Source organism: Gossypium arboreum, chromosome 12, assembly GCF_025698485.1.
Source record: "Gossypium arboreum isolate Shixiya-1 chromosome 12, ASM2569848v2, whole genome shotgun sequence".
Lineage (NCBI taxonomy): Eukaryota > Viridiplantae > Streptophyta > Magnoliopsida > Malvales > Malvaceae > Gossypium > Gossypium arboreum.
The window spans coordinates 3636629-3692632 of NC_069081.1; the positions used below are offsets into that span (position 1 = coordinate 3636629).

The window sequence follows — 56004 nt, forward strand, 5'->3', positions numbered from 1 at the left end:
AATATGATAACTGCCAATCATTTTGGTATACAAATTGGTTATCCTTGGCACATAATGTCATAGCTAGTCACATACCAACATTAACATCTAAATAAGTTAAGACACACTTACATATAATGAATAACATCACTTAATACTAGAGTAATCACATGCCACATATCAAGTTACAAGCATATACCATTCCATATTCAATACATTTTAAAGTTATCCCATTTCAATTAAAATACATATATCGCCCGGTGGAACTCTAGTAAAATGGACTCGGATACACGGGTGAACTAAGTTGGTCGTCCGAGTTGAACTTACATCAGATTACCCGTCCGGGTTAAACCTATATCATAAATTACCTAAGAATCCATGACAAGGTTGGATCTCACTATATTACCTGAGAATTTGCAACAAGGTTAGATCTCATTATAACCTGTAATAATATTCGATTAAGCGTACATATGATCCTATTTGCATGCCAATTGTATCCTAAGCTTTTACTAAGTTTGCATGGGCATCAATTACATATATTTTAGTATCATACCTATAATCATTATTTTCTTACACTTATACCCAGTTAGGGGTGAGCAAAATTCGATTCGACTCGAAAAATCGAAAAAAAACTCAAATTTCGAGTTAAACAAATCAAATTATTCGAGTCAACTCAAATTTTTTTTAAATTTCGAGTTCGAATCGAGTTGAGTTTTCGAATTCGAATAACTCGAATAATTCAAATAATTAGAATATCAAACTATAATATTTTACATTTTTACCCCAAACTCTTAAACCTTTTTACTTTTCTTTCAAAACTTTTACTCCTTCCTACTTCTCCCCTAAAACTTTTACTCCCCTCCCATCCTAACCCCTCTACCCAAAATCCATTTCCCACCAAAATTTTAGTCTCCATTTTACTTTTTCTCAAAATTTTACTCCCAAAAACCCTCAAAACTTTTTATTTTTCCCCAAAATTTTTACTCCTCCGATTCCTAAAACTTTTACTCTCTTCCCATCCCATCTCCCATCTACCCCAAACCCATCCCTCCCCCAAATTTTTTTTTAATATTTTCCTCCAAAATTTTACTCCTCATTTACTTTCCCTCAAACTTTTATTCCCAAACTTTTATTTTCCTCCTAAACTTTTACTTCTCACCCTTTACTCTCAAATAAGAAATCAAAATTATCTAAAAATATCACTAAAGATAAATAGTAATAATTTTATTTATCTATACTATTTATATTATTAAATTTCACATTTTATATTATTTATATTATTGAATTGTTTAGTCATATTGAATATTTATATTAAAATTGAATTATTAATTATGTCATAAAATATTCGTGCTAAAATTTTATATTGGTATCAATTTCACATTTTATATTTAAAATAACTTTTATTAAAAATTACATTTTTACATTAAATGTTTTTTTAAATTTCAAAATACATAGTGACAAGAATCTGAAGATAATTGAAACAACTAGGCAAGCAAAGAAGCTACCCGTATATAAAAGATTAATAAATAAATTTTGAGGTGATGAAAGTTAATAAAAAATTTGATTAAGGTGGACAAATTTTATTATGATAGGTGACAGTGATTACAATGACTCAAAATTATTTTTCAAAATTTAACTCGAACAAATATATTCGATTCGATTCGATTCGATTCGATTCGAATTCTATCTCATTTGACTCGATTTGAGTCAATTTCAAATCAAATTAGGATAATGAAATATGATTTGTCAACTCGATTAACTCGAAATTTTTTTATTTGATTCGATTCGAACGAATGCTCACCTCTATACCTAGTAGTTATTCACAAAGTTTCAATTCAATTCGTTCTAGCCATATTTGTCAAACTACTAGTATATCAATATATACTCAAACATACATATACATTTATATATCAAATTAAATGCAAGTATACATACCACACAAAATGAGTTAGTAAATCCATGTGAACTTACCTATTCAAAACACCAAAACAAGTGAATTCTTTAGGGACTAACCTGCAATTTTAGCTTTTCCCCTATTAGCTCCACTTTGATCCAAATATTGATCTAGCAATTATTTTATATAACCAATCAATACTAAACATTTTTATGTTATGTCATGATATACATGATCCTATATAAATATATTTTTCAATTCTCCTTATATTTTACATTTTATTCAATTTAGTCCCTAAACTCGAGATAAATATAATTTTCAATTCCTAGCTTCGGATTAAAATAAGATTTCATATATTTTCATTAGGGACCTTACATTTTTTATTTCTAACATAATTTCATGATAGGTTTTACATTTATTCAATTTGGTCCTTAATGAAACAAAGTTAACAAACAAGCTAGATTAACTTTACAATCTAGTCATTTTCACAATCTAAGCTTAAAATCTATCAATTTCAAGCCTAATTCATCAATTAGTCAACAATGGAAACTCCCTAAAATTTTAACAATTTATCAAATTAGTACTTGAGTTAGCTAAACCAAGCTCCCATGACCCCAGGTCTATAAAAATTACAAGGAAAAAGACTTAATTTCCCTTACCTATTAATGGTCGAAAGCTTCAAAAGCTTGAAAGGGTTTTTATTTTGCTGCAACAACGGTAGACGATTTAAGGATGAATAAAGATGGTGAATTTCCACTATCTTTATCTTTTTTACTTTAATTAACCTAAATTGATTAAATTAAACTTAATTAATCCTTTAATCACAATTAGTGAAAGATGTCATCATCATGCACTATATCCTATTGGAAAATGGTATATTTACCATTTTGAACCTTGGATTAATTGTTTTTTAAGCCCCCAAATCTTTGGTCAATTTAAATTCTATAACGATTAGAATTTTACAATTTAACCCCTAAACCTTAATTAACTAATAATAGGGTTTTAAAACAGCATTTTTCGGTATCACGGTTACACATTTCATCCTCTTGCATCCTTACATCTATGTGTATCACATAATTATATTTGTTAATATATTATCTATTGTCAATTTATTGGTTGTTAATTTTGCTATCATTATATAGATATTATCTTATATCTTATGTTGTATAGATTTCATATTCATGAATATTGCTGAACTTAGATATATATATTTTATATTTATTTAATCCAATTCCATAAAAAAAATAAGTTACGCAACTAAATATAAAGTTTGTGATCCATTAGATAAGTGACACAATAAGCATTGACTTTTGCGTAGTTTCCTGTTAACATATTTTACAATTTCTTCTTAACTATTCACACCCGTAGATGTTGACTTTAAGGTTCTACATTCTAGAAGTTAATTTCTTCTTTTAGCATTTAATTTTCAAATTTTCATCTTCAACTTAACATTAGCCAGTGTAAAGAGGTAAATCTAAATTGATCTTTAATTTTTTTTAAAGTTTAAATTAATAAAAGTAAAATTATATTTTAACTTTTAACATTATAAAATTTAATTTAATTTTTAAAATTATAAAAATATAGAACATAAATTTAAAATAAAATTATTTTGATTTCGCCTTTAATTTCATAATTTTGATTACGGCCGTTCAACTTAGCTATCATTGTCTGCAACGTGGTCAATGTAAATAATATTCAATGTTATCTTATTGACCTTTGCCGTCTTTTTTGACTCTATGAAGTCGAGAATGCAGTTAATAATAATTTCACCTGGACTTAGATTTGGTACGTAAGTACATTACATTACTTTCGAAATTGGAGTTTTTTTACGAGAACGAATCACATTATCATTTGTAAATTAAAAAAATATATAGTTTTGTACTTTTATATTTTATATAATTTTCTCTAATTTTAAAATGAGGACGTGATAAAAATTAAGAGTGTAACATCACCACAATTTAATATAAGTCAAATTCATGATTAAATTGAAAAAAAATTACCAAAATTTGAAATTATTGTGAACAAAAAAATTCAAATACTAAATTAGAGTTAATTTATCTTTTCAAAATTTCATTAACCTTTTGTGTTGGAAAAAATATGAACATCATATATATATATATATATAATAATATTAATTATATGCTATTATTTACTATTATAAAAGATTAGTCCAAAATTAAAAGTGAACTAATTTGATTAAGATTAGGTTAATATAAAATTATATATTAAAGTTATGGTTCTTAATTTTTTGATATTTCATCTTCAGAAAATATTTGCATGTTACCCTGATGATTTTTATTTAATGCCATGAGTGTATTATTTATATATATAAAAGTATTGTTTGTGTTATATCTTCTTTGTTATAAACGAAAGGAGAATGAGATTTAGTTTGGAAGTGCATTCATATGGTAACTGAATGCAGGTTGTTTTTTAAAAAAAAGTAAATTTTATATATTTTTAAACAAATTGTAAGCATGTAATTTTGAATATTCATACAACTTCGATTATTATTTGTTGGCTCTCTACATTTAATCTTCTTTTAGTTTTAATCGATAATAAGGAATTAAATGAAGTTGTTATTCTAGAATTTCAAAACCTAAGAATATGTGCATTCTTAATATCATGAAAGTTGATTTTCCTGTTATTCTTCATTCGACCATTAGAATCAATTTTTAATTTTGATAATATATTTTAATACCTTTTGAAATTTATGTTTGAATTTTAGGAAGAATATGTTTGGGTTTATGCTATAATGTTACACGATAATGGGCTTTGTATAAATCTTTTGAATTTTATGTTTGAATGATATATTAAATATTAAAATTAGTGCAGAGATTAATATTTTTGGTTTTCATTGAAGAATGAGACTGTCTTATTTTGAGTTATTTTAAAATTGTAGCATGATTAGAAATTTCAGTTTTTGATCTTTATCTATTATGGAAAACTTTAAAATATAATGGTATGTTTATATATTTTAAAATAACTTAATCGAAGTATTTGGGATCGTTTAATCCCAATTGATTGGCATACCAGCTTTTTTGTCAATAGTCTATAGGATTGGCTAGTTCTAAACTTGCAGAACCATCAGAAGCGGAGATTGAGAAATGTGGAGTGGCAAAGTTCTTTAAGGGTTACCGTGTGGTGACTTTGGAAGAATCACAATTCTTTCATATTTCAAAACGTTACTTGGAATGTGACTGAAATTATTAAGGTATCATATAGTTGGGCAAAGCGTGCAATACACTTCTCTAAATAGTAATGTTGTGACCATATCCCAAGGTTGAATTTATGGCCCCAATTAGGCGGTAATTGGGTTTGTTTAAATACGGATAGGTCTGTTTGGAATGAAGGTAGGCTTGCCGCAATAGGGGGAATAGTGAAAACTTGAGATGGAGAGTGGATTTTGGGATTCAACAGATATTTGGGGAATTGTTCTATTTTTTATGCTGAGATGTGGGGCATTTTGAATGGCTTGACTCTCTTAATAGACTCTAGTTATGATAGAGTTTTGATTTAAACTGATAATCTTGAGAGAATCCAAGTTATTTAGGAGAAGATAGCAAATGGATCTAATTCTGCTTTGGTTTGGAGAATTCATCACCTGTTGAGGCACTTTAATCACTATCATTTGGTCACATCTCTAAAAAATATAATTAGGATACAGATAGACTAGTTAAACTAGCTCAACATAGTACTTATTGTTTATGCTAATATGAGGATTCCACTGCTAGGGGGTAAGTTAATTTTTGTAACTTGATTAAGTTTTATTTCTTTTCACAAAAAAGAAAAAGAAAAAAAACTTAATCAAAGCAATAAGTCATCAAAGTGACCTCTATTGTGTAAATTATTTTGTTTTAAAATATAAAAGATTATTTTCACCAAAAAAAAATATAAAAAGTTATGTACATGTAACGTAAGTTATGTTAATATTGATGGGTTTAAAAGAATGTTAATATTTAATAAAATTACATGTACAACTATAGTAATAAACATGTAATGATTATTTGGTTTTACACGTGAGTAAGAAAAATTAATTGTTCGGCATGTTCCTATTGACTAACAAAATTTTTGTGTTAATGTAAACGAGATTCGTTAAATCTATTAATTAATTTTTGTGAGTAATATATGAAAATAATTAAACAGATATATCATTATAAATATAATAATATGTTTGACACATAAAATTTTAAAAAAATTTACAAAACTTAATGATTTAATAGTTATCATTTAATTAGGACTAAAATTTTAAATTCTAAAAATATAAGGACCGAAAATAACAAAATTAAAATACAATTACAAAATATAATAGCATGTTTTAACTTATTAATTTCCATACTCCCATCACTAACGACCAACCATACAACTTAAATGGCGTAAAACTGCCATCATTAGAGCCAATATTTAGTTCAGACCTAAAATACCCAAACGAAGATGTGGTAAGTTTGACTTGACACATCTCAGGGAGAAGGTGGACGAAAGTGATAAATCATCGATGCCGACGACGTGCGAAGAGGCAAGCCCTTTCTTGCCCCTATCAATAGAGTAAAATTGTTTGGTAGTTTTTCAAAAATTTTGAAATTAAAATTTAATACATTCACTTTTTGAGATAATAAAATTTTAATTCATTTTTATTAAAAATTCTTAAATAATATATTAATACAATAATAAATTTATATTTTAATCCTTAAAAATATATAATTTAATTTTACCTAAAATTTAAATTTTAGCTCTGTCGGTGATTAAAAAATCAATAAGCAAACAAATTGGTCAATTTATATTGACTTACAGCCAAAAACTGAATTTAACCCACAATAGAGATTTTTCCTTCAAAGTTTAATTTCCTCATGTTATATTTATTAATACAGTGCCAGTTAACACTTGAAGAATAAAAAATATGAAAATAATGGTAGCATAAATTACTAGTATGAGAAACTTCATTGCAAATATATATATATATATATATATATATATATATATATATACCACCAAAAACATGAAACGATGAAATAGTTTGAAATATATGTTTAATCTTTGAATATTTTAATAAGTAATCTTAATTTATTCAAAACTTGACAGCAATTATTAAAATATTAATTACAAAATTATGTAAAGTTATTTTAATTTTGCAGTATGATATAAATAGTAGTGAAACCAGGGGTTGGCGGAAAATTTCATTTACATCCTTTAAAATTTTAAAATTTTAAATTAGTAAAAGTAAAATTGTACTTTACCCTCCCTAAAAATGATAAAAACTTGATTTAAATTATTTAAAAATTATAAAAATAAAGGGTATTAAAATGATAAAATTATATTTTTACTATTATAAAAATTATAATTTAATTTCAACCCTAAAATAATTTTCTGGCTTTGCCTAATATAAGAAAATGTTAGATCTAAATTTATAAAGTCTGTCTATTGATAATAGCTAATAACTTGTTGACTATAATTGAACATGTGTTCTGTAAATTCTGGTTATCACCATAGTCCGAATTATGTATAAGCCTCGGAGATATTTGAGTCAAAACTGAAAGTATAAAGCCAAAGCTAACAAACGACGATTTCAAGCCAAATCGTTCACTAAAGTCTAGAGACTTTAGCATATATATATAAAGCAGTACTGTCTGTCTTCCCTGATATTGTCTTCATGGATCAATGGTTCCAACGGAAAAATGGCACTACCATAAACCTCATACGACCAACCTTGCAATGAAAACCGTTACGTTCACCGCAAGCAAAGTAATAGGGCCTCCATCGATTGAGCACAAAGTGGAAGCCGTCGCCGCCTCCTTGTGTGGGACTAGCAATCATCTTTGCTCTTCTTAAGTCACAAGTCAGGAAACTCCACAGATTTGGCAGCAAGTAAACGCTGTGTGGAAAAGTGTTGTTGCTTGGTGGATCATATTTGAACACTGGGCAGCCATCATGTTTACATTAAATATGGAACGTATGAGGGAAAAGAAAGGGAGAAAAGTCGCGTTTAATAATGACTCACCTAGTGTATCGTTGAAGTAGAAAGGACCATTTTGGAATGCCCATTCAGTGTAGTTGAAGCCGAAGTGCCAGTTTTCTGATCCGCCCACATTGATCTTGTTGGGGCCTTGTGTTTGATTAGGGGGATGGTAGGGTCCCCAGCCCCAGCCCCAGCCCCAGTCCCAGTTGGTGTGGTTATAACCAGAGCCCCAATCCTTGTTGGCAATGCTCATTCCCCATAGAGAAGCCACCATCATTATGACGAGTCTTGTGGAACCTGTAAAACCCATGTTTATAATCAAGTGATGAAATTAGGAGATAGTAAAAGTTGAATGATTCTGAGATTGAGAGGATGAGCGGCATTGGTTTATATAGAGGAAAGAGAGTTTTGAAAATGATGAAGAAAACCATAATTCCATGGTGCTAATTTGCCGAATTCAATTGACCCTTTATTCTACGTAGGCAGGAAATGGAAAATGTGATAGGGAAGGTGTTTCAAGGAACTCAAGTTTACCCCAAGTCGACTCCTATCCACTATGACGCTTGTTCCTCCTCTTTTCTTCTTTCCGACATTCCATTAATTCTTTGTTCAAAATCATTACATAATTACCTACCTATACTAAAATCTAACACAATTGTGCAAAATTTTCTTTCAAACCTTAAATTTTCACTTGGGTTGCACTACCCTCCGAACTCACTATCAATCAAAACCATTCAGATTTTTTTTTTTAAAAAAAAAATTAAGATATTATAATAATCCGACAGGCAGGATAGTGGGTTGGTGAAAGAAATGGTAAAACCTCTTTTGATTAACCGATATGAATGAATGAACACTGTTAGTTTGCATAAAATAGAATTGTGTTTTCTCTCCTCCACTACAAATTTGCAAATTGGCCTAAAATAGATTGCAAAAGTCAAAAGTAATATACGATCTTAGGCAGACACAACTACGCGCTCACTCACGTTTATGTGATGTATTAATGACGGTTTAACAGCAGATTATATGATTAATCTTGTGTCAGTGAAACAGAAATGTTTTGAGTTTGGCATATGATAAAATAGTGGTAACTTCATTTTGAGAGACAAGCAAAATCCCAAGACATCATTATTCAATGCATCGGATGGTTGCCACTGCATTCACCAAAGTGATGGGTTTTACAGCCATTTGATTGTGACAATCCATCAGTCACCAATCAGACTGGAGTTCATGCGTAGAAAGCTCAAGTACATTTCAAATTTCTTCTCCTTTTCTAACCATTAAACCCATATGGTTTGAAATTGAATACATTGTCCTCATACAATTGTCATCCTCCCCCTTGCTGCCCTTCTTTATTTAACGTCAGGTTACGTAATTAACCTCATAACTAACTTGTTATAATCATATCTAAAATTGTTAAATTAAACTTTAATTCTTAATGCGTTTTTTTGGTAATTATTCGATGTTAATGGTGATTTTTATATTACTAATCTTTTATTATGTTTTTATACTTAGGAGAATATTTGGGAGCAAAAAGGAGCGAAAAACAAAAAATCAGAGTAAGGTATAGGAGCCACATGAGCTAACCCATTCCACACGTCCGTGTGAGCCACATGGGCTATCACATAACCATGTGGCAGGTCATATCGATTTCGCGAATTGGCACCCTGGACTACGAGAAAACATGGCAAAAATAAGAAGATATAAGAGAACTGTCATAAAATACTCAAGAAAACAACTCGAAAAACACCATTAAAACTAATTCTGAAGTAGGTTTCTGTCAAGATTGAAAACTTTCTGTTGATTTCTTAGGAGATTATCATGAGTTTCTTTTTTTTCTTTCGGTTAGACTGTATCTTGAATGTTTTTATTTTCAAGCATGAACTAATTTTTTAAATACTTATAAGAGATTAACCCTATGGTGTACTCTATCGCTTGATTTTTATTTTATGCAATAAATATTTAGATCTTTTTCTCAATTATGTGTGTTTAATTCTTGGTTTGATATTTTTAGATTATTGATTCATGTTTAATATGCTTAAATCAGAGGAAGAATAGACACTGTTTAAGAGTAGATCTAGCATTATTGAGTGGAATTGTATGCAATTCTAGAAATAGGACGACATAAATCTACCGAATTAGAGTAAAATCTAATAAGGGAATTTATAGCTCGAGTTAATGCAATAAAAGGGTTTTAATTAGAAAGAAATTTCAATTAATCAACTTAGAGTTAGTTGCTCTTACTCTCAAAAGAGATATTAACATAATTTAGAGATTTCTAAGGATCAAAATACTAAGTAAAGAAATTGCTTAATTTAGATTAATAGTGAAATATGAAGTCTAAGTGAATTATTTCATGGGTATTGTTTTGCTTCTTGGTTGTTAATCATTTATTTTCTTATTTTGTCCCTTGTCGTGTTCATTAGTTAATTAATTTAGTTAATTTTAGTTTTAATCAATCACTCGAATTTATCGGTTAAATAATAGAAAAACGGTAATTGCTAGTACTTTGAGCCATCATAGGAACAATATTTTTGCTTACCGTATCTATACTATTAATTGATAGGTGTACTTGCTTTAGTCAAATTTTTAATTAGTTAATGACGCATCAAATAAATTACAAAAGAAATAGAAAAATTTATTTTATTATTATTAAAAGAAATTTTATTTATAGAGAAAACCAAGTACATATGATTAAGATTTAGATAGAAACCAAATACATAAGCGCAATGTAAAATATAAAGAAGAAAGCTTTGAATGTGTAAGGATCAAAGATGAAGATATTCCACAAACTGATATTCTTACAAATAAAGCGCCAGTTTTTGCAAGCACATACAATATTTTGTTCATAGCTCTAACAACATGGATCAGTGACCATTTTTTATCTTTCAAGCCGACTCCTAATGTCATTAATCTCTTATCTCAAATTTCTTGACATATTGTGAGGATTCATTACCCACCGTACAAAATTGATATTATTATATTCAACTAACATCACACCAAAGGTTTCCCACCTTCGGAGCTAGAAGACAAAGTTGATAGATGGCAAGAAAATGAGTTAAACTAAAAAGTAATAGAGTGTCAATTAAACCTATTTTACAAAACCTAACATGAAACCAAAAATAAAATACACAAAATAAGATTCTATCGAAAACTATTTATAATAAAAGAAGCATTATAAATCAAAACAATCTTGAATCATTAATAGGCTAATTTAAGTTATAAAAAAAGGTTTTAGGGTTATAAAGAAAAAAAGTTATAACTTACAATACCATGAATAAAAAATCACATATTGATAATGTCATAAATATCTCATAAAAATGTCACAAATAGATAGATTATTATTGTTTTTTTTTAATTATGAAGACTTTTGGCTTTCCGTCTTCCCCAATTTTTCTCCATCACATTATTTTTATTTGTTTTCCTATTACATTTTTAAAATAAATAAAGTCTTCATGAGATTACTAAAATGCAAAAATCTTAATGTGTCATCTTTATTCATATTAACTTAAATTTTTATATTTACTTAAATAGAATCAAAATAATTAAAAACAAATTTATAATTTGTAATATACTTATGCAACAACCCAAAAGTCATAGGGTTTGAATTAATAAAATTTGTTGTAGGCCAATTTTGGCCTGTTTACAATCAAAACCAAATGACCCATTTAAATTGTCCAGGTCCAAATACAAATACTCAAAACCCATTTACAACCCAAAACCCAAAATAACCTAAACACTTAAACCCAACACCAACCCAAAACAGTGAAGCCCGATAGGCCCAAAACTTTAAAAATTTTGGAAAGCCAGAAACCCTAGGGTTTCAAGCTGCTGTTCTATGTCTTTGACACTTTGCTCCACCATGTCGGCCACCATGCCCCGCGCGTGCTGAGCCATCATACACCCCATCGTCCGTGCCCATTTCCTGCAATCAGACAAGATAGAAGCAATAAAAAAATAGGTGAAAAGGGATTATAAAAACCCAAATAAAAAACTGTAACAGGGGTCTCTTTCTTTTTTTTTTTTTTTTCGGCTAGATCAATTCGGCTATTGCTATCAATACAAAAACAGTGTGTTTCCAGAATATAGAAAGAATAACCTCCACAATATTAAAAATCAGATTCAGCAACAAATCGCAGACACGAAAGGTTTATTATTTCTTTATTTTCTTTGAAATCACGCATATATTGATAAGTGTTTCATTTTTCTTATAGATACACATAAAATATATTAACAAATACCAAAAATAAAAAGCAAAAAAATAAAAAATAAAAATAAAAAACAAAAATTAGAATTTTTGGCGGTGGCCGTGCTTAAGCCGTGGATTTGTGATCGATGACACAGGTGATCGGCCCCCGGCCGAGTCCTCCTTCTCCTCTTCTCTCTTTCCCTCTCTTCTTCTCTCCCTTTTTTTTTCTTTCTCCCCTCACAAATGAATTTTTTTTCTTCTTAAATTGGGCTTATTTATAGCCCTCCGAAACGGCGTCGTTTTGGGGGCTGTACTTAAGCCCCAAAACGATGCCGTTTTGAGCCTCCGACTCGATTGCCCGACCCGCTCCAAGGAGGATCCGCGTGTTTTCTACAGAAGGACTAATTGCACCTTTAGCCCTTCCGCTTTTTTTACGAATTGCAATCAAGTTTTCTTTTAATTATAATTCGGCCCTGTTGTTTTGTTCCGAGTTCATTCTGGTCCCCCACGCTGCGCAGCGTTTTAATAGCTGAAAAATTGTGTTTTGGACCCCCTTAGTTTAGCGCGTGTTCAAATAAGTCCCTTTCATTTGTTTTTGTTTCTTTAAAATTTGTCTCAAACTTTCTATTTTCTTTCAATTTAATCCCTGCTTATCATTTTAGTATTTTGTTTATTAATTATGTTATCCTTTTACATATATATTTATTATTATACTACCTGTTATTATTAGTATTATCTTTAGGAATATTTTATTATCTTTATCATTATTATTACACTTATTTCTATTATATATATAATTATTATTTTTCATCCTTTTATAATACATTTATCATTCTGTTTATTATTGATCTTATTATTTTCATTATTATTACTTATTTTTAATGATGTTATTACTTATTTACATATGTGTATATACGTATATGATGTTATTACTTATTTTTGTATATATACTATCTTATGTTTATAGTCTTAATACTATTATATATATATTTCTTGTATATTACATATATATATATATATATATATATATATATAATGTTATATTTTGTATATTATGTATATATTATTATATCTATTTTTATCCCTATTATCTTATTGTTAACACTAGTACATACATTTTATTATATGAATATATATATACTTTTATATATAGTATTATTTTCATACGTCCTTATATTTATTATTATACCTATTATTTTCATTATTTTTACTTATCATTTTATTTTAATATTATTATGTATATATTTTTCATATATGTTATGTACATGTATTTTTCAATATTTATTTTATATATATGTATATATCACATATATTTTAACATTATTAGTCGTATTTTTACTATCTTAGGTATATATTCGAACACTTGTATATAGTATATTTCTAACACTATTACTATTCATATATATATATTTATATATATATATATATATTCTTAATATTATATATTGTATGTATTTTCTTATTATATGTGTATGTATAGTATGTACATATTCTTTAATATTATTATGTATTAATTTTTAAATATATGTATATATATATATTAGTACTTATATTTAGTATTATTATGTAAACGTCTTTCATATGTATATACTTTAACACTAATAGTTATGTATATTTTATCACTTCATGTATATTTCAAATATTATATGTAGTATATTTCCAACATTATTACTAATTATACATATATATGCATAAGTATATATTATGTACATACTCTTAATGTCATTTTTACATATGTATATTCATTGTGTTCTCGTATTTGATACTATTGTTATATTTAATATCGTGTGCATTGTCATTGTTTTTAATATTATTGTCGTATGTATTATGTGCCTTGATGCATTTCCAACTATTTTCTTTTGTTTCCCGCCCATTTTTCTATAGTACCTCGTTGTTCATTATTTTAAAATGTTTATTCGTGTTTTTATTTATTTCAATAAGCAAGGCAACGTACCGATTTAAACACCATGTCATCGATTTCATCGCTATGTTGGGTGAATATCAAGTGACTCGTGTTAAAACGGTATGTCCTTCTCATTTAAATCGCTATGTTGGGTGAATATCAATCTGACCGAAGGAAGCAACAATAGTATATCTACATTTAAATGTTTGTTGTGCACCCACAGCTAAAGCATATTCCAACTGCATTGTTTTGCTGTGCATTTACAACCCTCTGACAGCTTTTATTTTTTAGTATGTTGTGCTTCCATGACCATTAGTAGGTTTCATCTGTAATATTTTGTTGCGTACCCATAACTAAAGTAGATTCCAACTGCGTCATCAGCCATTGGTACTATAATTGATCAGATTATACTATATGTATATAAACTTAAAGATTTACTTATTGAATGGTTGTGATGGATAAGATTATTGTTTATTAATATTATTATTGTGTGATTGATATATATATGTATATATATATATATATATATATATGAGTGAAGAAAGAACCAAACATTAATGATTTGATATAGGCTAGCATGCCACATATTTGGGCTTGCAAAATTTTAAATAAATCATAAAATATTGAAAAACTATCACGGTAGAAGTATAATTCATATTATATTATATCGGCATAGTTGAAATATTTAGAGAACGATAAACCTTCAAGTGAATATTTTTGTGGTGAAAATTTCATCAGAAAATTTGTCAAAATTTTAAATATCCCTTTGTCTTTCCTTTTTTCCATAGGATCTATAACTACCTTAGTGAGGAAATCATAACTCTCATAGATAATAAAAGATAAATTTTGATATTTATGTACAGACAATGGTGAAAATGGAAGAAAAACAAATCATCTAAAGTGAAATAAAATTACCACTCAAAAACAACTTAAATAACAGTTACACGTATACGTGTGGTTATATATATCTATAATTGATTTTTTTTTAACTTTTATGAAATTAAAAATTAGAAAAGTAACTTCCAAAAAAATAAATAAAGCATAATATTAAATTAAAATGTAGCAACAATATAATGCATATCTATAGTTTGGTTTAAATTCATAAAATGTAAACTTAATTAATTTTGAACCAAAATGTTCTGATTTTTTCAACTATACACAATTAATTAGAAAAGAAAAAAATTAATTATATACACATAGATTTATTTATACATAAAAATAAATAATAATAATAAAATTTATAAATAAACTAAGTAACTATTTTGCAAAATTTCTAAATAACCCTTATTAAATCCTAAAATCTGAATTATTTTTCTGTACTATTTAAAATATCCCAATTAACTCCTATGGCTCCATCAGAAGTTGATTTTATATAATATATAGATAATATTATATAAAAATATGAATTCTATCAAATTAAAAATCTATTATAACCCTATTTAATTCTAAGAAATTGAAATTATATATTAAAATAAGATAAAAAAATCGCTTTTGACTTCTATGGCTCCTTAAAACCTGGTATTATACAATATATAAATTAACCTATAATTGATTTTGGATTTAAGTGCTTCATCTCTATTTAAATTATTTAAATTTGAGTTAATGAATATAGAGCTACTTGAATTTGATAATTTATACTTATTTAATACTTTTATTTTTATTTTTTGGATTTATCGATATTTAAACTTAAAAATCGTAAGTAATTTGGTACTTTTTTTAAGTATTGACAAAAATTGTTAAAATATGTTTATGTGCAATGCTGACCAATAGCATAATGACACATGATAGTTGTAACAGGCCCATTTTGCCCTGCCTGAGCCCAAACCAATAAAAACAAGAAAAACAAAAAAAAAAAACAAAAATAAAGTCCCAAAATGTCCATTTACAAAATTAAATCAACCTAAATTTTCAAAACCCAATAACCTAAACCCCTAACCCAATTTTTTGATGGCCCGATAGGCCCAAAACTCAAGCCAATTTTGGCAAACCAGGAAACCCTAGTTTCCCCCTAGCGTCGTACCCCTCCCACGTGCTTTGTCGGCACGTCCAACGTCCGAGGCTCGGCTCCCCTTGTCCCGTTGCACCAAAACGACCATCTACAGCCCCATTGACCCTTGCTGCGCCTGCAAAACAAAGCAAAAAAGGAAACAAGAAAGACACCAAAGCAAAAAGGCAAAAGACAGAGCAGAAACAAAGCAAGAAAACAAGCAAAAGCATAGACAATAGCAATAATATTAAATCGAGTATATTTCTCGGCTATATAAGCCTAAAAACCAGATATTGTGAAGGTTACACACGATTTAAGCAATAATAAAAAAAAAGGTTGAATTTTATCTTCTCTTTTTATTTCCTGTTTTCTGTTTTCTTATTTTTATTTTCTGTTTTCAAATTTGTTTTAAACAAAAACAAGAAGAAAAGAGAAAAGGAGACTTACCCTAAACCCCGAAGTTACGTCGTCGGAGCCCCTGCTCCGTTTTTAAAACCAATTCCAAAGGGAATAAAGGGGGTCTCTTCTCTTATGCTCTCGGGCTAGAGGGGATATAGCCTTCGAGCGCTTTAAACGGAGGTGAAAAACTCCCTTTTTGCATGCCCTCAACCACCGTCCACGGTGGCATCACAACGGCGGCGGCGATGATGGGTTAAGAAACCCTAGCACAGAGGAAAAAGGGGGGGGGGGGCTACTCTCTTTCTGTTTGTTTTTGTAGAAAAAGGGAAGAAATAAAAAAAAAAGAGTAAAAAATTTAGTTTAAATGGCAGTATAAAACGGTGCCGCTTTGCACCAAAGGCACCAGCATTGAAACGGTGCCGTCTGAGCAGACCCGCGCGAGACCCGACCCGCTCCAGGGGGGATCCTCGCGTTTCACTCATTTGGGTTTATTGCGTGCTTGGTCCTTCCATTTTCAGGGCGCTACAATCTGGCCTTCATTGTTTTTTTTCTGTTTCTTTTAAATTTCGCCGCATTTTTTGTGTTTGCTTCAGTTTATTCCATCTTGAAACGCAGCGTATAGGGGCTAGGGATAATTTCCTAATCAGCCCTCCATGTGTTTCAGTGTGTTTCACCTAGGTCCCCGATGGCCTATTTTTGTTATTTATAATTTTTTCCTTTGAATTTCAACTTGATCTCAGCCTAGTCCTAGCCTATTAATTTATCTATTTGTTTATTTATTCAGTTTTTTTGGAACTGTTTTAGTTTTATTTATTCTAAGTTTGTTTTAATATACTATTTATTTTAAATCACTTCATTATTATGTATTTTGAGATCAATTTTGCACATTTTAAAGTATTATTCTTTTATTATTATTATTATTATTATTTATATATTATTTATTTATTTTAAACTATCATACATATTTTTATTTGGAGATTATATATACCTTTTATTTTGCACTATTATATATATAAAATACTCATTTTAAGTTTCCTATATGTCCTTTAATCACATTATTTCACATGCTAATTATTTTAAATTTCTTTATTAGGTATTATAAACCTCTTCGTCATCATTTGTTATAAGAATTCATATATTACCTATACTAAATTGTTTATATATATATATATATATATATATATATATATATATCCTTTATATATATTATTTATTTTAAATTTATTTTGCATATATTATTTACGTCAAACTCCTTCATGCTATTTTCAAATATTTTATAAATTATTTATTTTAGGTTGCCTTATATATTATTTTGTTATCTTAAATATTAATGATTTCTAATTGTTTTACACCATTTACTTTAAATCATTTTTTATAGTATCTATTCTAAACTTGTTTTCCATACCTATTATCTATTTAGAATTGTCTTATTGTTTATTTTAAATTACTTTATCATTCATTTTATTTCTTTTGGTTATTAATGTTGGTGCCCAAATTACTTGTGTTGTATGATTATTGCCATTATGTATCAAATTTTTATTCATATTTTCATGTATTTGTGATTCATTATTATAACATTCATTCGTAAATTATTATGCCATGCCCGATATTATCATTCATTTTCATTTCATTAAAGTCATTTCAAAGACTATATACTTACCTAATATAGATCATTTCATTTCATTCCAAACAAAATAAACTCACATGGCGAAGTGGTACATTCGTTTTATAAAAAAAAAAAAAAAAACAAGGCAATATTTTGTGTTCGGAAATATCGAGAAAAATCGTGCCCTACATGTTGGGTTTCGATTTATCGTTTGACCGAACAATCGAATATCCTTTTTAAAATTTCAACGCATAAGTTTTGGAAATCATGAGATGATTTTGGTATCGAAGGTTTGAAATATCGTGTCCTATGTGCTGGATGTGATATTTTATTTCTTCAAAACAAGAGAATCTTAATCATTTCATATTATTACATTTTTACTCAAGAATTTTTAAAAACAAGGCAATGCTTCGTGTTTGGAAATTTTGAGAAATTGTGCCTACGTGCTGGGTTTCGATTTATCGTTTGACCGAACGACCGAATATCCTTCTTAAAAATTTCAATGGATAAATTTAGAAATTATGAGATGATCTTGATATCGAAGGTTTGAAATATTGTGTCCTACGTGCTGGATGTGATATTTTATTTCTTCGAAACAAGAGAATCTTAATATCCATTTCAAGTTATCCAACATTCATAACAAGGGATCGTATTTTAAAATTTATTTCAAAATATTTTCAACTTTCGACATTAAGACATTAATTAATCAATTAGGTACCAATTTTGGGCGTGATGGGGGTGCTAACCCTTCCTCACATGTAACCGACTCCCGAACTTGTTTTCTCAACTTTTGTAGACCAAAATCATTTGTTTTAATAAATTGAAATATTTTATTAAAACGACTAGACTTCTAGGTGATCCAATCACACCTAAATAAAAAAGATTGGTGGCGACTCCTATGTTCGTTTTCGTTTTCAAAACCAAAGTCGATCATCGTTTTTAAAAAAAAAAATGGTTTCGACAATAGTTTCACATTTCAGTATGTGGCAAAAAATATTTTTTTATAAATTTTATTTTTTTGTCAAGTGTCAAAATGTGAGACTGCCACGTGTCATCATATTATTTATCATCAATAATATGTCAATATATTTTAATGATATTAGACAAATGCCTAAAGTATTAAAAAATTAAATACTAAATAGAGGTAACTTTCTATAAATTAAGAAATTAAAATTTAATTCTATGTTCTCCTATTGTAGTGCTTTAGAGGGGGTTGTTGTGCTTATTAAATTAAAATTTTATTGTCTATATTATCTGGACAGACTGGAATATTTATGGTGCCAGCAAAGTGATGTTACATGCCGTAAAAAATTGCTTATACTACTAAAATACCCACACCTTAAAACTTGGGGTAACATAGACCAATACAATTAGTTAAGGGATGTTTGGGTATTTGTATAAATTTATATGCTACCTTACAGCTCAACAGTGTCGAAAGAATCACAATGGAGCAAAATTGAGACCAAAAGAAGTTATAGAACAGTAAAATCCCAAACAAGAGACAAATTTAGCAAAAATCGTAAACATACTTTCTTTGCACGAAAACTATCGCATAAAACAAATTACGACATATTAGATAGAAAGAAGAAACATGAACGGATTACTGAATTCCAATCTCTAATCTTATTGTGAATAAAATGATACAGAACATAATAAAGGCAGGCACTGCGTCTTCCCTGGATTCTGGTGGTGTTCCATCAGAAGGGCCGAGGACGGAGGAGCGGCGCCACAGCGAATTTCATAATCCCAACCTTGCAGTGAAAGCCATTGCGCTCACCACAAACGAAGTAGTAGGGCTTCTTCTTATTCTTCTTCTTCAAAACAAACTCAAACCCATTTCCGCCACCTTGAGTTTGGTTGGCGATCAGCTTAGCTTTCTTCAAGTCGCAGTTAAGGAAGCTCCTGAGGTTGGGTAGCAATGAGACACTGTGAGGAAACGTGGTGTTGCTTGGTGGATCATATTTGAACACTGCCAAATTTCCAACCGTCACATCAACATAAACAACATAATTCAGACATAAGAGTGTTGGGATTTTAACTTATGAATTACCAAGAGTGTCATTGAAGTAGAAGGGAGCGCTTTTGAGTGACCAGTCGGTGTAGTTGACCCCAAATTGCCAATGCTGTGATCCCCCAACAGTGAACCTTTTGGGGGCACTGCTATGATTGTAGGGATAAGTATGGGAATCCCAACCCTTGTTAGCCAAGCTTACTTCCACTACGCAGGCAATAGCCTGCAGTAGAACAAGCCCTTGAGCAAACCTAAACCCCATTTTGTCAATCAAGTTTTAATGATTACAAAGAAAGTGTAAATGTCGGCAATGAGAGGATTACTAGACAAGTTATATAGGCAAAAACTCGTAAATGTTGACATTTCTCCAACTCATTCACATTCTTTTACTGTTACCTTTTTCCCCCCATATTTGCTAAGTATGTGCTTTTCAACTTCATTAAATGCCTGGTGAAATTATCCCACACTTTTCGCTTTTGTTTTTTTCTTCAAAAAAAAATCTAACATTTTGACTTCGACCATATGAAAATCTCAAATTTACTTTTATAATGCTATTTTATAAACATTTCCTAATTTAATGGTAAATTTGCGTGAATTTTAAATTTATTGCATGAGATTTAGAGTTCGATTTTTATGTTTATAACGGATTAAGATAAAATCTGTCCATTGGTAGGAGACAAAAGTTTAATCAAACTTCTAGTATAGGTCCTAGTTTAACCAGAGAGTAGTATTTATTTATTTTGATGTGAAGTTATTTCTTTATCAACAATAATGATCGGATACATGTCTTCTATTTTAAAACTATCATTTTCTTCTTCTTATCTTCTTAATATTTAAATTCTAGATATTTAGTTCTAAATGCAAAATATTGATTCATCATTTATATTTAACTTTCTATGATAAGAGATTTGTTGTTCATATGAAAAAAGTCATAATACTATACTTGTTTCCGTATTTTTAATATATCATATCATAAATTAGAACATTTCACACATATTATAAACATGCATTTTACGCATAACGTTTCACTTATCATTATAACATATAGTACATCACTTATCAATACATCATTGCACAATCACATTTGGCACCCAGGGAATATACTTGCTAGCATTCATATATTTTAACAACTTTATGCATGCATGGCATACTCATTCATTATAATCATACACAACCATGGAATTCAAACAGAACTCATAGCAGATGTTCGAGCAAAACAACACAAACAAACACTCAAGTTGAATATAGAAACTCACCTTAAATCATTCGTCCTCTCCATATTAGCTTGTCCAAACGCCAGAGCCTCCTTCGTCCTGGAAGCTAAGTATGACAACACATAGCGGTTAAACCAAAAGTGTTCAAACCTTAAAACTTCAAATCCATATTTATATAGAAGCTTTTCAGGAATCCTTACTTCTCTTTTCCTCTAATTCACAAGTACAGAGAGACTTAGGAGCTTACCAGCTTACTAGATTTTCTACTTTATTCTAATTCACATTTTAGGATAATTAAGAAGTTAGTCTAGTTATTGGAAAATACATAAACTTTAACAACTGATTTTTGTTAGTTTATTGCATATAAATTGTTGAATTATTATTTTGTTAATTAATTACATATAAATTGTTGAACTGCTTATTCCTAGATCAACAATTTAATAGTAAGGTTCAATAGCGTTATAATTGGGCCAACTTATCGATTTAAAGTATAATGATCAAATTTTGAAAAATTAAGGTAAAGAGACTAACTTAATAAAGTAGAAGGATAAAATTAGGAATTATATTTGTTTTATGTTAAACAATACAACAAAGATAGAAATAGAATGTTTAAAGTTTCATTTTCATTCAATCTTTCGTACCTAAGAATACTTGAGCTAAGGTATTTATACAATAAGGAATATGTTTGCTACCAACAATAATAACAACACTAACCACATTAATTGCTAGTAACTAACTTACAACTGAGTTAACAAACAATATTTATCTCAACATTTCCCTGGTTTTCTAACTTTTGTTGAACTGATCTTCACTTGACAACACTCGCAATGCTTTTCTATAAGTAGAAAATTGTTTTGGTGTAATTGGGTGTAATTGGCTTTGTGAGCACATCAGCCATCTATCTTTTTGATGGAACGAAATTGACCTGCAACATGCCATCAAGAACTTTCTCATGTACAAAGTGATAATCAATTTCCACATGCTTCACCTTAGCATGATATGTAGAGTTTATAGCGATTGTCATTTCCATTATTGATGTGTTATGTAACACCCCTATACCCGGTCCGATTGTATGGACTCGGTACAAGACTATTACATTTGGTGCCAAAACGATTTTGACTAGACACTATTTAATTTAAACATTTATACATAGTGTTTTAACTTATTTAACCCAAAAATTATTAATATAAACATCCGGGGTCATTATTGGATGTTTGAATGTGTTTGGAAATGATTTTAATATTGTTTTTACTCAAAACAGGGGAACAATATCGATACCTAAACAACAGATATTGATACCTTTTAAAAGGTATCTATACCACTGCACAAAATCAATACAAAAATAGCATTTTGGAATTTCAGAAATTCAAATTTTGATGAAGGTATCGATACCTTAGGCCTAGGTATCGATACCTAGCCTTCAATATCAATTATGATGTTAAAAATGATATTAAAATCACATTCTGTTTTGGAAAATATGAGTTTTAAAGCTTAGGTACCGGTACCTATACCCTTGGTATCGATACCTTGGGTAAATTTTGCTAAAAATCAATTAAAAAGTTCACTAAAACCCCCTGCAATATATTGGATTCAACTCAACACTTAAGACCAATTCAAGATGCATTTAAACTACTTAAAACAACTCTAAATCGATCAAAATTATCATATTAACAAACCACATTTGCAAACATACTTATAACCTCAATAAATCATTTCATATAAAACCAAAATACTTCAAATAAAAACCCAAAATAGATTGAGTTTCAAGAGTTTGCATTTTAGTCCCTAACACTTGGGAACACATTAAGTCTACCTATATACATGTCATTTTAACTCAAAATATAGTACTTACTCTTGAAGCTCTTGAAGATGTGATGAGATGAGAGATCTCTTAGCCCGACTCTAACTCTTCAAGTTCTACTGTACCTATGTGTTAAAATAAATGCGTTAAGTTGGTGAAAGCTTAGTAAGTACTATAAGAATAAATAGGTAAAGGAATTGTAACATAATGTTTTAAAATTATTCAATTAATACATGCTTACACACATACTAATTCGTACAACTATACCTTACTTTAACAAAATTTAACTTACCCTTGAAAGTTACTAAACTTACCTCAACACTTTGATGATTCACTTTTGTTCACATTTCATATCTTAGGCCCATAATAGACTTTTGTAGAACATATCGAATATATGGAACAAATACAGAGGTGCATTATTATGCACTAATGGACAGAGAGCAGTAAGGTGCTATACAGAGAGCACGAATATGCTAACGGAGAGCACTAACGTAATAATAATCGGAGAGCCCACTAAGATCCCTTAATGGCATGCCACTAATATCCTAGTAGTTCTAAATTTCGTCTACTTGGGCATTAAAGTTGAATTTCATACATTTAAATACTTTAAATAAGTATTTCAGAAAAGATTTCACATTTCTCCATCATCTACAATTTAGTCCTCGTTTCATAAATCACAAATATCACACCTTTTTCACACATATACTTTTATCACAACATCATCACTTAGTGTTCAAAAAAATATACCATTTCATATTCTTCACCTATAATTTTCTTTACAAATTTCATAATTTCATAATCTAATCCCTTTTATTATCTATTTACAAATATAAATATATATTTTACATTTCTATTCTAAGTAATTCCATATTACAATATAAGCATTTAAATAAAAATAATTTAAAATCTTCTAGTACTTACAAAAAAAGGTTGAGATGATGCATTTTTTCTTCATTTACTCTTTGGCCTTCTACTTTCATTTTCCTTCAATTTTATCATCTCCTTTTTTTCTTTCTCTTCAATTTCATATAAAACATATATCATTAATAAGTTAAAACTAAAATCATATAACTTTTCTATGCTAGTTAATGAAAATAAATATGTATGATATGATAATTTCATCATTTCTTACCTTAACTCTTTGAAATCTCAAAACCTAACTCTTGCTTATCTCTTTTTTGACACATCTTTGGGGGTTCTCTTATGAGATTAAAGTGTTCACTAGCATTCTTTTTTATTTTTATTAAAGAAATTTCAAAGAAAAAGAAAGGTTTGGAGCTTGGTTGGTTCAACAATGGAGGAAAGACACAAAGGGAAATAAAAGAAAAGTTGGATGGAAACTAGGAGGGGTGAGTGACAGTTTGGTGGATGGCAAAGGATGATAAATTTTCATCTTTTCTCCGACTTTCTACACATTTCCATAAAAAAATCTCACCGTTTTTAATTAAATGGTCAAATTGCTAGCTAGTCCCTTAGCCTTCCATGCTTACACTTTTACCTATTATCATTACACTTTAAAATATCTACTTGGCTATTTACTATTTTATCCCTCCTCATCTTTTATAATTCCTAGGTTGACTCATACTTCACTTTGATTAAATTTCTTCTTAATCCTTCATTCCTTTCTACCACTACTATGTATCTCTTAACTTTTTTTTCTTCTTACTTTGGCCACAACAATTTCTCTATTCTTTCAATTAGGTCAATGCGTCTATTTAATATTTCCCTATCTAATGAGTATTTTTTAATTTCTTATTGGGTCTACATACTTCCTAATTTAATACTCAAAACTCCTATTTATTATATTTCAAGAATTTTACACTAATTCTTGTACACGATCCATCACTGAACCTAACTTCGAGTTAAAACACAGATGTTACATGTTATCACGCCATACAACTAGTGGTTGTTTTACAGACACACCAACCTTAGTTAGAAGTTATTTTATCCATAACAACTCAGAAACACAATTTTCTAGGCTTCGATACTCCGCTTTTGATGAGGATCTGGATACAGCAGGCTGCTTCTTGGAGCTTTATGCAACTAGATTACAACCAAAATAAATGTAATTGCTTGTAGTTGATCTTCTATCTTTGATAATAGAGGCCCAATCATCATCAAAGTAGCCAATTAGGTCAAACTACCCTTTTGTGAAATACAAACCATAATTCATAGTGCTATTCAGATACCTTAACAGTCTCTTTATAGCCTTTTAGTAAGTGTTACAATGTGCACTCATATACTATCTAAGTTTGTTAACACAGAATACAATCTCTGGTCGTGTAATGCACACATATTGTAGTTTTCTAATAACACTCCAATATTCATGAACATCAACAAGTGGACTACCATCTGCAATAATAAACTTGGGAGTGGCTACCATAGGTGTAAGAGTAGTAGTGGTTGTAGCCATGCCTGTGCTATGAAGCAAATCTGAAACATACTTTTTTGAGAGAAAAAAAAATCACCACAAAGGTGCAATGAACCTTTATACCTAGAAAAAAGTGAAGTTCACATATGTCTTTAAGAGAGAACTTGTTGTGAAGTTACTTAATGACCTTTTTGATTTCTTCAGATGAGCTACCTGTCACAACTATATCATCTACATATACCATTAGAAAAATATTGAAGCATCAATTATTCAAAAAAACAATGATGGATCAGCTTTAGAAGCTTGAAAACCAAGGTACTCCAGCAAATGTTGCCTCAAGGTATGAATCTAGGCTCGAGGGGCCTGTTTTAAACCATACAGTCCCTTGTTCAATTTACACACAAGCTGTTCTCCATTGGCTCCATGGATCTCAAAACCTGGTGGTTGATCCATATAAATTTCCTCAAACAATGTGTCATTAAGGAAAGCATTATTCACATCAACTTGCTTTAACACCCATCCATTAATAACAATAATTGCCGGAATAGTCCATATTGTTACAACTCAAACCACAGAGCTAAAAGTATTACAAAAATTAGAACTAGGATATTAAGAAAACCCCTTAGTTACTAGTCTTGCTTTATACCTATCCATAAATCCATCAGGCTTCTTCTCCACTCTGAACAACCACTTACAACCAATTGATCTCCTAAAAGGTGGGAGAAAGCAAAGGCTCCAAGTATTATTTTTGAGAATAGCTTGCAGCTCATTTTTCACCGCATCTTACTAGTAAGATGAGCTCATTGCCTCATGGATATTGGTAGGTACAATAGCAGATAAACCATAAGTAGGTACAATATCAAATGAACTAGTTACCCTGGTGACATATTCTTTTGGTTTAAAGGTTCCTACTTTGCTATAAGTAACTATAGGATGATTATTAGTGGCCTAAGATGGCTGACCTTAAGTTGGAAATTGAGTTGGTGGATGGGAAATGGCTAACATATTATTAAAAGGTGAAGATGTTGACACACTAGGATTAGTTGATATAAAAGTTGAATTCATTGGTATATTAGATGATAGAGATAAATTTATGGACTTGTGAGGTGACCCTTGATTTGCAACTAAGGAGGATGGAAATATAATTAATTTAGAATTAGATAGTACAGTTGAGGGACCACTGGACAACTTGGGTGTATGTAGATTATTTTTAAATGGAAAAATACTTCCATGAAAAGTGACATAACCAGACACAAACACCCTACTTGAAGGATCTCAGCACCTGTAACCTTTGTGTTGAGGAGAATAACCTAAGAATGTACATGAAGCTGATCGAAATTGAAGTTTGTTAGCGTTAGAAGGCCTAATGTTAGGAAAACATTAAAAAAAAAACCAAGCACTTTAAGTGGCAGATAATTAGGTTTAACACAAAAAAAAATTCATAAGGAGAGATATTGCCAAGAGATAGAGAGGGTAACTTGTTTATTAGGTAAAGTGCATTACTAAAAGCTTCATACAAGTAAATCAATGGTATACACGTATAAGCCTGCATGGAGAGACCAAATTCTATAACTTGTCTGTGTTTTCGCTCAACAATACCATTTTTCTCAGAGGTGTAAGGACACTTGAGCCTTTGAGATACCTCTTTTTGAAAGATACCATTTTGATACTTGAAACTCACCCTATCCATCCACCTAAAGCAATTTTAATTTAACCTCAAGTATTCTTTCAGCTTGCTGGTGAAATTAAGAAAAAATTGTAGCAACATCTGACTCTTTCTTCAAAAAATAAAGCTATGTGTATCTGGTATAAGCATATGTAAAAACAACATAATAAGAGAAACCATTAGAACATACTGAAGCTAGCCCCCAAACATCTACAGCCACCATTTGAAGAGGAGCAGTGTATTTGGATTTAAAATAGAAAAAGCAATTTATGTTCTTTGCCCATATGACAAGCAACACAATCAACCAAATTTTTATTATCACACACAAGTATATTACTGTAACACCCTGAGACCCTCATCCGTCACCGGAATAGATTCACAAGGTATTACCTATCAGAAGACAGATCAGACTAGCCATTCATAATTAATCATGCATAAAATATAGTTTCTTTGATCTTTCAACCATGAACGAATTTTAACCAAATCAAAATAACTAATAAATTTCAAAATAATCGACATATAACTCCATTGAACCATATACTCATGTTTAGGAATTAAGCAAGCCATTTTCGCATAGCTAGAATATTTACAAATTCAAAATATAACTTGTTTCAAAAGAGAGCTAAGCCTATACATGCCATCTTTCAAAATATAACTATCAAAAAGTACCAAATCAGTGACGATAGTGTGGATGACTTTAGACTTGAATCCCCGAGCAAGTAGCTTTCAAACAAGATCTATAAAATAGGACAAACACAAAAACATTCACAGTAAGCAATTAAGCTTAGTAAGTCTTAAGTATTTTAAATAGCAAAACTTATTTATACACATTATTCACATGTAACATATTCAAAATGCAACATTAATTAGACGAATATTCATAGCCACATTAAATCCATTTCATTGACTTATCATTTCTTCAAAGTTCGAATTACATAATCACACCATCTAAATGACTCGAAGTAATTCTTTGATTCAACTTTATAGAGTTAATTCAGAGCACTGCATTCACATATAATTTCAATGTCATAATCACATATATAACATATACTTTCATGTACTAAATTCAAAATGGCCGAATATAAATATACACAACCACATTTCATATACTTCTCGTTTCACTTCGTAATTTAATTCACATTATCCTCATATGCATAAACAATTTATACGTACCTAGACAATTTAATCTATCGAACGAATCTAGATGCCGTATAGCATAAATCTCATATTCATAGACTTTTATTATTTCACCGGCAATTAGCTTGCTAGGTATAAACCTGAACTTATCACCGGCACGAGGCCTGCTAGGTATAAACCTGAACTTATCACCGGCACGAGGCCTGCTAGACATTAAGCCTGAAACTCATTCACCGGCATTATGTCTGCTAGGCTCATGGCCGAAACAATTTCACCAGCTAAAAGCTTGCTGAGCCATAGGCCCGAATAATAATTCGAATATAAATTTCACAAAATCATAACATATGCACCTCTTATATTTATGCATTTCACACAAGTTAATCACATTAGTCCACTTAGACTTCATTCACGTATAATCACTTAATAACTATCACACTATTGCTTCTTAATTTACCATTACATATCTTCCATCTCATGAATATAACTTACGGCAATATAATCATAACAATTTCCTTATTTCACTTTCATGCATACCATTCGGCTTTATGCATGTATATATATGTATATATACTAAAGGTATGGCTAAATTCCCGTGACATATCATGATTCATTCACAAATAACTTATGTTTAAATACTTAAAACTTACCTCGAGTATTTCCGAACAACTACGGGTCGGCTATTCAACTACTTTAGCTTTCCCCTTATTCGAATTTGCCCCTCTATGCTCTTGAGCTTAAATTCAACAATTTTAAACTAGTCATTATTCGACTATTCAATCATTACTTCAAAAATATAATATATATATATTCGACTTTCACACATATAGATCATAGTAAACAAAAGTTATATACATTATAGGTCATCTTTGACCTTTCTATTTTCATCAATTTGAACTATTCCTTGACCAAATATTACATTCGACATTTTTTTTTATGTCTATTCATCCCAAATACAATTAATTAATTCATCCTTTAACCTTAAACACATTCGGCCTTAAAATACAAACAATTTAACATTTCCTTTGTACACACCCTTAAGACCAAATGCATAATTCATTCATCTTAACATATTTATACCTCATAACTATACTTATTTCCCACCTAACAATCATCATCCGAACATGTATATGTAAGATACATATTAATCCTTAGTCAACTACCATTCGTCACTTAACATGATTAATTTCCATTTTCAATATCATAGAAACCTAGGTTGGCCGAATATACAATTTCACTTATGTATAAACATAACTCACATTCCATTAAGCTTACATTATTCAAAATCATATCATTAATGCATAAAGCCGAACCTTTAGACATTCAAACATCCTTTTCTCAAATCACTCAAATGGCAAATATTCTTTTTCTAACATTTTAATACTCAACATTTGCTCAAATCATTATTCAAGTTCAAATTCAGCTAACACGCATATAAATACTAGCAACTAAATATTAACTTTGCATTTCACCATAATAGCCAATTGCCATTAAACAATTAAGCCACAATTATTCAATTTTACCAAGCTCAACTCATCTATTATCAACCCTCAATACACAAAAGCATCAAAAACAATATCAAAGAAATACAAACATCCATGACCGAATGTCATCTTCATCAATTTACAAAAATTTTACCATGAGCTAGCTTTTATACTTGATGACCACTCCAAATATACAAAGATTTTCAATGAAAGAGCATTAAACATACCTTAATCAACTTAAAGGTGACCGAATGCCTTAACTCTAATTTCTTCTTTTCTTTCTTTAGGCACGGCAATGGAAGAAGAAAAAAATGAACCAACTTTGTTTTTATCACCCTTTTCTTTTAATAAAAATTCATATTTCATATTATTAATCCATTAAACATTTAATTAATTAATATAAAAGACATAAAATGTCAATCATCCACTAACCTTGCCGTCCACTAACTTAAGGAATGGGTATTTGACATGCAAGTCCCCATATTTTAAACCATACAATATTTGGCCACTACAAATTAACCTATCACATTTTTAAGTTTCTCACATAAGTCATTTTTAATAATTCCACATTCAAATGACAAAATTAAACACGATACTTTCATACATGAAACTTCACATATAATAAACATAGAAAAGAGCATTTAAATAATTTTTTGTGACTCGGTTTTGTGGTCCCTAAACCACTTTCCGACTTGGGTCAAATTAGGGCCGTCACAATTACAATGAGTCAAAACTTTCTTAAGTGTAGTTAAACATGTATGCCCTAGTCTAGCAGCCATACAGCTAAAGGAACGAATTTGACAGCAGCAAGACACTGTGTTCAAGCAGCAGGTACAGTAAATTTGATAGGAGCATTTAAATGCAACTTGTAGAGACCATCACAAACCGATCCTTGAAGAAGTATATCTCGAGTCAGAAAATCACGCATTTGACATCTAGTAGGAAAAAACCCAAACATCACTTGATTATCCTTTGCAAATTTAGACACAAAGATCAGGTTTTTTAATAATACTAGGTACAAATAAAAGAGACCTCATATACAACAAACGAAAACGAGTAAGTAAAGATGTTTGACCAGTATAAAGAACAGGTAAGGCAAAAATCTATTGCCCACAAACACTTTAGCTGGGCTATTATATGGAGTGTTTTGTTCTATTATTAAAGCAGAGTGAGTGAGATGATGTGTGGCACCAAATTCTGAATACTAAGTATTATCTCCAATAGTATTAGGCATAGCAACATAAGCTTGAGGATTAGGACTTAAGACAGAAGTAGTTGTTGAAGCACTTCTAGGTTGCGATGTTAGATAAAATAGGTTGAACCATGCATTTGTAGGAGTTGGAGAAGGTGAAAAACCCAATTTCCATATGGAGCCATTGTAGGAGAAGACATTGGTAAACTAAATGAAGGCACCCATGATGACATTGATGATCCATTACCAAACATACACAAATTTGCTTGTGGAGGTTGATAACCACTACTCTTGTAAGTAGCATCAAACCTATGATAGCAATAATCAACAAGATGCCCTATTTTTCCACAAAGCTAGCATTGAATGCGAGATCCAGACATGCGACCACGTCCTCAACCACGTGAGGAATTCGAAGCAAGATGATAAGTAGGAGTTGAATTAATATCTACTACTAAAGTAGTCTGTTGATGGGTAACTATGTTCGCTGAACTAGGAATCTCAGCTACAGCATATTGTATTCATGCTTCAGCATCAAGAATCATAGTAGTAAATTCTGAACACTAGAAGGTAGTTGACTTATTGTTATGACAGTTACAATTGATTCATACTCGGGAGGTAGACCATTGTGAATGGAAATAACATGCTCATGCTCACTAATGATCTCACCACAACTAGCAAGACTATCACTATAGCCTTTAACCTTCATCAAGAAATCCTTCATTAACAAATCTCCCTTGCGCTGAGAATGGAAAGCACGTCTATAAAACATTAACCTAGATGTGGACTTACTACCATATATAGTAGCAAGTGTATTCCGTATCTGTGCACTGGAATCCATGCTAATAAGTTGAGGCAACACACTTTAGCTAACAGAAGAAAGAAGCCGAGATGCAAGCGCACTGTCCTGTTGCTCGTACAACAAAAAAGCAAGATTTTCTTGAAGCACAACATTTTCATCAGAGATCATCGATGGAGGAACAACAGTTTGAGGATCAAGAAAATGTTGCAGCTTGTAAGTTTTTATTGCAAGAAGTACATGTTGACACCATAGCAAATAATTGGAGTCATCAAGAAGAATATTAATCTTCTTGGTGGAAAAGAAGCGACTATCAAAAACTAAATCAGAAACCATTGCTGGTGCAATAGGAATAGCCATCAATGCTCCACAAGTCCTAAAAAATCCGTAAGGAGAGAGACTTCTGATACCATGTTAAACAATACAACAAAGATAGAAACAAAATGCTTAAAGTTTCATTTTCATTCAGTCTTTCATACCTAAGAATACTTGAGCTAGGGTATTTATACAACAAGGAATACTTTTGCTAGCAACAATAATATCAGAACTAACCAAATTAACTGCTAGTAATTGACTTACAATTAACTTAACAAACAATATTTATCTTAACATTTTGCATACCAAATATATATACCAAAATCATGTAATATTATATATATTATATATATCTTATAGACATACCAAAACTATAGTAACAAATAAAGTATATAATATTAAAATAAAATTAATAAAAAATTATAGTCTAACAATGTCGAGTAATTAGAGCAACAATCAATGTAATCAATATTCGTAGAATCAATGTAGACCAATTTATTTTTATTTTTATTTTTATTATTAAATTTAAAGTTTTGTTAATATTTATTTTAATATTAATAAAATGTTTTTATAATAATTTAAGATTAAATTATATTTTTATTTTATTTTAATTACTTTCATTGAAAATTACATTTTTATATAAGAAATTTTTAAAATTTAAAAATAAAGCATCATTTTAAAATGTTAATATTTGTAGTTATTTTCTTTAGAAAAATGTTTTTTTTCAAAACTATTGAATAGAAAAATAATTTTATAAATCCCATGATAAAGACTTGGATTTACGTAGGAAGAAAAAAATGAAGAAAGAGATTATTGAAAATGAGAAATTATAAAATTTATATTGAAATTGTGAACAATATTTCGTTAACCAATGAATGTTGAGATAGGTTAATTGGGAAAAGAAAACATACTAAATATTTCCTTACATCCCCATCTAACAAGAGTCGGTGCCTTAAAGGCACTTTTGTTGGAAAAGAAAAAAAAAATCCTAACATAAAATATTACAAAATTAAAATTTAGATTTTTTTATCAATTAATCTAAATTACAAGGATATTCTACAAACAAATTTAAAATTTTATTTTTATCGAAAGTCATCTTAATTATATGATTAACTTTTTATTATTTTCTCTTGAAATGTAATGTAGACCCTAATGACATATGCTTTTTAAATAATGTTGAATCCTTTTAACTAATTTCGAATTAGAAATCTTCGAGATAAACTTTTTTATAGCTTCAATGAATTCTAAACTATTGTTTGCTATCAAATCATCGAGAATACCTAAAATTCTACCTCAAAAATGGTACACCTTCCCAACCTACAATTGAAGCCCAAAATTCACTCCTCTCAATCATTCCTCAAGACTCGCCAACAGCAGTTAATCCTGAATCTGCTTTAATCAACCCATCAGTTTTTAACTGCAACTAACAATCTATCTAATTATACTTGCCGCCCAACACATGCGTTGTATTAGAATTAATCTTTGGAAGATGTAAATAATACTTGGACCAACTAAGTGATCGCTTGATAATTTCTTCTTTACTCCATGACCAACCTTGAAACATAAAAATTCCTCAACGCAAATAATTTACCTTTATAAAACATAACATAATTAAATATTTAAACTAACTTTGCATCATTCAATTGGTAAAAACTTCAACTAAAGTCAGCCTAAAATTAATAGGACGTACACAAGTCAACAAAATGGGTAGCGCATCAATAATATCATTAACTTTGGTGGGGGAATCATTTGTTTGAATCCTTTTCTATATTTAATATGGTCTAGTAGGAGGCAGCTGATTGAAAGGCACAGTCTGCGGTAAAAATGGAGACACCACTCCGTCTCTTGACTTGCAGCTTACTAATACTTTTGATTCTTTATTTGCTTTTAATATATCAAAATCTTCTACTTATCATGAAAAAAATTAAAAGAAATTCATAAAAATTAAAAATACAGGAAAATATCTAAAAAATAAGGCAAAACAACAAACACAAATAAATAATAATATAAACTTTCATTATCTAAAATATAAAAACATAATTAAATATTTAAATTAACTTTTAACTCAATCCAGTGCAATTTTAATTGATAAAAACATTACCCCACGTTAGACTATATGATTATATAAGTATATATATGGTAACACTTCTTAATTACAAATTTTTATTTTTTTTTTTTTGAATTATAAGAGGAACTTGACCATCAGGCCAAACGAGGTTTCTTAATTATCACTTTGATTCTGCAAATTCCTTAACTCCGTCTCTTCTTAACACTAACCATTAACCCCCTTCTTCATCTGACAAAGCACACTGTTATTGGGGCTAATATTTTGGCCTTCAAGTACATCAACATTATAGTTATGCATGATCGTAGCGGCGGTCGCTTTCATCACCAGAAACAACACCTCTTTCCCTGGACAAATTCTTGGTCCTGCAAGGAATGCGCAAAATTTGCTTGGAGACTCTCTTTTAATCTTTCCTTCTTCACTGATATCCACCGTTCTGGCTTGAGTTCATAGCAATCTTCTCCCCATAAGCTTTCCATCCTTCCCATTGCATATGTATTCCTATTAAGACTCGGGTGCTCCGGTCCACCCATGACCAGTCGGAAGAAAGTCCGGCTTTGTACATGATCTGAATTCAAAAGGAACCGGTGGATATAGCCTTAGGGTTTCACAAAGCGCTGCATGAAGATATGTTAGCTTACTCAACTCGTCATAGTTGGATGGTATTTGCAAGCCCCCCTCCACTTGTTTCATTGATAAGTGTCTCTTCATTTCTTCTCTTGTTAAGCTGTAAGTACCTTCCAAACAGAAATTGTATAATGTTCTCTCTCATGAGACTATCCTTCGGTGTCGGCCTGTCGGGCCTGTTATCTCATGACCTGTCAGGTAACAGTTCAAGAGACTGAAATCATTGTCTTCATTTGATAATGCCATTGTTTTGTTGGATTTGTGGCGTTGAATCGATATATATTGTGTTAAAAGATCATCGAAAGCCTTCCAAGCATCACTTCGTTTCTTCTCTTTCCCGATCTGAAGCCAACTTTGCAACTTCCAGAGATTGTCAGGCATCACATATCTGTAAAAAGCTGCTTCCATAGCAGCATTCGTGGCTTTGTGGAATCGATTTTCTGGGAATTCGATGGAAAGTACGCCAGGGTTAAAGCCCATGCCCATTATACAACCGATGTCGAACGCATGCCTTGCAAACAAATCTTGCAAGTTCACCACCATCTCTCGTCGACAAACATATTCAAGCACTTCAACAAGCGCTTTCTCTATTCGTTGATGGAGAACCTTTGAAAGTGATTGCCGGATTTGTGGGTGATTGAAGAAAGCAAGGAAAGCTTTTCCGTGACGTTTCCATGCCTCCCCATCGGACTTGAAAAGGGCTTCGCCGAAGATATCAAACTGTTTCAGCCATTCAGGACCTTTCAAATTAACAGAACTGTTGGAGCTCAATATATAATGTACATTCTCAGGATCCGAGGTGGCTAAGAAGCTGGTGTTAGTGAACCAAAGTCCTCTATAAAAGAAGGTGCCATTGCTTCGTCAGAGGATTTGGGCAACTTTGTCATGAGGGCGATGGATGTTGAGAAGTAACGTGGGAATCATCCCTACAAATGGCCAGTTTCGAGGGAGGCGATTGTTGTCTATGAAACGATAGAGAAAACAATGAAAAATGATTCCAAAAACCATAAATCCAAGATATACAAACAGTACTGCCATCATGTTCTCAGAAAGAGTTTAAGTTGCTTAGGACATATACTCAGTCACCAATCGGGACACTATATATATAGATTTAGCGTTTACCCTTCGTCTTCTTCTCTACAAGTCACAATCAGAACAGCTTATATTGCCTTTGAAATGAGAGATTCCCATTTATATCATATTGTCAAAGTAGCCATGATAGTAATTACCCAAAATGGTATATATTATGAATATCAATATCATGCTTTTACGAAAATATTTACTAGGGAAGAACATAACAATATGGGAAACAAGAAAGTTGAACGAAAATTTATATTAAAAATTTCAGTTAAAATGAAAAAAATAAGAATTATATTTAATATATTTTTATGATAATTATTTGATAAAATACAATAATCTTATGAAGTGTTTTAATTTGAGGATTAAAACCACTTCACATCCTTAATATAATTTTTATTCTAAACATGGCAATTAAGTCCATTTTGATACTTATATATATTTTTTGTCTGCTTTTGGTATCTCGAATTTGACAATTAAATCAATTTTGATTCCTAAACTTAAAAATATAAAAGTTTGATGACATGACACTTTGTAGTTTAACTACAAAACCAACAATAATTAAAAAATAATGAAAAATTTATAAAAATAAAAATTATTAAACATATTCAACCTGTTTAATTACTAGCTTTTGTTCCAAATTTCAATTTTGATCTTTTGGAGCAATTTTAATTCAATTGATTCAACATTTTTGTTTAGACCAGTATATTGGTTGGTTTTCAGTCCAACCAACCAATCCAATCATGTTGCAATAACATTAGTCACATCATTAAATCTTGATGAAATCTAAGTTCAAAGACCAAAATGAATCTAGTTGCCAAATTTAATTATCAAAGTGAACAAAAAAAAAAACAGATACCAAAATAAACATAGTTTCCAAATTCGAGACCAAAAATTATATTATCTCTACCTTAATTAGTATTTAAAAATCAAAACTAAATAAATAAGAAATATGATATTGTTTAATATAAAAAATTCTCCTTTACATAAATTTATATACAAACCTTAACCACATAATTAAATCTCATTAAAATATTTTTAACACTTTATTATAGAGAAAAAGTAGAAAATGAATAGAAATAATTAAAATTACTTAACAATTATTAACTATACATAGAAATGGAAGCATGTGGAATATCTCCAATTTTGGATTATTTCAATTCGCTAATTATTATTCAAATTTGAATCCAAATTAAATATCAATCCAAACATAATTTGAATTTGTAAAAATAATTTGAATTTAACATTTTCAATCATATGTTGGATATTTGAATTCATGGAACAATATAAAATAAAATTAATTAAAATTTATCTATAATTAACAATAAATAAAAGTAAATTAACAAAAGTAGTTAAATAACAATCCAAACAAATTAAACATAATAATTTCGCAAGAATTTAAATATACTTAATAACTTAAACATAAGGTTTGCCTGCGGAGCCTAGCTTAATGACTATTTTTAATCCACAAAACAACAAGTAATTCACACTCTATTACTCTCCAAGTATAGAGATCTCACATTTGTACCTAAAGACCAGAAAACTCACTTCCAAATCCTCCCTTTAAGATCTTGACCAATCAACACTCAACAATATTTACAATTTAGTTTGCACTCTATCATAAAAACAGTTCCTCAATGAACATATTAGAATGCACTCAATAAACTCTCGTACAAAACCTAGACAAGCCTCAAAGAATATATAATTTTAACTTGCTGACATAGAATCTAAGTGAACACTAATTAACTCTTTAAAATAGTTAATACATCATTAATAAACAAATCACAATCAATCAAAGATATGATCTCCAAATCGGCAACTCAATCTTCATCGATTCTCCATATTCTAAGGGTTAAATTGATTCACTTGTATTCAATTTATTTTTGAAAAGCCAAAGATTGGTTTCCATAGATGGATCATAATATCTTCAAAATAACAGCAAATTGACAAGTCCAAATATTTTCTTCATTAAATTACCCAACAAAATAAGACAAGTAATAAGTTGCCTCAACGGTAGCCTACAATGAGCACTCAGCTTCATTCAACATATCTTACTTCAACAAATTTATTACATAATTATTTTTACCCATGTAATAAGCGTAGTATAATCTAATAACTTTTACATATTGGGTGTTTGGTAAATAGAGTTTTTGGCCTTTTTTAACTGATTTGGGCACAAATGGAGAATTGGGTGGTCAAAACCTTTAATTGTAGTGTTCGATGAATGGAGATTTCAAGAGCTTGTTGAGCTAATTAAAACCTCCAAAACAAAAACGCTGGGATAGACAACTTTTTTCAATAGTTGATTGAGAATGAGATATGTGGAATGACATATCTGACCATACTTGTTCAAAAGTTACTCCCTTTGCCACATGCTCTCAAATTTAATAAGGGTGTCAAGATATCAGTAGCCTCCATTCTCTCATTTTCACTTTCACCTCCAAAGTCCATATTAAATCTCAAAAAAAAAAAATCCACTGTGTATCTACAAAAATCAACATTGCCATGAGAAATTTTCAATCGAGTCCATTCATCCTTGAATATTTATGTACTCTTAATTTATTTTCAATTTACTTGTGTAAAATAATTGCTTATACAACTTTATATTAATTGAAATATGCTACTTGTCAAATTTATTTAGAGTATGACATAATTATTACTAATTTACATTCTAAGAACATGACATAGTTATCATTAAGAATATAGTTTACAATTATATTGATACACTATTAATATTTATCAATTTTCACAAGGTTAATATTTTCTAATAAGGAACTTAAGAAATTTGTTTATTTAAATTTTAAAAATATTCACTAATTAATTTTTATAATGGATATTTTTAATTCTTTGGTAATAGTGTTTTATTTAAATAATCTTACCCAATAAATACTAAAGTATTATAAACAAATAAATACTTAACAATAAAACGTGTCATATCCTTATTTATCATTTTACACATATCAATTAAATTTTACTAAATACTTTCAAATAAACAATTAATAAAATTAATTCATCAAATCAGTTATTACAATCAACTATTAACTATCAATCAATTCCGAAACAGTTGGATTACCTTTTAATTTTTACATAAGTTTTTCTCTTTCCACTATTAAACGAACAGTAATCCATTACACTTAAGACATAGATACATTTAACTGACAATTGTCTGATTCCATGGATGGAATCTGAGACACACGAAGGAAAATCACTTGTAATTATAAGTATTCTTCTTTATATAATATATACGGTAACTTCTTAATTACTTGTTCAAACGTAAAGCCAAATTTCTCAACTCCATCTCTTCTTAACCCTAACCATTAACCCCTTCTTCATCTGATAAAACGCACTGTTTTTGGGACCAATATTCTGCCCTTCCACCACATGAAAGTTGTAGTTATGAATGATGGCTGTTGCGGTAGCCTTCATCAACAGAAACGACACCTCTTTCCCTGGACAAATCCTTGGCCCCGCAAGGAATGCGCTAAATTTAGTTGGCGACTCTCGTTTAATCTTCCCATCTTCACTAATCCATCTTTCTGGCTTGAACTCATAGCAATCTTCTCCCCATAAGCTTTCCATCCTTCCCATTGCATGTATTCCAATTATGATTCGGGTGTTTGGATGGACCCGATGACCGCTCGGAAGAAAGTCCTGCTTTGTACATGTTCGGAATTCGAACGGAATCGGTGGATGTAGTCTTAGGGTTTCGCACAACGCTGCATGAAGATATGTTAGTTTACTCAACTCGTCGTAGTTGGATGGTATTTGCAAGCCCCCCTTTACTTGTTTCATTGATAAGTGTCTCTTTATTTCATCTCTGATCTTGTTTTCAACCATGGGTGCCTTGGAGATGAGATAGAAGAACCAAGTGAGAGTTAAACTGTAAGTATCATCACTGGCAAACAAAAAATGTACAAGGTTGTCTCTTATAAGACTGTCTTTTGGTGTTGGGCCTGTTATCTCATGTCCTGTCAGGTAACAGTTCAAGAAATTGAAATCATTCTCTTCATTTGAGCCTGAGGATGCCACTGATTTCTTGGATTTGTGGCGTTGGGTCGATATAAATTGTGTTAAAAGATCATCGAAAGCCTTCCAAGCATCACTCCGTTTCTTCTCTTTCCCAATCTGAAGCCAACTCTGCAACTTCCAAAGACTGTCAGGCATTACATATCTGTAAAAAGCTGCCTCCAAAGTATCACTCATGGCTTTGTGGAATCGATTCTCAGGGAATTCAATGGAGAGCAGCCCAGGGTTGAAGCCCACGCCCGTTATGCAACCAATGTCAAACGCATGCCTTACCAGCAAATCTTGCAAGTTCACCACCATCTCTCGTCCAGAAACATATTCAAGAACTTTAACAAGCGCTTCCTCTATACGTTGATGGAGAACCTTTGAAAGTGATTGCCGGAACTGAGGGTGATTCAAGAAAGCATGGAAAACTCTGCGGTGACGTTTCCATGCCTCACCGTCGGAATTGAAAAGTGCTTCGCCGAAGATATCAAACTGCTTCAGCCATTCAGGACCTTTCAAATAAACAGAACTGTTGGAGCTCAATATATAACGCACATTCTCAGGATCCGAGGTGGCTAAGAAGCTAGTGTTAGTAAACCAAAGTCCTGTATAAAAGAAGGTGCCATTGCTTCGTCTGAGGATTTGGGCAACTTTGTCATGAGGGCGATGGATGTTGAGAAGTAACATGGGAATCATCCCAACAAGTGGCCAGTTTCGAGGGAGGCCATTGTTGTCTATGAAACGATAGAGAAAACAAAGAAAAATTATTCCAAAAACCATAAATCCAAGATATACAAACAGTACTGCCATCATGTTCTTAGAAAGAGTTTAAGTTGCTTAGGACATATACTCAGTCACCTGTCGGGACACTATATATAGATTTGGCATTTAGCCTTTGTCTTCTTCTCTAGAAGTCACAATCAGAACAGCTTATATTGACTTCGAAATGAGAAATTCCCATTTATATCATATTGTCAAAGTAGCCATGATATTACTTACCCAAAATGGTATATATTATGAATATCAATATCATGCTTTTATGAAACACGGAAATATTTACTAGGGAAGAACATACCAACGTGGGAAACCATAAAGTTCAACGAAAATTTTAATTAAAAAATTTCAGTTAAAATGAAAAAATACTTAAGATTTATATATAATTCGTTTTCAATATAATTTTAGATAATTATTTGATATAAATACAATATCTCATAAAGTGTTATAATTTTGAGATTAAAATCACTCCAATTAAAAATTTTTTGTATCACCCTTGACCTTATTTGGGACTTTCGACAAGATCAAAAGCGTTACATTCAATCATCGAGGTGATCTTGTAAGAACATTCTTTTTACTTGAGTTGATTTATGTGAAAATCATTTTCTTTTTGTTTTTAGGAAAAACATTCATTAATTTAAATCAGCTTTACTTATCAATTCAATTACAATATTGTTGAGGTGTAATTTTGAAAAAAAATTAGATTTTAAAGAGTTTTTATCAAAACATTTAAGTATTTATAAAGCAACAGAAAAATATTTAAAAGTAATGATTTTCTAAATCGAAAAGCATGCAAATATAAATTTTTTACCAGATATCATGCTTTAAAATAAATAAGTTAAACAATTTCAAACCTCCATTATAAAAGCAAAATAAATACTTAATAATTTCAATCCCAAAATTAAATAATTAAAGATAGCTTTAATAAAATCTTTTACTATAACGATAATGGAAAATGAGTTACTAGTTTGAGCCTCTCCTATGCCATTCTGAGTTCTAATTTCCTGTGCTACCTGAGAGGTAAGAAAAAGGGGGAATGAGCTTACAACAGCTCAGCGTGAGACTAATCTTAAACCATTATATATAATCATACAAATAGTAAAGTATTTAATTTATAGCGTAAATAATAATTTAAGCATAATATAAGGAACAAATATTAAATCAATGCATATGCAGAATATATTTATGATGTAATGTGTCGAAACCATTTTTTAAAGGGATGTTTGAAAAATGAGGATCGACTTTTGAAAAACGAAAACGGTAGTCGCCACCAACCTTTTTAGGTGTGATTGGATCACCTTATAAAACGTTTTGGTCTACGAAAATTAAGAAAACAGGTTCGGGAGTCGGTTACATACGAGGAAGGATTAGCACCCTCGCAACGCCCAAAATTGGTACCAAATTGAATAGTTTTCTGTCTTAATGTCAAAAATTTGAAAGGATTTAAAAATAGGATCCCTTTTTTAAAATCGAATTATTTAAGTTGAAAAATCGAGATTCCTTAGCTCCGAAAGAATACAAACATCACATCCAGCATGATAGGACACGATATTCTTAAACTCGTGAATCGAAATCATCTCGTGATTTACAAAATCTATTTAGAAGGATATTTTAGGCATTTAGACAAACGAGAAATCGCAACCCAGCATGTTAGGGCACTATTTCCCGAATTCCTAAATACGAAAAATATTGCCTCATTTTAGAAAAACTTTTGGATAAAATATGACAATTAAATGAAATATGTTTTTTAAAATAATGATTTGAGTAAAATTTAAAATTAATTTACTAAGAGTAATACTAAAAAATTATTAAAAATGAAAGAGTTTGATATGATACTAAAATTAAAAAAATTAAAATATATAAAAAAATCTGGGAAACATGGATTAAATCAAAATAAAAAGGGTTGAAAAACGAAGATGAACAAAGAATAAAATAAGAACAAACCGTAAAAAATAAGAACGTAAGAGGGAGAGAAATTTGAGTGAAAGCTCTCAAAAATTTTTATTGTTTCCCAAAACTCCAGTGTGTTTACAATGAAGAGAGAGGCCTCTATTTATAGTTGAACTTCTTCAAATTTAACGGTACAGATCAATTACATCAACGGTTAAGATTAAAAGGTATCTACAAATTAAATCTCTAATATTACAAAATCATATCTTCTAAGATTGCAATCATATCTAAGATTGTATCATATCTAAGATTGCATATCATTGAAGATTATATTTCCATATGAGTCAAGCTTGTAGATGGACCTTAAATCTTTTCAAGTAATGGGCCATTCCGATCAGGCCAAATTATATTTGTAATTCTGGACTGAACTTGGACTTCGTTTTTTTTTGGGGTTTATTATTTTTGTTTTTGGATGCATTAATTTTATTTTGAAAAAGAAAACGCAAACAAAAAGTGCATTATTTTTTCTACAGTCAAAATGTGAGAAGATATTCGAGACTTTATGAACAGAGAGGATCAGAGGAAAAAAGTAAAGGAAAAAAGATAGGCAATGGCAATGGCAATGGCAAAGAATCAAGTCAAGTCAAGTAGAGCAGAAGCGAGTTCCAGTCTAAGCGGCGTCTATGTATTTTCCCGAGAGTGTCTCATACCGCCCTCTTGCTCATTCTTTGTAATAGGAATAGAGCAAAGACTATAAAAGGACCAATTTTGCCCGGGCTCGCCGAGTCTTGAGTTCTTGATCCTTGATCTTCTTTAAATGGCCTCTTGACGGCTTCAATCTACTTCACTGCAACTCAGGAAAGTGATATCTGCTATCTTTGATCTGCTCCCCGTCTAATAAAGAGACACTAAATCTGTTATCTTCGATCTGCTCCCCGTCTAATACAGAGACGCCAAATCTGCTTATTCAATCTGCTCACCGTCTAATACAGATATGCCAAATCTATTATCTCCGATTTGCTCCCCGTCTAATACAGAGATGCCAAATCTGTCATCTTGGATCTACTTCGATGTAAACGCATGAAGGTCAGATCTGCTATGTCTTCGATCTGCTCCCCGTCTAATACAGAGATACCAAATCATCTTGGATCTGCTTCAATGAAGGTCCAATCTGTTATGTCTTCGATCTGCTTCCCGTCTAATACAGAGATGCCAAATCATCTTGGATCTGCTTCAATGAAGGTCAGATCTACTATGTCTTCGATCTGTTCCCCGTCTAATACAGAGATGCCAAATCATATTGGATCTGCTTCAATGAAGGTCATATCTGTTATGTCTTCGATCTGCTCTCCGTCGAATATAGAGATGCCAAATCTGTTTCTTCGATTTGTTCTCTAACAGTACAGAGATGCCAAATCATCTTAGATCTGCTTCAGCGTAAACACGTGAAAGCTAAATCTGTTATGTCTTCGATCTGCTTCTTGTCAACGCAAGGATGGAAAATCATCTTGGATCTACTTCGATGTGAAGACATCCGAAGGTTAGATCTGTTATGTCTTCGATCTGCTCTCCGTCGAATATGGAGATGCCAAATCTATTTCTTCGATTCGTTCTCTGACAATACAGAGATGTTAAATCATCTTAGATCTACTTCAGCGTAAACACGTGAAAGCCAAATCTGCTATGCTTTAGCCTGTTACCCTACTGCTTAGGGGGTTAAGGCGCATCAATCTTCATTGTCCCTTGAAGGATATAACCTGTATAATGTGTATGAGTTCATGCCTAATGATTAGGATGCTATGATCGAAATGAGTTAAATGCTCCTAATTAAACCTATTATAATGCAAAATGTTTATGAATATGACCCCTATTCCAGACGTCACCACTCATTCTTTCGTTGAAGTTTATCCTTAATCATTCCTACTCAGCCTGTGGGTTTGTACCATTCTTCAAATGCTATGACCCACCAAAAATGTCTGTAAGATGATCTTCTCTAATTAGGATCGAATCGTTTGATTTGTCCAATCATCATTTTGGACTAAAGAAAGAATTTCCTCGAGTTCATTCAAACCTCACTTACGTGAATTCTTCGAACAATTCTTCAAACAATTCTTCTATTTTAGTTTCTTGTATTATCTAGAAATTTCCAGAGTAATGAGCAAAACTTCATTTGTGAAAATTATTTAGTTCATCTATCATTATTTTAATACAACATACTTTAAGAATAATGTAAGATGAATTTAATCTTGAGAATAATTAGATTTGAATAAATTTGTCAAAAATACAAAGGAAATTAATCTGAAAGCCTATCTTTGAGAAGAAAAAGAATCTAAATATAGCAAACAGGTCAAAAGTTAGATGCCTTACATATCGCCGCTTGAGTGCTTATATGCCAGCTCCATGAAGACTTTCTTGAATTCAACATGTGTTTAAAAGATCCAAAGTACTTTGTTAATGCCCCGATATGCAACGCGCTTCACTCTTCGTTAAATCAGATATAGCAAGATTACCGTGTGCTCTTCAAAATTTAAGCTGCCCTTTTGAGTTTTCAACTCAAAACCCATTTGGTCACAAGGCGCCCTTTGCAGGTTTTCACCTTGGCGTCTCCATTTTTTTTTCGAAAACTCAAGGCGCCCTTTGTGGGTTTTCACCCTGAATTCTTCTCTCCTTTAGACAAAGTACTTTTTGACTGAGTCTGAATTCACTGGATTGGGCAAACTCTTCCCATCCATTTCCGTTAAGATTAATGCACCCCCAGAGAAGGCATTCTTCACGACATACGGCCCTTCCCAATTTGGCATCCATTTTCCTCTAAAGTCCTTCTGAATAGGGAGGATCTTTTTCAGCACAAGATCCCCCTCGTAGAATTCTCTTGGTCGCACTTTCTTGTTGTAAACTCGCATCATTCACTTCTGATACATCTGACCATGACGAATGGCCTTTAGCCTCTTTTCCTCAATCAAGTTCAACTAATCATATCGCGATTGTATCTATTCAACTTCATTCAACTTTATCTCTGACAAGACTCGAAGAGACGATATTTTCACTTCAATAGGTAACACTGCTTCCATCCCATAAACCAACGGGAAAGGAATTGCCCCGGTAGAGGTTCTGACAGACGTTCGGTAAGCTAAGAGTGCAAATGGTAACTTTTCATGCCAGTCTCTGTAGGTTTCAGTCATTTTCCCCACTATCTTCTTGATGTTTTTGTTAGCAGCTTCTACTGCCCCATTCATCTTTGGGCAATACGGCGAAGAGTTATGATGCTTAATCCTGAACTGACTGCAAACTTCTGCTATCATTTTGTTGTTCAAGTTCAGTGCATTGTCTGATATAATCCTTTTAGGCATCCCATACTGACAAATAATCTCTTTCTTCAAGAAACGACTTACAGCCGACTTAGTAACATTTGCATAAGAAGCAGCCTCTACCCACTTCATGAAGTAATCAATGACCACAAAAATAAAGCGATACCCATTTGAAGCTTTTGGTGATATTGGCCCAATAACATCCATGCCCCACATAGAAAAAGGCCATGGAGAAGTCATAACGTGTAGAGGTGAAGGTGGTACATGAATCTTGTCTCCATAAATCTGACATTTATGGCATTTTTTGGCGTAGTTGATACAATCCCCTTTCAAAGTAGACTAATAATATCCAAACCTCATGATTTGTCTAGCCATCATGAAACCATTAGCGTGCGTCTTACAAACACCCTCATGAACTTCTTCCAAGATTAACTTAGCTTCCACGGCGTCAACACATCTCAACAGTACTTGGTCCTTTCTTCTTTTGTACAAGATGTCCCCATCCAAGACGTAGTCGTAGGCTAATCTCCTTAAAGTTCGCTTATCATTTTTAGTTGCCTGTTCTGGGTATTTACAATCTCTCACATATCGCAATATATCCTGATACCAAGGGTTATCATCCTTTTCTTCTTCCTCAATATTACAACAGTGAGCTGGAGCCTCGAAGATACTCATCTGAATGGGTTTCATCTCCTCCTCTTTATTCACTTTAATCATTGAAGCCAAGGTTGCTAGAGCATCTGCCATCTGGTTTTCGTCTCGTTGGATATAATTGAAAGTGATGTCATCGAACTCCTCAAGTAACCCCAAAACTACCTTTCGATAATTGATAAATTTAGGATCCCTTGTCTCCCATTCACCTTTAAGCTGGTAAATTACCAACGCAGAGTCTCTATAAACTTCCAAGGTTCTTATTCTTCGTTCTATAGCCGCTCGGAGTCCCATAATGCACGCTTCATACTCGGCCATATTATTTGTGCAATCAAAATCCAACTTGCACGTGAATGGATAATAATCACTATTTGGGGATACCAAGACTGCCCCAATTCCATTTCCCACTGCATTGGATTCCCCATCAAAGCTCAACTTCTAAGGATAATCCTCTGTAGCTGCTACACACATCAACTCCTCATTTGGGAAATCAAAATTCAACGACTCATAGTTTTCTAGAACTCTACTAGCCAAAAATTCCGCTATCGCACTTCCTTTTATAGCCTTCTGGCTCACATAAACTATGTCAAATTCTGAAAGCAGAATTTGCCACCTCGCCATTCTTCCATTCAAAGCTGTTGACTCCATCATATACTTCAGAGGATCAAGTTTTGAAATAAGCCAAGTAGTATGATACAACATATACTGCCTCAACCTTCGAGTCGTCCAGATTAAAGCACCGCACAATTTCTCAATTGGCAAATAGTTCATCTCTCACTCTGTGAATTTCTTACTGAGGTAGTATATCGCCTTCTACTTTCTTCCCGACTCGTCATGTTGGCCAAGCACACGTCCCATAGAATTGCTAAACACTGATAAGTATAGAATTAATGGTCTACCTGGATTAGGTGAAGATAACACAGGAGCATTTAACAAGTATTGCTTAACCTTATCGAAAGCACTCTGGCATTCCTCATCCCAAGTACCTTGGTTGTGTTTTCTAAGGAGGCGAAATATAAGGTCACATTTCTCAGTTAATTGTGAAATAAACCGAGCAATATAATTCAACCTTCCAAGAAAACCCCGAACTTCTTTCTGAGTACGCGGTGAAGGCAAATCTTGTATGGCTCTAACTTTGTCTGAATCAACTTCTATTCCTTTTTCACTGACCACAAAACCTAGTAACTTCCCCGGCCTAGCTCCGAAAGTGCATTTTATCGGATTAAGTTTTAACTAAAACTTCCTTAATATTAAGAATAGTTTCTTTAAAACCTCAATATGGTCCTCCTCTGTTCGAGATTTGGCAATCATATCATCAACATACACCTTAATTTTATTGTGCATCATATCGTGAAATAAGGTCACCACAGCCCTTTGGTATGTTGCCCCTGCATTCTTTAGCCCAAAGGGCATTACCTTGTAACAGAAAGTCCCCCACAAGGATATAAATGTGGCTTTGTCCATGTCTTCAGGATGCATCTTTATCTGATTGTACCCTGAAAAACCATCCATGAAGGAGAACAACGAATATCCCGCTGTGTTGTCTACCAAAGTGTTTATATGAGGCAGAGGGAAATTATCTTTTGGGCTAGCTTTGTTCAGATCCCTGTAATCAACACACATTCGTACCTTCCCATCCTTCTTAGAAACTGGTACAAAGTTAGCTACCCATTCAGAATACTTCACCTCTTGTAAGAATCCTGCATCGAACTGTTTCTTGACTTTATCCTTTATTTTTAATACGATATCTGGTCTTATTCTTCGCAACTTCTGTTGAACTGGTTTACAATCTTGTCTTATTGGAAGACGATGCATCACAATATCAGTATTTAACCCTGGCATATCTTGATAGGACCATGCGAAGATATCCTTGAACTCACGTAACAACTCAATCAGTCCTTGCCTTATATCATCAGCAATATGCATGCCAATTTTCACCTCTTTCCCTTCCTCTAGGGCTATATTCTCTACTGCCTCTTTCTCATGTGGCATGATTTGTTTCTCTTCCTGTTTCACCATCCTCAAAAGATCTAGAGACACATCACAATCCTGGACATCTTCATAATTCTGTGATTCCTCTAAACACATGTCTTGCTCACGAGAGAAATTAGGATTTGTAACATCAATGCTCATGTCATTGATATCTAGGGATCTGTGAAGTACAAAGAATATACAAAGAATGAATGAATTTAAGAATGATTATTTATGTGCTATGAATGAAAGAATAAGAATTGCCAAAATTTAACAGAATATTGGTTGATAAAAATAAAACAATACTCGTTCAAATTGATAAAAGTTATGCTTTATTAAAAAATAATAGATGATTGTAAACCCATTTCACAAATGAAATCCTATTACTCCTAGGCTCTAGAGTAACAAGAATGTTTCGAGAATTACTCTGAAAAATTCCTAAAGACTACAGGAAGTTTCTCCACGGTCCAATTGTTCAGAGAGCTTCCCGGTTCTTAAGGGCAAATGCCCTCAAGGTTTCCTTGTTGCGATCCTTTGGCGTGTATTGCTCTTTTTCTCCCTATTAATTTTAACTAATTAAGGTCTTTCTATAAACTTGAATGCATATGATACAATGAGATGCTATGAAATGCAAATGCATGAATGCAAAAAGATGTCGATTCTGATTCAATTTCATTTTAAAAAACGTTATTTAAGGAACAAAAATCTTTTCATAAAACAGATTACAAATACGCTTTCGCCCGTAGGCCTAGAGTCTTAACCCTATCTAATAATAATGTTAACTCTCGTCCTCTGTATGAGGATAACTCAGACATTATACTCAGCGTTCTAGCTTGTACTGCCAAATCCTGCAAATGTTCAGCAACCTCTCGAATCTGAACTAAGGCTTCTCCCATGAGATAATCCTTATTTCCAACTTGATCTTGAAGATGGTGAAGTTTTCCCTTCCAATGTTTTTCTTTTGCCTCGAGCTGCCCAATCCGTAGCTCACAGCCCTGTAGTGCTGCTTCCAACCTTCCAATATCGTGCTTCATTTCCTCGATCTTATTCAAGCTTGCCTTTAACTCGATTGCAAGGTTATGACTTCGGTGATGATGAAGAGATCGTCCAAGTTTAGCCACCTTAGTTTTTAATCCTTGATTTTCCTTCTCTAGGGCCTGATTATGCGACTGCATCTCTTGGAACTTCTTCACCCAATACTCAGCTTTGGCTCTTTCTTCTTGAATCTCTTACTGCCACTGCTCTGGAGATCTCCCTAATCCGACCCTTTTCAACGTTACCTGGGCCTTTTTGTAGTGCGTCTTTAAATCATCTCGATCTTTCTCTTTTCCTTTTTTACCTTCTCAACTTTCATCTTTTGAATATCGACGTCGAGACTTAAGCATATTTTTTCCTCTTCGAGCTTCTCAATCCTCTTTTCAATCTCCGAATTCTTTCTCCCAAACTCTTGCTTCATAACCTCTAACTCTGATAGAATCACTCGTAAGCTCTCCTCTAATGATCGAGCCACTCCTAAAATTGGCCTAGGGATATTATCGTTGACTCTCCTACTAAACCACCCTTTATACTCAAGGATTGACGTTGAGCCTTCGGTTAAGATCTTCATACAGAAAGGCTTCTTTCAAGCCTCAGAAATCTCTCGCATCTTTTTTTATAGTGATCTCCTTTATAAGAGAAATCACTTTGAGCTAGACCCTGTGTAACCGGTATGAACTGCCTCGCTCTATTTTGCCTTAGAACAAGCAATGGTGCATATCCAACAACTCCCCAAATCCCTGGCAAAGAGACCCAATCAAAACTGCCACAGCGGTAAAGGACTTCACTAGGAACCAACCAAAGAGCCTTCCACATAACATCTTCCTCTCGAAGATTCTGAAGAATGTCTATCCACCTCTCCTCTGAAATGTCATCTCTCCTCGGCATGTCTACTGTTTTTTTTAAGGAAGAATAACCCTTAAAGAATACTCAGCAAGGAACTTTATCAAGCTTCCAAAAATGACTGTGGAACCAAACCAACAGCAACTGTGCACATCCAATGAATCTACCTTCGTCGACTCTCCGACATGCATTCGAAGATCTAAATGTCTCAGCTAGGATTGCTGGCACTAGTGTATTCTACTTACCAACACGATCGAACAAATTCGCAACTGCCTCATCTATGTGCCCCAACGCCTTTGGGAAAATCATCATGCCGTAAATACTCAAAGCCAGGACGTCAACCCTTTTCTTTACGTCTGGATGTATCGATATCAAATCCCTCAAAACGGCCCATGGAACGCACTTACTATCACTCTTTTGCTGTCTACGAGCTACATTTCACCGCTTCACTCATCCTAGTAATCATCACCAACTTCTTTGCAAAAGTTGAAGACCGGCGAGCTTAACATAAGCCTTGTGACCCTCAATCCTCGAACAACGTCAGAAAGTCGATACTCCTCCAAAGTAGGTGTAAGATCAACATCACCAAATGTAAAGCAACTATAAGCAGGGTTCCAGAGCTATACCATAGCTCGAAACAAGTGCCTATCTACTTTGACGTCTAGTAAATAGGGAAGGTCTCCATAATTCTGATAGAAAAGCTGTTTAGCCTCACCATCCCATTGGGCCCAAATGTTTCTCAGCTCCTGAAACTCATTATGCGTCGAATTAATACGGGTGAAGTCCCATAACTCGACGATATCCTCAAAGGACACTATCTCCTTTCTCTAACTGGGTTTTCTCGACCGTGCATGCATGTAAGCATTGTCCTCCACTCTATCAAAGTATTCATTCTTCATTACAAAACTTTCTAATCTAGAAATCGAGCCGTGAATCGACACCTTTAAATGCCAAATGACATGCAATGACAGCAAAATAAAAATAGGTCAGTATCATAAAAAAATGATAAACAAGTACTTACAAGGGTAGCTTACTAAAGGCTATCACTATCTTTCTTAAACTCTTTAAAGTTCACTATATGAGTTTTAGCTCTAAAGCCAGGGTACCTGAACCAGCAGATTCTTTGGTCTTCACCCATTATAGGCTCATATAGACCAAGTTCAGTTCAGGGGGACACATTTCTCTATGGCCATACGGAGATGAAAATCTCACGAAGACATAGGTACAGTATCCCGGAAGCAATCCACTAGCTCATGCGAAGGTGAAAACCTTACGAAAGCGTAGCTTCTTACTCCCACTTAAGGGTGTGACCACAACGGTCATGCAAATGCAATGTACAGCAATAAGGTAACAAACAAATGCAGGAAACACATGTAAAAAGGATCCAATTTTAAAATTTCCAAACTTCCGACATTAAGATAGAAAATACTCAATTTCTTGGCGTGACTCTCTTAAGTCTCCAGCGGAGTCGCCAAGCTGTCGAAACCATTTTTTAAAGGGATGTTTGAAAAATGGGGATTGACTTTTGAAAAACGAAAACGGGAGTCGCCACCAACCTTTTTAGGTGTGATTAGATCACCTTATAAAACGTTTTGGTATACGAAAATTAAGAAAACAGGTTCGAGAGTCGGTTACGTACGAGGAAGGATTAGCACCCTCGCAACGCCCAAAATTGGTACCAAATTGAATAGTTTTATGTCTTAATGTCAAAAATTTGAAAGGATTTAAAAATAGGATCCCTTTTTTAAAACTGGAATTATTTAAGTTGAAAAAATTGAGATTTCTTAGCTCCGAAGAATACAAACATCACATCCAGCATGATAGGACACGATATTCTTAAACTCTCGTAACTGAAATCATCTCATGATTTACAAATCTATTTAGAAGGATACTTTAGACATTTAGACAAACGAGAAATCGCAACCCAGCATTTTAGGGCACTATTTCCCGAATTCCTAAATACAAAAAACATTGCCTCATTTTAGAAAAACTTTTGGATAAAATATGACAATGAAATGAAATATATTTTTTTTAAATAATGATTTGAGTAAAATTTAAAAATTAATTTACTAAGAGTAATACTAAAAAATTATTAAAAATAAAAGAGTTTGATATGATACTAAAATTAAAAAAATTAAAATATATAAAAAATCCGGGAAACATGGATTAAATCAAAATAAAAAGGGTTGAAAAACGAAGATGAACAAAGAATAAAATAAGAACAAACCGTAGAAAATAAGAACGTAAGAGGGAGAGAAATTTGAGCGAAAGCTTTCAAAAATTTTTATTATTTCCCAAAACTCCAGTGTGTTTACAATGAAGGGAGATGCCTCTATTTATAGTTGAACCTCCTCAAATCCAACGGTACAGATCAATTACATCAACGGTTAAGATTACAAAATCTCTAAGATTACAAAATCATATCTTCTAAGATTGCAATCATATCTAAGGTTGTATCATATCTAAGATTGCATATCATATCTAAGATTGTATATCATATCTAAGATTGCATATCATTGAAGATTATATTTCCATATGAGTCAAGCTTGTAGATGGACCTTAAATCTTTTCAAGTAATGGGCCATTCCGATCGGGCCAAATTATATTTGTAATTCTGGACTGAACTTGGACTTCGTTTTTTTTTTTGGGTTTATTATTTTTGTTTTTGGACTTATTTCTGGGCCCAGGCAAAATTGAGTGTCTACATAATGCAAATGCAAATTTCCCCTCCCGTCCATCTTAACCGCCCTTGAGCATTGCTTAACACACCATCTCACATAAAAAATTGACCATCCCGGATTTGTGTTTCCGATGACGATGATTGTTCACTTGACAGAAAGTACACTATAATATCATAATTGTATAATTATCATATATTTGTAATTTACTTATATGTAACAATTGATATACTATATGTAGTTAAACACATATATATACTATATTTTGTAATATAATATGTACTAAATATAATTATATCTCACATTATAAAATAAATTAATTTTAATTATAATATTTATTTTAATTATATAAATATTAATTAAATTTTTAATTAATTTAATTAATTTAGTTGATCAAAATAAAGGGATAAACACAAATATAAAGATTCGATGATCCCAATCTTATTATTTGATTAGGTTTATGGATGCAAAAAATATGATTTAAGATAAACTAATTGAAATATAAGAGAATAATATGTTAAAGAATATATCTTTTTCTTATAAAAGTATTATATTTAATTTTTTTATTGATTATTAGATTTACTTTTAAAAAATATTTTATTTTGATTTTATACCGCTAATTAATTTGTGTAAAATATAATTAATGTTTAAGGTAAGTATTGATAATTAAAGCATGATTTTATATGTAAGAAATTTTAAGCTCAAATTTTATTGAAAACATTTTTGTAAACAATAGATTTAGATTAGATATTCGTAGTTATAGATATCCGAAAAATTTATCTATATCTACTCCAAATGTGTAACAAATAGTAATTTTAACTTCGAATCTAATCATTCCTAAATCTATACACCATCTCGGCCGCCAATGTCCCCGTTCCCACCTTAATTCTGTATCACTTCCCCCTTAACCTAGGAATAGGTTACAGTCAGAAATTGTAGCCCATTCCTTCAATTTAAGAGACTTCAAATCAAATGGTGGGCTTATTTTCCCCTTAATTCTTAATGGCGAAATTGGTCCCATCCTTCCCTTAATGTTCATCCCATTTGGTCCTCATCCAATGAATCCTTCAATCCACCGTTTGTTTGATGAGCATGACGATAACTTAGTCGGCAACTACCTTGACACAACTAGCTTCATGTAATATCTTTTTCTTTGTTTTAGATTAAATTAGAAAAACAAATTTTGGCCATTGTCCATCCAAGTCATCCTTATATGTCTGCTCATTTTAAGTTAATGGTATGCAAGTCACTCATAAATGCCATGTGGTTGGCAATTTATATATTAGAATTAATTTAAATTTGGCCGACGTTAGTTATTGGATTTGTGAAGAAGAGAGTATGGCGAAGGGTTCCCATTATGAATTAGCATCATCTTGGCAACTCAAAGTTGATTTCCCTTTTTGGAAGGGTTTGCTGTTACGATTTTGAGGAAATTTAATACTATTTCATTATTACTGGTATGGTACTATATATGAACATTATTAGGGCTAAGAAAAAACCTCATGAAACTGACAAGAGTGGAACCGACAATTCCATTAGATTTGTGTTTTTTTTATAATTTAGTTTGGTTTCAATTAGATAATATCAATCAATCACATTATTAATTGAAAGACAACTTATATTAATAGATGAACTTAAACATATACTTAGTCTAACCGGAAATGAGCAAGTCGATTGAAAGGTTAATATGTCGTTTATTAAATCCAATTGGGGAGATTCTTTGTCTTGAGTATCGGAGCAGATGGCTCCAAAAGATAGAGATATAGATGCGACTGACCGGATTAACAATACATTGGATAAGAATCAAGTAGAATGGATCATGGATCCATTAATGGATTTATTCACTTGTGACATTCATAGTGTGTTATTCCTTCATCCTGAGTGGATGATGGACTATGTATGTGTGCCTCGTATACTTTGATGCAAGTAAAAGCTTGAGTTCAAATAGATAAGGAACCGAAAACTAGTATGTCAGATATACGACTTTTGCAATATGTAGAATTACTCACAATAGTGAAATTCATAGCCCAAGAAATGGATAAATAATATCCCCTCATTAGCATTACATGATACATGAAAATTAAACGTGGTCACGAATTATTTGACTTTGTGATAAATGACTTAATTACTATTTGATAGTAGTTGACTTTTCATGAAGATGTAATAATTACCATGAGATAAAATAAGATCATATTGGGAGAATGAATTTATCCCAAAGAGATTAAGGATACTGATAGGTGCTAAAAATAACATGTTTTAGTCTTATTCTTAAAGTGTTTTTGGGTGATTATTCGTTGTTAATGGGACTACATAAATCTACCGGATTAGAGTCAAATATAATAGGGAAATCCATAGATCGAGCTAATGCGATAATAGGGGTTTTAATTAGAAAGAAATTTCAATTAATCAACCTAGAGCCAGTTGCTCTTAGTCTTAAATAAAGATATTAGCATAATTTAGAGATTTTTATAGATCAAGATACTAAGTGAAGAAATTGGATTATTTAGATTAATAAAGATACATGAAATCTAGGTGAATTCTTTCCTAGGTATTGTTTTGCTTCTTGGTTGTTAATAAATTATTTTCCTGATTTTTTCTTTATCGCGTTCATAGTTAATTAATTTAGTTAATTTTAGTTTTCAATCGATCATTCAAATTTATAGGTTAAATAATATAAAGACAGTAATTACTAGTAATTTTAGTCTTCATGAGAACGATATATTTACTCACCGTAGCTATACTATTAATTGATAGGTGCACTTGACTTAGTCAGATTTTTAGTTGGTATCGTGGACATTAAATATCCTAGTAAGGGTAACACACTTATGACAAGGTAATTGGATGAGCATTGATCAAGTAGCTTTCGTAATGGTATGTAATTAAAGAGAGCTTAGTCACAATATTATAGTGAAATGAGTTCATGACTAAATGAGTTTATAATTAATATACAAAAACTTGGAACTTAATTATAAATCATTTAAGCCTTAATTATATATTTCTAGTCGATCCCTGTACTAGCTCGCTAAAACCATAAATGAATTGCATATATAATCAAATTAACAATAATGAATGGAAATGATAAATTTGGAGAAATGAATCACATTCGAAAATGAATGTGTTTTCTCATAAGTATGAAAATGACTTGAGAATTAATTTAAGTTTTTGAATTATTATTTAAATCAAATA

At 31.5% G+C, this 56004-nt stretch overlaps 3 protein-coding genes and 1 pseudogene across 4 annotated transcripts; all 4 read right to left on the bottom strand.

Moving 5' to 3' along the window:
* Positions 1-7330: 7330 nt before the first annotated feature.
* On the bottom strand, positions 7331-8500 carry LOC108477808 (uncharacterized). Of its 2 annotated transcripts, XM_053023348.1 has the most exons (3): positions 8358-8500; positions 7866-8120; positions 7331-7782 (listed from the first exon to the last, which is right to left on the bottom strand). In XM_053023348.1, exons 2-3 carry the CDS (start codon positions 8098-8100, stop codon positions 7523-7525), a joined length of 495 nt encoding a protein of 164 aa, XP_052879308.1. In that variant the 5' UTR covers positions 8101-8120; positions 8358-8500; the 3' UTR covers positions 7331-7522. The 2 variants fall into 2 exon arrangements, with proteins under 2 accessions (XP_052879308.1, XP_017635787.1); XM_017780298.2 differs by lacking the exon at positions 8358-8500 and having other exon boundaries at positions 7866-8238.
* Positions 8501-19376: 10876 nt separating this feature from the next.
* LOC108478781 (uncharacterized) lies at positions 19377-20250 on the bottom strand. Its single transcript, XM_017781240.2, has 2 exons — positions 19955-20250; positions 19377-19873 (listed from the first exon to the last, which is right to left on the bottom strand). Exons 1-2 carry the CDS (start codon positions 20175-20177, stop codon positions 19602-19604), a joined length of 495 nt encoding a protein of 164 aa, XP_017636729.1. The 5' UTR covers positions 20178-20250; the 3' UTR covers positions 19377-19601.
* A 13888-nt stretch (positions 20251-34138) lies between these two features.
* LOC108477809 (alkane hydroxylase MAH1-like) lies at positions 34139-35714 on the bottom strand (annotated as a pseudogene).
* A 2914-nt stretch (positions 35715-38628) lies between these two features.
* On the bottom strand, positions 38629-40481 carry LOC108478557 (alkane hydroxylase MAH1-like). The gene has a single exon (XM_053022578.1). The coding sequence runs from the start codon at positions 40479-40481 to the stop codon at positions 38946-38948; it is 1536 nt and encodes a 511-aa protein (XP_052878538.1). The 3' UTR covers positions 38629-38945.
* Between the last annotated feature and the right edge of the window lie 15523 nt (positions 40482-56004).

Excerpts from the sequence above, each read along its gene's own strand:
- LOC108477808 (XM_017780298.2), bottom strand. The coding sequence starts at position 8,133 with ATGGGTTTTACAGGTTCCACAAGACTCGTCATAATGATGGTGGCTTCT. Across the intron at positions 7,783-7,865 it reads CTACTTCAACGATACACTAG|TGTTCAAATATGATCCACCA; the intron begins GTGAGTCATTAT and ends ATGGCTGCCCAG.
- LOC108478781 (XM_017781240.2), bottom strand. The coding sequence starts at position 20,177 with ATGGGGTTTAGGTTTGCTCAAGGGCTTGTTCTACTGCAGGCTATTGCC. Across the intron at positions 19,874-19,954 it reads CTACTTCAATGACACTCTTG|TGTTCAAATATGATCCACCA; the intron begins GTAATTCATAAG and ends GAAATTTGGCAG.
- LOC108478557 (XM_053022578.1), bottom strand. The coding sequence starts at position 40,481 with ATGATGGCAGTACTGTTTGTATATCTTGGATTTATGGTTTTTGGAATA.